This window comes from Lactuca virosa, chromosome 2 (genome assembly GCF_052849685.1).
Source record: "Lactuca virosa cultivar CGN04683 chromosome 2, Lactuca_virosa_CGN04683_v6, whole genome shotgun sequence".
In the NCBI taxonomy this organism is placed as follows: domain Eukaryota; kingdom Viridiplantae; phylum Streptophyta; class Magnoliopsida; order Asterales; family Asteraceae; genus Lactuca; species Lactuca virosa.
In genome coordinates, this window is record NC_136427.1 from 235,458,829 (window position 1) to 235,522,669 (window position 63,841).

General features: G+C 36.9%; 4 protein-coding genes and 1 long non-coding RNA gene across 6 annotated transcripts; 3 read left to right on the forward strand and 2 right to left on the reverse strand.

The window, feature by feature from the left end:
- Positions 1–20,035: 20,035 nt before the first annotated feature.
- LOC145160504 (uncharacterized) lies at positions 20,036–21,984 on the reverse strand. The gene is made up of 2 exons (XR_013738132.1): positions 21,758–21,984; positions 20,036–21,011 (listed from the first exon to the last, which is right to left on the reverse strand). It is a non-coding gene; the product is annotated as an uncharacterized LOC145160504 (long non-coding RNA).
- Positions 21,985–22,977: 993 nt separating this feature from the next.
- LOC145160502 (putative pectate lyase P59) lies at positions 22,978–24,574 on the reverse strand. The gene is made up of 2 exons (XM_079079728.1): positions 23,678–24,574; positions 22,978–23,592 (listed from the first exon to the last, which is right to left on the reverse strand). The coding sequence occupies exons 1-2, from the start codon at positions 24,404–24,406 to the stop codon at positions 23,125–23,127; spliced, it is 1,197 nt and encodes a 398-aa protein (XP_078935854.1). The 5' UTR covers positions 24,407–24,574; the 3' UTR covers positions 22,978–23,124.
- A 3,183-nt stretch (positions 24,575–27,757) lies between these two features.
- Positions 27,758–29,500, forward strand: PIN8 (Auxin efflux carrier family protein). Of its 2 annotated transcripts, none has more exons than XM_079076092.1 (6): positions 27,758–28,264; positions 28,357–28,534; positions 28,623–28,708; positions 28,823–28,980; positions 29,088–29,203; positions 29,289–29,500. In XM_079076092.1, the coding sequence occupies exons 1-6, from the start codon at positions 27,766–27,768 to the stop codon at positions 29,395–29,397; spliced, it is 1,146 nt and encodes a 381-aa protein (XP_078932218.1). In that variant the 5' UTR covers positions 27,758–27,765; the 3' UTR covers positions 29,398–29,500. The 2 variants fall into 2 exon arrangements, with proteins under 2 accessions (XP_078932218.1, XP_078932219.1); XM_079076093.1 differs by having other exon boundaries at positions 29,088–29,164; positions 29,251–29,497.
- Positions 29,501–42,156: 12,656 nt separating this feature from the next.
- LOC145160506 (mitochondrial outer membrane protein porin of 34 kDa) lies at positions 42,157–44,455 on the forward strand. The gene is made up of 6 exons (XM_079079730.1): positions 42,157–42,304; positions 42,506–42,573; positions 43,162–43,272; positions 43,416–43,502; positions 43,594–43,802; positions 43,883–44,455. The coding sequence occupies exons 1-6, from the start codon at positions 42,256–42,258 to the stop codon at positions 44,187–44,189; spliced, it is 831 nt and encodes a 276-aa protein (XP_078935856.1). The 5' UTR covers positions 42,157–42,255; the 3' UTR covers positions 44,190–44,455.
- A 787-nt stretch (positions 44,456–45,242) lies between these two features.
- Positions 45,243–46,118, forward strand: LOC145158297 (uncharacterized). Its single transcript, XM_079077215.1, has one exon. The coding sequence runs from the start codon at positions 45,243–45,245 to the stop codon at positions 46,116–46,118; it is 876 nt and encodes a 291-aa protein (XP_078933341.1).
- Positions 46,119–63,841: the final 17,723 nt, after the last annotated feature.

A 63,841-nucleotide genomic window follows, 5' to 3' on the forward strand; every position in this document is an offset into this window, starting at 1 on the left:
CATTATTTGAGTATAAATACACTTTCATTATTTTGAGCACGAAAGACACTATTGTACTCTAGTCCTTGGAACTTTTTCAAACTATATGTAGAAAATATTGGATTTTCTGGAAAACACGTTCATTTATTTTTACTAAAGGACATACAAATTTCAGTATGAAAACGCTTATGAACTCACCAACTTAATTGTTGACACTTTTCAAAACTACTTGTATTTCTCAGGGAATCAGTAATACAGGTAACCATCAGCTTTTGGAGAAGGAACGCTAAGGCGTCTATTATCAAAACATTTAAAATCATCATATTTGTAATATTCTTTTGAAACATGTATTACACGCAACAATGTAAGTTTTTATTATATTTATGATGGTTGTGTTTACTTTCTTTACAATATTCAACTGTTATGATACTACGTGAAGTCACCCACCCCCGAATGTTTCCGCCATCCTGGTTTGGGGGTGTGACAGATTGGTATCAGAGCATTGTTTATAGTGAACTAAGTATATCGAACCACATAAGGTATACAAACTATAAATGCAAAGGGACCAAAAACCCTCTGACAAAACGTTTTCATAAACGATACTTTTAATAAATTAAAGTGATATACATTTTTTTTAAAAATATAAGTACACGCATGCATCAGTCTCGTATCATAGCAAAGTTTTATAAAGAAGTATTAAGACAAGTTGCGACACTACGACTAGGCCTCGGGGTATGTAAATCAAATCGAGAATAAATATAGCCTGATCAACTATATTTATCCTGGATGTGACCAACGTATGTCGAGGAATGGTCGTAGTAAGCAACAAGTCGAAAACTTACCGAATTAAATACTAGAATCAAACTCACGAATTTGAAATACTATAGGAGTATTTTGTAAAAAAAAAACTAAAAGAACTGTTATAATCATGCGAATCTCAGTATTTAATTAGAAATAGGAATCGTCGAATAAAATTTTCCCTTATCGAAAATTTCCCTTCTTACTCCCGAGTTTTTTATAATTCTCTTGCCCCTATTCTCGATCAGACGAAATAGAAGGTTTTCACATTCCCGGGGATCCCTACTACCCTAACCAGGGTAATGGAGGCTGGATTGAGGAAGAACCAGAAGAGGATTCCGAAGAGGAAATTCCCGAAGAAGAACCCGAAGAAGAATTCGAAGAGGATCCTGAGGAAGACCCAGACGAAGATACAGAAGAGGAAGGAGATGGTGGGAGCACAGACTCGGAGCCCGAGATATACAATCCTCCCCGAGGAGCAGCCAATCCCCCAAGGAACTTTCAGGGCCCGGCGCCCCGCTGGGCTGTGGATCTGAAGCGATGGAGCAGGGAACAAGGGCAACGCCCACCCTACGGCATGGCGCGAGGCTTTTATAACCTCCGCAACGGGGGTTCGGCTGACAGGGCACTCCATGTCATGGTCCGACGCATTGCCAACCAAGGCGAGCAAGCAAGAGCAAATGCCAACCAACTTTTGGACATTGGGGCCACCGCTGCTGTCACCGCGGTACGTCTTCGTCGTCTGGACAAAGAACATGAGCGAACACTAGAGCACACCTTTTCCCTGCATAGGGACATTACTGCTACAAGAAACGAAGTGAGGGAGCTCCATAGGAGCCAAGCCGCCATGGAGAGGCGCGTCATTGAGGCCGAACGTCAAGTAGCCCGAGCTAAGGCTTCCACAACCACATACCATGGTCCGCAGCGTGCCACCCGCTCAGACTAGAGCGCATACTTCTGGCGCTATGTATATACCTATTAAATAAGTGTTGGTGCTACTCTTTTCTTTAAGAATGTAAACCCGACGAATTGTGAGAACGCAGTTCGGGCGTCGGAATGCGGTCAAATTTTCCCATTTTCATTGGTGTACCCTAGACCTATATAAGGTCAAATTTTCCTGATCGTTGTATCATATACTAATATCAATGAAATTGACACGCGTTTATTATTTCCTTGAGTATTCCATTAAAATTCTTAAAAGAAGCATACACTTATTTTTGAAAGTTTCTATTGACATGCGAAAACCAGAAATGTTCAGAACTAAAACCTTCCATAATCATTTCTAATGACTTATCAAGAATTCGTCTCTTAACTTGTGGCAGAATCATGCCACCAAGGAGAAATCCCCGACATTTCAATACAAACGGAGCACCAGCACCACCTCCACCACCCCCTCCATCAATGGATGCTGCTACCTTTCAGGCTGCCGTAACAGCTGCCGTAACCGCAGCAATGGCGCAAATGAGTAACAATGGATCAGGAGGAGGGATAAATAGCTCTACTAATGGCCAAAACCAAGGTCGCTCCGGGGAATGTACTTACAAAGACTTCTCCAACAGCAAACCCATCCCCTTTAATGAAACTGGGGGAGTGATGGCTCTATCCCAATGGATAGAGAAAACAGAAGCTGTGTTCGAGATATGCTCATGCCCCGAGGAAAGCAAAGTAAAATTTGCCGCCTATACCTTCTCCGAGCGAGCCCTAACGTGGTGGAATGGCCACGTCAAGTCACTAACTCTGGTGGTGGCAAACTCAATGGGTTGGGAGAACCTGAAACGGATGCTACTACGAGAGTACTGCCCAAGGGGCGAGATTCAGAAGCTCGAGCAGGAGCTTTGGGGCCTTACGATGATAGGCTCGGACATCACAAGTTATACAAATAGGTTCAGTGATTTGATGATACTATGCCCAGGAATGATGATTCTGGAAAGCCAAAAGGTGGAAAGGTATATCTGGGGGCTGTCGCCCCAGCTTCGAGGAAGTGTGCTAGCTTCCAAACCCACGACGTTCGACAGCGCCAAGGAACTGGCACAATCTCTCGTCGATCATGGAGTCTGCCAAGGTATCACGACCGTCGTCCCGGAACCAACCAAAGGAAGCAACAACAATGACAGCAATGCCAACAACAACAACAAGAAGAAGTTTTGGAACAAGAGGAAAGGTCAAACTTCGCAAGAGCCATCAAAGAAACAAATAGTGGTGGTCCATGCCGCTACTACCCCCACCGCTGTTTCTGCTACCCCCGCGCCGACAAAACAATATGCGGGGAATCTGCCAAAGTGCAACAAATGCAATTACCATCACCACGGTAATTGCTGTGAGATGCATTGTAAAAACTGCGACAGAAAAGGGCACACTGCCCGTTTCTGTAAGGCACCGGCGCGACCAATCACCCAAGTTCCTGGTACTGGATAAGCCAGACATGTTATGGGTGTGGGGAAACTGGGCACTTCAAGAGGGATTGCCCTAAGGCGAAGAATGCTGGCGGCATAGGAAGAGTGCTGGCAATAGGGTAGAATGAGGCAATAGCCGATCCCACGGTGGTTTCGGGTACGTTTCTCCTCAACGACGTTTATGCATGCATACTCTTTGACTGTGGTGCGGAGAGAAGTTTCGTGAGTCATAAATTCAAACACTTACTTAATCAAAAACCCCAAGCACTCAATAAAACATTCACGGTAGAAATGGCAAATGGTAAAACGGAAAGCACAAACGATATGTACATGGGCTGTACGTTAAATTTAAATGAACACTCGTTCCAAATCGACCTTATGCCGATTACTATAAGAAGTTTTGATGTCATCATCGGTATGGACTGGTTAAGCCTTCACCATGCCGATATACTTTGTCACGAAAGGGCCGTTCGCCTCAATCTGCCAAGCGGAAAAACTCTTGTCATCTATGGTGACAAACCCAGTGCAAATTTACAAATCATCTCATGCGTCAAAGCCCAAAAATACCTTCGCAAGGAATATCATGCCTTTCTAGCCCACGTAGTAGACAAGAAACGAGAAGTGAAGGACATTAAAGACATTCCGGAAGTCTGCAATTTCCCCGACATTTTCCCTGAAGACCTTCCAGGAATCCCCCCAGAACGTCAAGTCGAGTTCAGGATCGATTTGATTCCCGGAGCTACCCCAGTAGCAAAATCGCAATACCGTCTAGCACCGGCTGAAATGCAGGAGTTATCTAGCCAACTAAACGAACTTCTAAGCAAAGGATTCATTAGACCAAGCTTCTCACCATGGGGAGCACCGGTCCTGTTCGTAAAGAAGAAGGACGGATCCTTCCGCATGTGCATTGATTACCGAGAGCTGAACAAACTCACCATCAAGAACCGATATCCCTTACCACGCATAGACGATCTATTCGACCAACTACAAGGAGCGAGCTACTTCTCAAAGATCGATTTGCGGTCTGGGTATCACCAGCTGCGAGTTCTGGAAGGAGACATTCCTAAAACGGCATTCCGAACTCGCTATGGTCACTACGAGTTTGTGGTGATGCCCTTTGGCTTAACAAATGCATCGGCGGTGTTCATGGATTTGATGAACCGAGTATGTCGTCTGTTCCTGGACAAATCTGTAATCATGTTCATAGACGATATACTCATCTATTCAAGGAGCAAGGAGGAACATAGCCAACATCTCCGACAAGTCTTAGAAACATTAAGGACAGAGAAGCTTTACACAAAATTCTCAAAGTGCGAGTTTTGGATTCGGAAAATAGATTTCCTAGGTCACGTGGTCAGCAAGGAGGGAATACACGTGGACCCTTCCAAAATCAAGGCAATCGAGAACTGGACAACTCCAAGGACTCCAACGGAAATCCGACAATTCTTGGGCCTCACCGGGTATTACCGAAGGTTCATACAAAACTTCTCAAAGATTGCTAAGCCACTTACCACCCTGACTCAGAAGGGTGTAACCTTCAGCTGGGGAGAGAAACAAGACGTTGCATTCCAAACATTAAAGCGAGCCCTATGTAGTGCACCTATATTATCTTTGCCAGAAGGAACAGAAGACTTTGTGGTCTACTGTGATGCGTCAAACCAGGGACTTGGATGTGTCCTGATGCAATGAGGGAAGGTCATCGCATACGCCTCGAGACAACTCAAGACGCACGAAGTCAATTATACCACGCATGATCTCGAACTAGGAGCAGTCATCTTCGCCCTAAAGATCTGGAGGCACTACCTCTACGGCACGAAATGTACAATCTTCATCGATCATAAAAGCCTTCAACACATCCTCAGTCAAAAGGAACTCAACATGAGACAAAGACGGTGGGTAGAACTATTAAACGATTACGAATGCGAAATTCGTTATCATCCCGGGAAAGCTAATGTAGTAGCCGATGCACTCAGCCGAAAGGAATACTCGGGCCGCCGAGTGAAATCCTTAACAATGACCATCCACTCACACCTATCCGCACAAATCAAAGAAGCACAGGAAGAAGCCTTGAGGCCAGAGAACGTGACAGGTGAAGCATTGAGAGGAATGGACAAAAACCTTGAAGTCAGGGATGACGGAGTTCGTTGTCTCATGAACCGGATCTGGACACCAAAATTCGGTGGATTCAGGGATGTTGTCATGAACGAAGCTCATAAAACCCGCTACTCCGTACATCCCGGCTCAGACAAGATGTACTTAGACCTCAAGAAACTGTACTGGTGGCCGAACATGAAAGCCGAAATTGCTACCTACGTAGGCAAATGTTTGACTTGCGCCAAAGTCAAGGTGGAATACCAAAAGCCCTCGGGATTGTTGCAACAACCGGAAATACCCGAATGGAAGTGGGAGCGGATAACCATGAAATTCATAACCAAGTTACCCAAGACGGCAAGCAGACTCGACACCATCTGGGTGATCGTCGACAGGTTAACCAAATTCGCGCACTTCTTACCAATCAAAGAAACGGATAAACTAGAGAAACTAACCAGAACATACATCAGGGAGATTGTACGACTGCATGGTGTGCCAATATCCATTATCTCGGACCGAGATAGTAGATTCACCTCGAGGTTCTGGCAGTCACTACAGAAATCTTTAGGAACAAAGCTAGACATGAGTACCGCCTACCACCCACAGACCGACGGCCAGAGTGAGAGAACCATTCAAACCTTGGAAGATATGCTAAGAGCTTGTGTGATCGATTTTGGTAAGGCGTGGGACACCCATTTACCATTGGTCGAGTTCTCGTACAACAATAGCTATCACACTAGCATCAATGTTGCCCCATTCGAAGCCCTCTACGGCCGTAAGTGCAGATCACCTCTGTGCTGGACCGAAGTGGGTGACACGCAACTAGCAAGAGGTCAGGTATCCGACAACACTCTCACTGGACCGGAGATCATAAGGGAAACTACAGAGAAGATTGTTCAAATCCGAGAACAACTGAAAGCTTCAAGAGACAGACAAAAAAGTTATGCGGATAAAAGACGGAAACCCTTGGAATTCCGGGTTGGAGACCGAGTTCTACTAAAAGTCTCACCCTGGAAGGGATTAATACGTTTCGGAAAGCGTGGGAAACTAAACCCAAGGTATATCGGACCATTCGAGATCCTTGCCAGGATCGGCCGGGTGGCGTACAAACTTCGATTACCGCAGGAACTCAATAACGTACACCCTATCTTTCATGTGTCGAACCTAAAGAAGTGCTTATCCGATGAGACCCTCGTTATTCCTCTAGACGAAATTGAAATCAACGAAAGTCTCCAATTCGTGGAAGAGCCAGTAGAGATCATGGATCGGGAAATTAAAAGAACTAAACAAAGCCGCATACCCATTGTGAAGGTCCGTTGGAACGCCAAGCGAGGACCTGAATACACCTGGGAACGCGAGGACCAGATGAGACAAAAGTACCCACATCTTTTTCCTAATCCATAAACTCTGTCTTAGATTAAATTTCGGGACGAAATTCCCTCTAACAGGGGGATGATGTAACAACCCGATATTTTAAGTCAAATGTAACATTCAAAAAGTCAAATATAATGAACTATTTGGAATCAACGAAATTAGCGTCAAAAATGAAGTGTTCTAAAATCTTAATTGGGATACATAAAGTGTTAGATATCGTGCCAAGGTTTCCAAAAACATAAAGAACACTCAAATCCGAGTTATAACGAAAGAGTTATGACCAATCGAAAATCCACGACACACCCGGTAAAACACTGCTAAACGTAAAAAGTGAAACTTCACGAGAATGATTTTTAGCCTTAAGATATCTAAACGAAAGTCATAGATTACGTTAAACCGTGAGTATACATAAAAAGAACGCCCTCTGACTTCATATGAAGAAGTTATGATTTTTCTAAGTTTCGGAACAGCGGTTGACAGCTAAAAAATTCGGAATAAAGATCGAGCGATTTTTAGTCGACGCAACCTAAACGAGAGTTCAAGGTCTCTACAATAGTAGTACAATGGTAAAAAGACATACGAAAACGGACGTCGGATAAAGAAGTTATGGATTTTTAACGGAATTATCGTGTCCCGGACTATTAAATAAAATATAATTAAAAATAAAATCAAAATTAGCCGACGAAGTCTAAATGAAAGTTGTAGAGTATTTTCTCACCTTCGCGTGGATATAAAGAACGTTAAAATCAGAGCTCGTATGCGAAAGTGACGGATTTTACAAGTTCGAGGTGCACAAAACGAGACGATTTACGACCAGCGTACCCTCGTACGCCCAGCGTACTCGGATGCTAGGCTCCGGATCGTCCACGTCGCCCCCTACGCCTCTACGCCGTCCCGTCCGAAGTCCGACAATCGAAGATGCGGTCATGCATGACGTCCGAGTACACCCCGCGTACCCTCGTACGGCCAGCGTACCGAGGGCCTTCAGCCACTATAAAAAGGATGCGCGGGTTCCGGGCATAAGTGCTCATTTCCTCTTTTCCTCTTGCGTTTTTACTCCGTTTTACGTGCAAGAAATATCCCGAAGCCCCGGTTTTCATACCTCAGCCCCGACGAAGGTCCGAAGCCCCGAGATTCCCGAGAATCTCACCACTTACCGGTCGAAGCGCCGCCCGTGAAAAATCTCGATTTCTTTGTGTTGGATTAGGTGTCTAAGCCCATAACTATAATTGGTATGTACTTGAATTGACAGCAGCACAGTCCTTTTGGGTTGCCCTCAACCTAGCAACTGGACAAGGAAATTATGAAAGGAGAGATATTAATTTATAAGATTAATAAATTAATATATATATATATATATATATATATAAATGATTTATTAATATGTTAATGGATTAATATATTAATTAGAAATCATTATGTTTAATTAATTGTTAGCCAGAAATTAATCAGAATTGATTTTGGGGTTAAAAGAATTAATTATAAGGTGCAGGGACTAGTTTGCAATTATCTAATAGTTGAGTGGAAGGCTCTAGAACCCCCTTGGAAGAGGGTGGACGAAATCTTTAGGGGAAACCCTAATAATTTCGTCCATAGGGGCTTGGATAAGGCCTTTGGGTTTGCTTAGGCCCTAAGCAAAGGATAACTAGGGTTTCCCTTAAACCCTAGATCCCTCAACTATTTAAGGAGCCTCCTGGCTCACATTTTGGGTACTGAATTCTTTGGAAGAAACCCTAGTGGCCGAAATTGCATACTCCCTCCCCTCTCTCTTCTTCTACTTTCCTTCTTGCTAGTTTGGGTGTGACTCCATTAGAGGCATTACACTTGTGGTGCTAAAGCTTCCAAGAAGATCAAGATCAAGATCAAGGGAATATCAATTGTTTGCTATAACAATTGAAAGGTATGTAAACCCTAAACCCTAGTTTACTATTTTCGATAATAGCCTCTCTCCTCTAGGGTTCTTGTATTGCAATTCAAAGTTGTATGTTCAATAGTTAAAACATAGATCCAAAGTAGGTTGCATGTGAACTTAGGAATTGTTTTTCTAGTTTATTTGTTTTACCTAAAACCCTTCAGTGGTATCAGAGCCATTGTTGTTTTAAATTGAATTGCTACAATTGTTGAATTGCAAATTAGGGTTTATAGCTATTAAACCCTAAAGGCCAAATTTTCGATTTCTAGGGTTTTGGATCAAAGGGTTTTTTCGAAAACCCTAGCCTCCAAAGAACCCTAATCGAAATTAGGGTTAGGGTTTTGAAAACCCTAGCCTCCTCCCTTGTAAATTTCGAAATATGCTAGAGGATAACTAGGGTTTCTTGTTTTTTGGATAATTGTTACTTAATTAGATTAATTGGATAATTATCCTTACCCTATTTTTCGAAATTAGAGGGATAAGGATTAGGATTAAATTAATTGATTAATTTAATTAGATAATCCTTACAAGATTTAATAATTTGATTAATAGTTAATTAATAGATAAATATTAAATCTAGTGAATTGGTTTATTTAAATTTGAATTTAACAGCTTAAATTTCGAAATTTATATAAACCCTTGAAGTTTTAAAAAGTTTTAAAACACACCTTATATATATATTATAATTAAAGGTTTAATATTATATGTATAAGAATATGGTCAGTCAAATCGCTAGTATGCCTCATTCACGAAGCTAATCTATAAGGGGGGTATAAGGAAACTGCCTATAAAATGGTAGTTGAATGGGTGTCCACTCTCACCCACCGCTTCCTTGATTAGTGGAGGGTCGTTAGCAGAACGGATTTGATAGGATAACTACTTCTCATTAAAAGTATAATGATATTAAAGAAAGTACTAGAACATTATTTTCAAAATCCCAACTCTAGTTACTTTAGGAAAAATGTGAAAAGTATGCTAATCCATGAAATTGCACATTATGCTTTATTGGTCGTTAGTGGAGCGTGTGTGGTTAACCAGCACACTAAAAGGCACTAATAAAGAGTAGCAATGGGTATCTCATAATTGTCATTTTGATGGAGCGTGTGTGGTTTACCAGCACATCAATAGTTAATGATAAAGACAATGAGGTTACCAAGCACATTTGCATGGTTATTCACATCTTGTTTGTGATCCTCGGCATCCCAGTCACAAATAGAAGAGCATAATCTGAGAATAAAACATGCCATTGAATAGTTTCAATGTATCTCAAAAGAATTAGGAATTTCACTTCGTTTGTTTCGTCTGATGGTGGAATTGGTGAATCGTCATTCACCTACCTTTATGAAATTTGCACTTGGATCTCGGCATCCCATTTCTAAGTTGTGAATCTTCATAGTTGGATCCTAACCTTGATATTATATCTTTGGGTTATTCTATTAAGGTATCTTGAAATCTAACTAAAACTTTCTTTCTTTTCAGATGTCTACTCCTGGAAACACTTCTACTTCATCCTCCTCCAACCAGAACTTCTCCTTGCTCAATATATGCTCCAAAGTCGTTATGGATGGCTCAAACTATAACGATTGGATGCGCAACATCAAGATGGCTCTTCGTTTCGAGAACAAAGAATATGTTCTTGAAAAGGAGCTCAAAGAGCTTGATGAGAATGAAGCTACTCCTGAAGATCTTGCTGCCTACAAGAAACATTACGATGATGCTACCAAAGTGGCATGCATCATGGTGGCAACTATGTCCCCAGAACTGCAGAGGTACTATGAGGACTACTGGCCTTTCGAGATGAACAAGGACCTTATGGAAAAGTACCATAAGCGAGCTCGTCAAGAAAAGTTCGAAGTAGTCAAGTCACTCATGGCTTGCAAGATGAAGGATGGGGAGTCGGTAGTGTCACATGTGCAAAGAATGCAACGCTACATAGAGCGTTTGGTCAAGCTCAATATTCACTTTGATGAGGAATTGGCCATTGACATGGTCTTGAACTCACTTCCTGAATGTTATGGTCAGTTTATTCTAACTTACCATTTGAACAATACTGAGCAGACCTTGGCCCAATTGCACAACTTGTTGCAGACAGCTGAGGCAGGGATGAAAGGTAAAAGTATACCCTCCACACCTGCTAGTGCCCCTGTTTTGGCTATTGGACAGGGAAAGGGGAAAAAGAGGAAAGGTCCTCCCAAGCAAAACTGGAAGAGCAAGGCTCAAGCTGGGTCATCTAGTAATGGCCCAAAGGCTAAGCCCAATGGTTCCACTCCCCATGTTTCTGATCCAAAAGAGGCAGTTTGCTTTTACTGCAACCAAAAGGGGCATTGGAAGAGATCTTGCCCACAGTATCTGCAAGATATCAAGGATGGCAAAGTGAAGCCATCTTCGGCAGGTATTTACACTATTTCTGCTAATAACTCATTATCTTCTCGTTCATGGGTCCTTGATACAGGATGTGGTTTTCATATCTGTTCTGATTTGCAGGGTCTAAAGGAAAGTGAGGAGATAGAGCGAGGAAGGATAAACCTGATCATGGGAAACAGAAAGTCTTCACCAGTAACCAAGATCGGAGTTTATCAGCTTCTGCTTAGTAATGATGTTAGATTAGATTTAATAAATTGTTGCTATTCGTCTGAGATGACGAGAAACATTATTTCATTTCATGCATTGTTCAGACAAGGTTTTACATATTCTTTTAATGATTTGAATGGTTCAATTTCTGTTTATAAGAATGGTGTTTTTATGTTTGAAGCTTTGCCTTGTAATGGTGTGTATGAAACAGTGACTTGTGTTGATAGCCTAGGAAATAGTGTACTTAATATTGACTTGTCTAATAGTGTAGACAAGGCATGCTTGTGGCATTGTCGTCTTGGACACATTAACAAGAAACGCATAGCCCAACTCCAAAAGGATGGAGTGTTGGAATCATTTGACCTAAAGTCAGATGATATGTGTGAGTCTTGTCTTTTGGGAAAGATGACAAAATCACCATTCACAGGGTCTTGTGAAAGAGGTGAAGGTCTGTTGGATCTCATACACACGGATGTGTGTGGACCCTTCAGATCAACTACAAGAGATGCTAATCGATTCTATGTGACCTTCACTGACGATTATAGCAGATATGGATATATCTACTTGATCAAGCATAAGTCAGAAACTTTTGAAAAGTTCAAAGAGTTTAAGCATGAAGTCGAAAATCAATTGGGCAGAAAGATAAAGATACTTAGATCCGATAGAGGCGGGGAGTATCTTAGTATCGAGTTTAACGACTATCTGAAAGAATGTGGGATAGTCTCACAATTGACTCCTCCTAGGACACCACAGTTAAATGGTGTAGCTGAGAGGCGCAATCGAACCTTGTTAGACATGGTTCGTTCTATGATGAGTCGGGCTTCGCTTCCCATTCACTTCTGGGGGTATGCCTTAGAGACAGCCGCCCACATCCTCAATCTTGTCCCTACAAAGAAGGTTGCCAAAACACCTCACGAAATGTGGACAGGGAAAGTTCCCTCGTTAGCACATATTAAAGTCTGGGGTTGTGAAGCTTTCGTAAGACGAGAGACTCACGACAAGCTAGCAGCTAGAAGTGAGAAATGTGTTTTCATTGGTTACCCAAAGCAGTCTTTTGGATATTTGTTCTACAGGCCTAGTGAAAACGTGGTCTTTGTAGCACGAAGAGGAGTCTTTCTTGAAAGAGAGCTCATATTCAAAGAGGACAGTGGGAGCACTATTGACCTTGAAGAAATTCAAGATTCAGCCAATGAAGGAACCTTAGATGACACTAGCACTCAACCAGAGGAAACAGTTCCTGTTGAACCAATCGATAACTCATTACCTCTTAGAAGATCCACTAGGGTGAGTGTGCCACCTGAGTTGTATGGTTTTCATATTACTTCAGATGGTGACACATTCATAAGTGACAGAACACTGGTAAACTTAGATGAACCAGTCACTTATAAGGAAGCAATGGCAGGCCCAGAGGCTTCCAAGTGGAAAGAGGCAATGGACAGCGAGATTAAGTCCATGTATGACAACCAAGTTTGGAATTTGGTTGATAGTGCACCAGGTCGTAAGACAGTTGGGTGCAAATGGATCTTCAAGAAGAAGACAGACATGGATGGAAATGTGCACACATTCAAGGCTCGACTGGTTGCAAAAGGTTTCACTCAAACCCCAGGGGTTGACTATGATGAAACCTTCTCGCCAGTGGCTAAGATTAAATCTATTAGGATATTGCTCGCCATAGCTGCCTTTCATGATTATGAAATCTGGCAGATGGATGTCAAAACTGCTTTCCTTAATGGGAAGTTGGCTGAAGATGTTTACATGAGTCAGCCAGAGGGTTTTGTTGATGCAAAGTTCCCTAATAGAGTGTGCAAGCTTGAGAAATCCATTTATGGATTGAAACAAGCATCTCGCAGTTGGAATCTTTGCTTCCATGAGAAAGTCAAAGAATTTGGTTTCTCTAGAAGTGAAGATGAGTTCTGTGTGTATATCAAAGCTAGTGGGAGTATAGTAACTTTTCTGGTGTTGTATGTCGATGACATATTACTCATTGGTAACGACGTTCCAACCTTGAAAGAAGTTAAGTCTTGGCTTGGAAAGTGTTTTGCCATGAAAGACCTTGGAGAAGCTGCCTATATTCTTGGGATTAGAATATTGAGAGATAGAAAGAAGAGACTAATTGGACTTAGTCAGAGCACATACTTGGATAAGGTACTAAAGAGGTTTAGTATGGAAAACTCCAAGAAGGGAGAGCTACCTATTCAGAGCAATACCAGATTGAGTAAGACTCAATGCCCGAGTACAGATGTTGAAATAGATGACATGAGTCGTGTACCTTATGCTTCCGCTGTCGGATCGATCATGTACGCTATGACATGTACTCGCCCTGATGTGGCATTTGCTTTGAGCATGGTCAGTCGCTATCAGGGAAACCCAGGTAGAGCTCATTGGATAGCAGTTAAGAATATACTCAAGTATTTGCGAAGGACAAAGGACTGGGTCCTTGTGCTTGGTGGCAGTGATACTTTGAGAGTAGATGGTTACAGTGATGCCAGCTTTCAGACGGATAGAGATAACTTCCGTTCTCAGTCGGGCTGGGTGTTTTTACTGAATGGAGGAGCAGTTACTTGGAAGAGTTCCAAGCAAAATACGGTGGCTGATTCTACTTGTGAATCAGAGTACATTGCAGCAAGTGAAGCGTCGAAAGAAGCAGCTTGGTTGAGGAACTTCATCGGGGATCTCGGAGTTGTTCCAACCATCCAGGAGCCTATGGAACTGTTCTGCGATAATGAAGGAGCGGTTGCCTTGACAAAGGAACCGAGAGATCATGGTAAGACCAGACATATCGACAGAAAGTACCATTTCATCAGACATAGAGTTGAAGAAGGCCATCTTATAGTAAAGAGGGTGTCATCTGAAGATAACCCAGCAGATCCCCTCACAAAGGGTCTGAGTAGGGCTAAGCATATTCAGCATGCTCGGAGCATAGGACTGAAAGATGATATTAGTTTTAGTAGTTAGATTAGTTTTTGAAACTTGTAACAAAGTAAATGTAATTGACTTTTGGTGATTAAATAATAAAGTATTATTTATAAGTTTGGCTACTACCTTTTGTCAATTGTTTATTATTGTGTTTCATTTTTGCATGTTTTACTTCCTGAATAATGAGATTATTCAAACTCCACAGTCGCTCGTACTCTTGGAAGTAAGTAGTGAATTAAGACTGTCATGAATTGGATTGCAGATTGTCTAAGGATAGACATGGCAATAGAATTGCTGCAATGTTCATGAGTACTCAGAAATTGAGATTTGAGTATTGGATAAACCCACGCTCAGAGTATTACTTCATGGAATTCATCACGAGTAATACTGAGACGATAATATCTTATAATCTTGAAACGAAGATATATGAGTTGTAATTTACAAGTCGGTTGTGCATTGGTGATACGAAAACGCATCAGTAACTTGGTGTTATAAAACGTATTGTCATGCATAATTTGATGAGTAAAAGATACAAGCATATGAGTCAACGTTTATTCGTTCCTTTTGCCCTAACAGGAAAAGCGATATCTGTGGGCCCCTCGATGATTTGGTGTTGACTTATGTGCTGGGCCCAGCCAGGACTAAATTGATGTGTTCAATTAGAAGTCCTACATCATCACAAATCAGGAATCGGGAAACATAGATTCTGGACAAAGAGATTGATTATATTCCATGTCTTTTGTCTGGGGATATCAAGCAGAACGAAGGGTTATATGATCACTTATCTTAGGACACATAACTGACTGGGTCAGAGTTCGGCAGCAGCTTTTTGGAAGCTACAATTTGCTGGTCAAATTTAGAAGGCATACTAGCAATTATAGTTACAGACTTATCCAAGTGGGAGACTGTTGGATTAGGTGTCTAAGCCCATAACTATAATTGGTATGTACTTGAATTGACAGCAGCACAGTCCTTTTGGGTTGCCCTCAACCTAGCAACTGGACAAGGAAATTATGAAAGGAGAGATATTAATTTATAAGATTAATAAATTAATATATATATATATATATATATATATATATATATATATATAAATGATTTATTAATATGTTAATGGATTAATATATTAATTAGAAATCATTATGTTTAATTAATTGTTAGCCAGAAATTAATCAGAATTGATTTTGGGGTTAAAAGAATTAATTATAAGGTGCAGGGACTAGTTTGCAATTATCTAATAGTTGAGTGGAAGGCTCTAGAACCCCCTTGGAAGAGGGTGGACGAAATCTTTAGGGGAAACCCTAATAATTTCGTCCATAGGGGCTTGGATAAGGCCTTTGGGTTTGCTTAGGCCCTAAGCAAAGGATAACTAGGGTTTCCCTTAAACCCTAGATCCCTCAACTATTTAAGGAGCCTCCTGGCTCACATTTTGGGTACTGAATTCTTTGGAAGAAACCCTAGTGGCCGAAATTGCATACTCCCTCCCCTCTCTCTTCTTCTACTTTCCTTCTTGCTAGTTTGGGTGTGACTCCATTAGAGGCATTACACTTGTGGTGCTAAAGCTTCCAAGAAGATCAAGATCAAGATCAAGGGAATATCAATTGTTTGCTATAACAATTGAAAGGTATGTAAACCCTAAACCCTAGTTTACTATTTTCGATAATAGCCTCTCTCCTCTAGGGTTCTTGTATTGCAATTCAAAGTTGTATGTTCAATAGTTAAAACATAGATCCAAAGTAGGTTGCATGTGAACTTAGGAATTGTTTTTCTAGTTTATTTGTTTTACCTAAAACCCTTCACTTTGAATCACCACACTTTTTCAGGTGAGTTCATACCCCTACATTTTCACGCATTTTTCATGTTTTAGGGGGGGGGGGGGGGGAAATACAAGTGAAACACGAGATAAACTCATATTTCAAATACACGTCGTTAGAAATGTTTTTCAAATACTTTATCTAGATTTTTTTGTTATGGATGATAAACAACATTTATACTAATATTATACTTCACATGCAAAGTTGATATTACACCAATTTTTGTGTTATCCAATGGAACACGCTTTTGATGAACTATAATGGGTATAGTTTACGGGTTATTCATTACAACTTTACGTAAACATTGTGAAAAATGAAATACTTTCATCTACATGAAATATAGACTTTTTTTTTGTAAATCTATAAATACTAAGTGTTGTGAGACATTCAACTTCAACGTACTTACAAGTACGCATTTCAAGTCCTGTATTATAAGCCATAATCTCTTGGAGGGAGAGCGTGATACTTGTGTATAGATCTATACGGGATTGACAACCCCGCACCTAAACTGTTAGCTACAGTTAGACCGACAGGTCTGGGGTGACAAACGTTATAACACTACAACGCCTGAAGAACGTTGTTACAGGCAGTTTGGGTCAATAGCATGGTTATAAAACTCACACGGAAGTATTAAAATAAGTTTGATTTACGAGACTTTTGAATGCATTCAGTAAATACATTATTTGAGTATAAATACACTTTCATTATTTTGAGCACGAAAGACACTATTGTACTCTAGTCCTTGGAACTTTTTCAAACTATATATAGAAAATATTGGATTTTCTGGAAAACACGTTCAATTATTTTTACTAAAGGACATACAAATTTCAGTACGAAAACGCTTATTAATCACCAACTTAATTGTTGACACTTTTCAAAACTACTTGTATTTCTCAGGGAATCAGTAATACAGGTAACCATCAGCTTTTGGAGAAGGAACGCTAAGGCGTCTATTATCAAAACATTTAAAATCATCATATTTGTAATATTCTTTTGAAACATGTATTACACGCAACAATGTAAGTTTTTATTATATTTATGATGGTTGTGTTTACTTTCTTTACAATATTCAACTGTTATGATACTACGTGAAGTCACCCACCCCCGAATGTTTCCGCCATCCTGGTTTGGGGGTGTGACACTCTTGTGAATTTCCTGACTGACCCGACAGAAGGAAGGTCAACCCTTTGACCAGTTGACGTTTTGATTTTTGGATGAGTTGGAGGGAAACATGTATGTATGGACCTTACTGGGGTATCCCCTCTCGTAGGCTTGAGGGTCGGAGGTTTCACGGCGGGGCAGGCTTCATTAAAAGCTGCTACATGCAAGGTCACCAAACATGAGAAATCATGCATGGAAAATCAACATGTGTTCATACCATTTGCATTTGATACCTGTTAGGTGCATTTCATGTACCCATTTTGTAGCTTTATTTCATAAAAATACATTGCATATAGGCTTAAACTCATGCATTTTGCATGTTTTTCGGGATTTTTCATGAGGCAATTTCATTCACATACTTTTATGATATTTTAGGGACTTTTGGAGGTAGGATATTGTTGGAGGAGGTAAATAAAAGTTGCGGACAAAATTTCAGGACTTGCGGAGCACCGAGGAGCAAGATATCAAAGAAATGAAGATTTTGGCTTTACAGAGATTTACACGGCCGTGTAAATGCAAGCCTTGCGTTTACGCGGGCCGTGTAAACGTAGATTTCTGCACAGTATATTTTTGCGTTTACGCGGGCCGTGTAAATGACAGTGTTAATTTACGCGGGCCGTGTAAACGTAAATGCGGGTTTTAAAGCAGTTTTTCACCATTTTTAAAGGGGGGAACCGACTTTTTACTTTGGGGGGTCGATTTTTGGAGTAGAGAAGGCGATTTTCTTGAGGATTTTGAAGTTGATTAACACTTGGGAACATTTGATTTCATTTTGTAAGAACTTTAATTTCATTTTCTAGATTTGTGATCTTGTTCTAGTCATGAGTGGCTAGAACCCTAGATTCTCCAACTTTATGTCTTGACTTCTAGTTGTGATTTCAATCATATGACTTGATGTTTTCTTTCAATTTTCTATCTAGTGAATTTGATTTTGTTTCAATCGAATGTTTGATTCTAATTGTGATTCTTATTGGCCATTTGAATTAGGGTTAGATCATTCAAGTTATCTAATTGCAAAATTCGTAATTGTTTTGTAAATTGGACTAGGTAACAAGCACTAAACTGATTTCTATTGAATGAATTTAGTGTAAACCTTATTCACACATTCTTATGCTCCCGAGCTTATGAGGAGTATTGAGTGTTGTTGGGAACATTCACATAAAGTTTAATGCAATCTTTCAACCTAATTCTAAGAGTTTGTTTAGATTAGATTGGTAAGGTTAGGATTAATCAGAGAGCTTGTTTTGGTTAATTATTGTGGTGAATGGGAAGTGTTAGAGCTTGTTAACACTTTCAAGTACCAACTTAGATAGAATTAAACAAATATCTTGTCATCCATGGAATCACATTGCTAATTTGTCTTGCATAGAGTTGGAGTACTTACAAATCTTGAACTTATTTCACTTAATCAATTGCTTACTCATTAAATTAGCTCTTATTTGAATCATTGCATTTAAATCCCCCTCTTTTGTGATCATAGTGTACCTTGCGCAAAAAGGTATAAGCATTTGTCCCGTGTCTCTGTGGATCGACCCTACTTACCTTGTACTACGTTTTTAGTGCATAGTAGTAGTGTTTAAGGAGTCATTTGTACCCTTTATTTGTTGGGTTTGACACGCCCTAACAATACCTTTGGTTTCCGTGCGCCGGATGCGGTGAAGCTTCTTAGTAGAGTACAACAGATTATGCATAGTAATGTTATATCCCCTAGTCCCTAGATCTATGGATGTAGTCTTCAAAATAATTGATTTTACCATACAAAAAGGCTTAGCGGCGCAACTTGTTGTCCGTTTGCCTTCTCATTCGTTGTACGATGATAACTAAGGGCTTGTTTGATAAGCCTCTTACTGGATCCAGTAAGAGGTGAAAATCTGATTTGGTCCAATAAGACCGTTTGATATTACCATATAATGGCTCTTACTCGGTCCTAGGATATCTGATTCAGTCATATGAAAAAAGATGCTGACTGAGAAAAATCATTTCATTGCTCTTATTCCAAAATACGCTCGCTCCTTCACACCTCTCTTCCTCGTCACTGATGAATGAACGTACTCCTCAAACATCGGCCTCCATCCCCGGCGTCGTCGTTGTCGCCGTCCTCCCCAGGACCACCTTCCTTCATCGCTAGTTCCTTTTCTTGATTGATTGATTTCGATGAAGTGTTAAATAAAAAGTTTTTTGATTCATAATCTTCCATAGGCTTCGCAGCAACAAGATAACCTGTATGACGATTTTTCGTAGGCCTCACAACAAGATAACATGTATGAAGATTTTTGATCTATCTATGATTGTTTGATGGATTAGAGGCAACCATAGCTTGGATTAAACAACGAATTCATCATCAATGAAGGAAACGCGATGCCCCCAAACATTTGATTCTCAATGTTAGCTTTCGTTTGGAAACAAACCCATGTTCCCAAAGATAAATGGGGGTTTAACATCCCAACCGATTGATCCAAATTGATCTTTCTCAAATGCATCAGTAGTTGAAAGAGATTCATCATCTACAAAATTCCAGATCAAATTGTTGTCATAAAAAGTGATGTCCATGTGAAGGTAACAAATCTTGATTTCTTGAAGTATTCAAAATTCCATATCAAATTGAATCCCATAAGGACAAGAAACTGTAAAGGTAATGAATGAGCTTTGAAAGGAAATTGCAATCAAGAAACAGTGATGAAGTAGATAAGCTGATGCATATGCGTCAATAGTAGAAACATGTTGAAGTGATGTAGTTTGCGTCGTTCTTTGCTACTCCATTGACTATACTTATAGTGGGTTCTTTCATCTTTGGTACTTTTGTGTTTGTCTCCATGGTGGTAGAGCATGTGATATGTATTGTCGACTAGCTAGCATTTGTCAACAACTTTTGATGTTTTATTTATTTTTATTACAACATTGTGCTTATATTTATTTTAATTACAACATTGTAATGATTTGTTTGTTATAGCATTCTACTTTGATTTGTTTGCTATATAATTCTATTCTTATTTACATTATTTGTCCAATATAAGAAAGCTTATAACTTTTTTTTCTCAAACCAACAGATTTTATTCAGAACAAAACAAAACAGAGGGGTAAAATGGTCCTTTTCACCATTTATCACAGTCGGCCAGATGCGTAATCAAACAACGGAGGTGCAAATATTTACAATCTAATATATCATTCGGTCCCTTCAACATCCTCTTCAAATATCTTATAGCCCCGTCATTTAAAGACGCATTATCCACTGTCACAGTAAACACGGTTTCAATCCCCCACTTTTGTATGCACTCATAAACCAAACTCCCAATGGTTTCACCCCTATGATTCTCTATAGGGCAAAAGTTTAGAATTTTCTTTTGTAAAACCCATGCATCGTCAATCCAATGAGCCGTAAGACACATATAATTCACGTTCTGAACAGTTGGCCATGTATCCGTAGTTAGGCACACTGTTTGGCCTTTCAACATCTCTTTAACTTTTTTTGCTTCTTCTTTATAAATCTCTATACAGTCTCAAGCTACAGTCCATTTAGATGTCATCTTAGACTCCAGATTTAATTCCCACACAAATTCCTTAAAACCCTCATCATCAACAATGCTAAACGGCCGATTGTCTTTAATGCACATTTTGGCAAGGGCCAATCTACACTTCTCTTGGCTGAAGGAATGCTTAGCCAAAGACCCACCCCCTCGGTACCTTTTGGCTTAAAGCTTAATTTTGTTTGTTTCTTTGCATCTTTGTCTTTACCTTCATAAAGGGGGCTGCGCCTACAAGAATTAACTAGATGACTGAGTAATGAGGAGGTTCCATTCTCTCTAGTGCCACAAGCTAAAACCTTTTTACAATGTGTGCATTCTGATTTTTTTTGTGCCTTTAACATATGGAAAATGCTGCCATACAATGGACCGTAACTTAGGTTTTGCATTATTTTCTTCTTCAACATCACCTTCACCTTGGACTTCAACTCCATCTTCTTGTTGATCATCCACATTAATTACACCTTCATTAGTAGCCATGCTGAAATACATATTACGTTAGTACTAAATCGGGTGAAAACATGGTGAGTTGCAAAACAAAAAAGATTATAATAAAAGAAATACATATTGCGTTTTAATTATCACTAGGCATATGTTTAAATTGTTTCTTATCTTAATATAAAATAAATAGGCATATCACCTCAACAAGTAAATAACCAAATTGCCTTTTGGTTACGTTTAACAGTGGAAAAAGGGGTGGGGTATGATAGTAAATTCATATAGGTTTGTTCTTTTGTATCTATATTTATCCTTTTAAGGATTATAGAAACTAATACTGTTTACCTTTATTTTTTTCTCTCTATAACATGTGGAATTGGCTGTTATTGCATATATTGATCTAGAGATGCTATATTTTTAGAATCTGTCTACAAAAACTTTAAGAAATCTTAGCCTTACATACTAGTAACCATTAAAGAGTAAATCATATATAAATTAAGCCACATCCAGTTTTCGACAGACAAATAAGACTGTCTTCAACGAAATAATCATATACTGAACAAAAATAATGACCAATATGTGTAAGTCCTGCTTAATCATGAAAGAGTAATCACTTTTACTGTCAAAAAAGAACCAGAGTAACAAAATAACAAGATCAAATACAGTAGATTCGAAGTGTTGGTAACCCCATTGTTGGAAAGATAGTCGACTAGAAGAACAGAAGAGGAAATTGAAAAAAGCTACAAGAATGGTCGAATCCTGAAGAGGAATTTGAAAAAAAGACCTTACCTGAGACGAAGAGGAAGATTGCTTCAGTATTCAGGTCGCCGAAATCGATAGTTGCAATCCCAGTTGCCGGAGTCGATGCTCGATCGTTGCTGACTTGCTTCAATGGTTCGATCGTTGTTGACTTGCTTCAATGATTCGATCGTTGGCTGCTTCAGTCGCCAGTAAACGAAGGCTAAAGGGAGGCTAGGGCTTTTTAGAACACAAAAGACAATGAAAGAAATGTGGTGAAAGAAGTGGGAACGACCCTATTCTTTTTGGATTTGTATTTTTTTTAAAAAAAATGAAATATATATTCAATTAATAATAATATTTTAATATTGCGGTGCGGTTCAATTAATTTGCGGTTTTTTTTAAGATAAAAACGCACTGCACCGAAAAATTGCGGTTTTTTTTATTTTCTCAAACCGCACCATCGGTTATATGTTCGGTTTCGGTTTTTCGGTTATTTTGCGGTTATTCGGTTTGCAGTTCGGTTTTTACTCACCCCTAGTTTCAGTCAGAGGCAATGTAGTCAGATCTTCTTACCCAGTCAACCTCTAACTTAGTCGGATCTTACCCAGTCAACAACTATCAAACAACCCTTAAGATGTATTAATTAGTCATAAGACAATAAATCTTTTTGTCTAAAAGTTATTTTGAAAATCAAAATGAAATCTCAAACGCCCTGTAAGAACTATAAATAGTATAAATGGTAATATGTTATTGTGTTACATGCAATCGACTCGTTTTGGATGAGTGCATCCACAATGATGAGTTTAATGAGAGAGTTGAATAAGGTGACAAGTTTATGTGTCATTCAATGGATGAAACTCTACCATTATAAGATGTCATATTGGCATTCAATAGATTTTGAGTTCAATGGCCATTGAACTCTTCAATGGGAAAAATGAAAGTTTTTAATTCTTAAATATTTATTATAAATTACATTTTGTAATATTCTATTAAACTTTATAGAGTTCAATGCATTGTAGAGAAAAAAAATAATAAAATTGTATGGATTGTAGAAAGATGATGTGACAATCTATTAAATTCTATGAATTCAATGCATCCACCGGATCATAACCTTGTTATAACATCTTACAAGCTCTAAATTCAAACTAGACTCATTTACTAATTACTATAAGCGTACACTAACAGTGGATAAAAGGATTTCCATCCTCACACAAGTTAAATTTATAAATAAATAAATAAAAAAAAAAAAAGCAAATATCAATCAGTAGTGGCAACAACAAGAATGCTTTCCTATTATATATGATCAAAAATCAAATTTACATGTAAACTTTACACTTGTGACTTGTATACATTCTTAATTAAACCTTCCTACTCTTTAATTACAAATTAACGTGATCATGGCTATCTACAAAAGCTTAGCAGGGGACTCCCACCTTGCAACCAAGGTATGCACCCACAGATTTGGTGAGTTTGGCGACGCTCTCAGCCGGTTGCGCCGGAATCAATGGTGGACCCTTGTAGGTTTTAGCCCAATGCGGGTTTCCTGACTCCCGGAAATATGCTCCGTTCAGCAACAAGTCTCCTTCACTTCTCCATGTCCACTTACGCCATACCGATTCTGGAACCTGCCTCCTGTTCGTCACCTCCTTACACGCACCATCTGGGGCGATGAATCGGTTTCCCTGGCTGATGATGGTGGCGCCGTCGCCACCTCCGATGGCGTAAGACTTCCATTGTGTGTAGTCATTGTTGACCACATGAACGAACCCAAATCTCACCGCCGGCAGCCTCTGTGTCAATCCTTTTCCGAAATGGTTGTACGCAAGGGTCACCTTCATTATCTTGTCCTCCGGCATCTCAGCACTTGCACCAAAAAGCAAAGCCTGTACAACATACAATCAAAGTTACAATCGTTTGATCGGAGTGTAGCGTCGGCCGCTGTGGGTGGTGGGTATACCGTATACGTACCTTGTCGTGCTTGACAAAATGGCAGTTGGAGATGGTGATATTGGTGGAAGCTGCAACGATATCGATAAGCCCGTCGTAACTGTTTGCAAAGGAGCAGTGATCGACCCAGATCTGTGACGATTTGAAGATGGAAATCGCATCGCCGTCGCTTTTTCCACGGATACCGACGTGGTCTGGCTCCGATCTGATCATGCCACCGGATTTCTCGACAATGTCGTACATGTGGACGCCATGAATAATGATATTGCGAACGAATTGAAGCATAAACCCTGCTCCACCGGAAATATGGACTTCAAAACCACGGCCATCGATGGTTTTATCACAAGTAAAAATAAGCTCCTGGCGGAGCTTGATGTTCATAGTACCGGAGAAGATGATCCAGAGTGGTTCAGGCAGGAGGACGGCATGGCGGAGGGTTCCCGGCTTAGGATTAACCATGTCGTTATCGGAGCAATCATTGACAACATAAATTCTCCCCAATTTTCCGCCGTAGGTGCCATGGCCAAACCCTTTGGCGCAATCAGCCAGGCGTTTCCGGTTCTTAGCCCAGTTGGGATCGCACCTCCAGCATTTGTCGATAGCGTTGTAGGCTACGCAACCATTCTTTTTCTTATCGACCAACCTCCTGTCAACGGCGGCAATTTGAGACATCGACGTCGACGACGATGGGATAATTGCAGCAAGTATGAAATATAGAACAACAACTGGATTACATCGGGTCCCTTCCATTTTGGCTCAAAGAGTGTAAATGGAAGAAATTAATTGTCGGGTAGCTAGTCTGGTGTGTATGTATCTGATCTTAACTCGGTTTTGATGTTAAGACCAGATCGTTTAAACCAGTCTAGCCACCATAACCAGCATGCTCCGGTTTATGTTATTTTTGAAGATGGTGGGTCGAGTAAATGAACCAACTTGGATGAAATGTGTGCAATTTATACTCCATTGAACCCTGTAACTTATTTTCAGAAAAATGAGGGGGGCCATTGGTTTGTGTTTTGGAGTTTTGGGTTCACCATACGTTTTGTGGGTACTGGGTAAAGAGAGATTAGTGGCCATGATTCCATGAATAGAAGTTGTTGTTGCTATATTTAAAGATATCTATCCGCTAAATACAAAAAATAACAATGCATTTTTATTAAATTGTTTATTTTAATTTTTTTCTAAAATTCCAAATGGTTGAATCTTGCAACCCCAGTTGAGCTGTATCTATTGTATGAGGGGTGAATCAGATACTCATCTCCCTCAAACTCATTATATGAGAGGTAAATTAGGTACTAGAGGGAAATTACAATCAAGGAAAACTCAACACTGTCATTCTTGAGTCTCGAACCCGAGTTATATGTTATTTTCCTAAACCACAAACATGTTATTTCCAAACCATGAGCTTTGAGAACTCATTAATTTGTTTATTATTTCATCTTATTTTTTCCTATTTTTGCATTGTACCTTTGTATACTCAGAGCAATAGCATCCAAAGACATAACAATTATTCCATTATTTTTTACTAGTTATGTAGATTTTTTTAGCATATAATGTCCTAATAAGAAAAAAATATAGATAATTCGATAATTTTCATAATACATTCCACTAATAAAAAAAAAAAGAATTCAAAATATAAGATTTTAATAGAAAGAAATAAAAATTTGATGCTAGCATACAATCAATATATACTATATCATTATTTATTCCATTTATAGCCCTATAAATAATCTACTAAAAAATAAACATAGACATGCAGTTGTACATAGACGTGCACAAACCGGGTTTTTTTCCGAACCGGTTCGGTTTATAAAACAGGCTCGGTTCTAGTCAACAAGTCAAAACCGATTCACCCCTACACCGGTTCGGTTCCAAACCGGTTCACCACCAAAATAATCCAAACCTATATAAACCGGTTCGGTTTTTTCTAAACGGGTTTACTATAAACCGGTTCTATAAACCTATATCAAACCGGTTCAGAAAAAACCGGCGGGCTTAATTTTCTTTTTTTTTTTTTGCTTTTTTGGTTTTGTTTTATGGACTAAAGAGGATAACATATGCATGGGTAATTTTTTGGTTTTGTTTTTGTGCAACAATATGGTGTTTATGGGTTGAAGATAATCCAACTTCCCAACCTTTTATATGGCACACGCCCTTAATCACAAAAAGTTTAAAATTACACTAAACTAACTTATCAAATATCTAAACAAAAACCAAATGCAGGGTGTTAAAAAAGAAAGTTGCAACAAGTTTTTTTACTCATTTCAATTCGCAAATGTTCAAATCCCTCATATCCCTGCAAATCTTTTCTGTTAATATCATAATACCCAAAACTAACAGTAAGACATAATAAGTTGTGATGCCACGAAAAACCGGTCCAAAACCGGTTCCAATGTTCATAAATGCGAACCGGTATAACCCGGCGGTTCGGTTCAGGGGCGAACCGGTTTTCGGTTCGGACATCGGTTTGTGAACCGGTTTTTTTGTGCACCTCTAGTTGTACACTTGTACTTGAGAACTGATACATTGTTATGTGGGCCACATCTCAATGGTTAAAAAACACTTTGGACCCTTCAATCCAACGTTTATATCTTTTGAATCAAATAGTAACCGGCCCAACCCGTTTTCCTAATCAAAAGCGGGTCAAACCTGGCCCATCGGGCACAACCCGAGCAAACTCTTGTAATTCATAAATCTCTATGAACTATACTAATATAACTACGTGAAGAAAGAGTAATTTTGTTGGGACATTTCTGGCAAAATTTCACATATGAAAAGCAAAATCACAACAACACTTATTCCAACACTTTTGACCATTTCAAGCAAAAATTCTGCCTTCATGAGTTCATATATGTACTTACTGTTTATCTGACTTACTTCATTTGCAATTCATATCTTTATTCTCCATGTTATGTTTCTCAACCATATCTAAAAAGAAAGATCATAAAAGCAAAATGTTAATCACACAATGAAAGAATTCTTTATTACTAAAATACATGAATCCATTGGCCAATCTATAAAGACAACCCTACTGAACTAGTTTTTAAAATGAAACACATTGGTCCACATTTGTGCCAAAAGAATTATAAACTAATGGGAACAAGCACGACCAAAAACTGGTATCAAACTTTTGACTAACTGCTTGACTAGCTAGATTTTATCATCTTTAGTTGAATATACAAGTCTTTAGTTTATGTATATATTTATAAAATTAGTAAACTTTAGAGTAAATTACATTTTTGGTTCCTGGGTTTAGCTGATTTGTCGATTTTGGTCCCTAAAGGAATTGGGTTGCAGTTTTGGTCCTTATTTTATTTCAGTATTTCATAACATTTTGGCCATGGGTCATCTATGTTAAGAGCCTAGGAGTTATTTATTTATTTATTTTACAGTGTTCATTTCTCCCTTGGACCAAAACTGAAAAATATAGCATACAATAGGGATCAAATTTGTAATTAATTTTTTCTTTTTTTTAATAAACTTACATAACTTTTATATGTTCACATTGTCTTTTTAAATTATCTGTATATTAATATATTTTGTTAAAAACGTTATATTTGAACAAAATACACATACAAGTAAATCATATATTTTTCTCATGATTGCACCATATATAGTATATGTGTATCCTTAATTATGGTATGTATATTGTTTTTTCCGGTTGTAGTCCATGGACAAAATGGTCGTTTAAAAAATTTAACAATTGGTCTATTAACATAGTCGATGTAGGGACGAAAATCATTAGGTAACTTTAAAATAATGTCCAAAGTTGCAACCCCATTTTTGTAGGGTCCAAAACCGAAAAAACCATCTAAACTCAGGACCAAAATTACAAATTACACTAAACTTTATATAATTCTTTTGACCATATCATAGAGAAAGAGACAAACATCTGCATTATTTTCAGGAAGCCTGTTCTTGGTACGGGCTAAATGAACAAACAAGAAAGCTTCACTTGGAAGATTTTACACTACCTTTTCTTGATGGATGATTAAACAAGGCAACTAAGAAAGCAAAAAGATCCTCCTCACGGATGCTTATATACTTATATATATATACATATATATCATAAACAATAGTAAAATCCAATAAACCCACCGAGACCAATTATGATTTCCCTAAATGATGTTTATCATATTGCGGCAGCCATAATTCCATTATATGTGGCCATGATCTTGGCTTACGTTTCTGTAAAATGGTTGAAGCTATTCAACCGAGACCAATGCTCGGGTATAAACAAATTTGTTGCTAAATTTTCAATTCCTTTGTTATCTTTTCAAGTGATTTCCAAAAGTGATCCTTTCAAGATGAACCTCAAGCTAATTGGTGCTGATGTTCTTCAAAAAGTCATTGCCTTGATTATGGTTGCTGTAATTACCAAAGTTAGATCCAATGGACACTTAAACTGGATCATAACAGGTATTTCTTTGTCAACATTACCCAATACTTTGATCGTAGGGATCCCATTACTAAAGGCAATATATGGAGATGAAGCACATGTGCTTCTTGCACAGATAATTGCATTACAAAGCCTAATTTGGTACAACTTGTTGTTGTTTCTCTTTGAGCTTTCAACTGCAAGTGAAGCTCACATGATAGAAGCACAAGGTATATATGTATTTATCTGTTAAGATGTTGTTTATATTTTTTTTTTTTAACTTTTTGTTAATGTCATCATATCGTCTATTGATTGACTCAAGGGGATCCAGAGGTCAGGCAAGAAGCACAAGAAATTGATGAAAGGGAGGGGACAAAATCAAGAACTGCAAAAAGAAGAAGACTAATTATCATTTTATTAACTGTTGGGAAGAAGCTTCTAATGAATCCTAATTTTCATGCAACTGTAGCAGGCATTGCATGGGCAAGCATAAGTTTTGGGTAAGTTTGTAAAAAGTTTCTAGATTTCAAATACAGTAATTAGGTCAAATTTATTAAAGAAACAATTAGCATGTTGAACTTAATGTAGGTGCAATGTGAAGTTGCCAAAGGTGGTTGAAAATTCGATAACTATATTGTCTGATGGAGGACTTGGAATGGCAATGTTTAGCCTAGGTAACAACATATATAATATATTAATTTTAGTTGTAATATATATAAAGTTGTGAAATTATAAGATATAGAATTAAAAGAAATTAAACTCTGCTAATTTGTATTACTTGATCACAGGTCTATTCATGGCATCACAGGCCAGTATAGTAGCTTGTGGTACCCGATTGGCCTTATTAGCAATGTTCTTGAAGTTCATTGTTGGGCCTGCAATAATGGCAGCACCCTCCATTGCTATTGGATTAAAGGGTGTACCATTTAAAATCGCAGTTATACAGGTAATTGCTATAGGGTTATACCATGTTTTTGTTTTCGTTATTATATTTATAATATCATCAAATTTAGGATGCGTATAAATCAATTAATAAACAATATATTGGTCCAGGCAGCACTTCCGCAAGGAATTGTCCCATTTGTATTTGCCAAAGAGTATAATGTTCATCCAGATATATTGAGCACTGGGTATTACGATTGTTGCTTATTTCTACAAGTAGACTTCAGGTAACAACATGACAATTAATTGATTAATTTGGATATATATATTACAGGATAATCGTTGGCTTGCTTGTGGCATTGCCCATTGCAGTGGTGTACTATTTGTTGTTGGGATCATAGGTAATGCACACAAGGCAGGAAGTGAGGGAATTATATGTATGTATATTGCTTGTGAAATTCCTTTATTCATCTGCATGTGAGCAAAATAACCTAATAGAATGGGATGGTAGAGATTATACAACGTGTGTGTATTGTGCATATATGAGAACAAATTTTTTCAAACAAATGATTGAATAAACTAGCAGCTGGACAAGGAAATCAAGAAGTACTTTGGTATAAGTATACTTATATTGTTGTATTTTTGGAGGAAATTTGCGGGTTTTGTACCCTTTCCAGAAACCAATTGGAATTAGGGGGTCAACACCTAAGAGTAGCCCTTGTGGACGTGTAAACATGTGGATGGGTGCTAAATGTGTAACACTTGAGTATCTGCATCCTTCCTTGTTAGGAAAATAATGTAAACATATCTTCATATATCGGGAGTCTTCGAAAAAAGGAATCGAAATCGGGAATCTAGGAAAAACTGAAAACATGTCATACATTGCATTTATATACACTATCATCTTTAAATGTTTGATATGCATTTATTTAAATGTATGTTTGGAAGCTAAGGCGATGTTTTTATGATGGAAACCTTTTATAGAAAATTGTGTATTTTGGAAAAAGTGAAAAGAGTTTTAAAGGAGCCTATTTAAATGTACTTACATTATTACATATGATGTCTAACTCCTATATAACTCACTAGGCTTTCCACCCAAACCTACTATTTTTAACTTGTGGCTCGAATGATAGTTATCAGTTGAAATATATTTAGAAGGTGAGTATTGGGAATGAAAATTGAAAGATTTTTAGAAGCCTGAAATAATGGATATACTATTGTCTTGAAATAATGGATATACTATTGTCTTTGATATGAACGTGTTATCCCTCCTACTTGTTTTTAAACATTGGGAAATTAGGTTTTAAATAGTTGGTAAAGTCTGGGAGTATTTCACACTATTTTTAAAGTAAAAGTTATATACAAAACTTTGGAAATGGTATTTCTAAATAGAACCTATGAGGAATGTTTCACAATCACATCCAAAATTAGAACTATATTCCATCCTCGAATTTAAGAAATAACCTGCCATATGGAGCCAAATATTTAGACGATTATACCCTATTTGATCCCTGTTGTCAAAGATATGCGTGTAAATAGTCATGATTGATTGGGTGAGGAGGAGAAGGCATCCAAATGAAATACGAAGATATAATAAGGTTAGACATAAACTAGTTTCCTCTTTCCAAGGATATTGTAAAACCCCTTATACAAGTTGTTTGAAATAGCAATATACTTATAAAAATATTTCATTCAATTCATACTAACATTAGGAACCTCAATCAGATCATAATAAATATCAACTTTAAACTCATAAGATGTAATTCAAATAGGTACAAAAGAATGTAAAAATGATCAAAGTCCAAGCTTAACAACTATACAACTAGTATGTCATCGATTATCCTCGAATGTCTCATTTATCTTTCTTATTGGTTGATTATACATCATATCACATGACATATAAGTATTATACTATGTAAATATGAGCCTATTAAGTAAAACTTTCCACTTAACAATAAAACATTTCAAAAGAACATTAATAAGTTCACTAAAGGACATTTACTCGTATACTTGATAGCCCTTCAAGAAAACATATGGTTAGAAAAAATTAGCAATTCAAATGATATCAAAGTACAAATATGATGTTCTCTTTTCTCTTTCATAAAAGGCATCAATATTCAATACCTATGTTCGTAAACATAATCGTTGACACCGTATAAGCCACACTTGAAAGATAACAAGTGAGCCTTTGCAATGGATAGCTAAGCCTAATGGTCTCTTAACATTGGAGAGTGATATGATATTCAATAATGTCTTAAGACAAACAAAAACCTCTCCTTATTTCTATATATATGTCAAAACATAATAATATAAGAAGTAGATAATACAACTTATTATGAGCGTGTTGTCACGGACCAAGTTTTTGGAAAATTCCACCATCGTCTAGAGAACTCCGGAACGATCAAGTATACTCAAGAAGTCTCCGGAGAGATCAAGAATGCTCTACGGGGCCCTGGAAGATGCTAGAATATTATAGATGTCCGTGGAACAAAGGAGAACGATCCGGAATAATCATGAAGGCACTAGACGAAGCTAGAACGACCCGGAAGACTTTTGAACGATCTAGAACACGCTAGATCATACAAGAGCGATTTGGATAATGTTGGGACGACCTAGAGATTTCTAGAGCATCATAGACAAGTATACCATATTCTAGAGTCTTGTAAATGCCATGTATATAATAAAGAAGAATCTAGATTAGTCAAGAATCACCGGGACCTAGAAACTTCCATTTGAGGAGGTGTAAGGTTCCTATAAATAGGGTGAATAACTCATTTGCCTAAACCATTGGGGAGTTGCCTTGTAAAGTAGTTGAGTTATATAATAGAAGCTTTCTTTCTTACTTCGTAGCATTCCTTATCGCATCTCTTGCTATCTTAGTCGTTAGTACATCGTAAAGAAGTGTTCCAAGCTTGACTTAGTCGAAGAAACACTAAGTGGCACATGACGATTAAGTCATCCCGTGACAGTGTGTAAATAACTCATAATACTTATCTTGGTAGTGTAGATAGCTATCAGAAAGGATTCATTTGGCTTGCAGGAGATTAACAAACCCTTACATTGGATAACTACACATAATACTATAAGTTAGTTTATCAATTAAGATTGCATATACTTAGTTAACTTCGTATGTCCCGCTAACCGTCTTATATTATCCACTAAGTGTGAGACTCATGTATTACACAAGTTTATTTTTAAAAAAATTAAATATGAAATTTTAACAATTTGAGAATTTGAATTTATAAGAAAAATATGGAATACATTACATATATAAACCCTTTCTAATAAATACCTTACATATATATTACTTTACATATTAAATGGAGAATTTTAATTTAATAAAATGAAAAATACAATAAAATGACAAGTGGAAAATAAAAAATTCAAAAATTCTAGAAAATGTCATGTGTCCAAATGAAAGATAAGATGACATTTAGCAAAAAGATTTTGATTTATTAAGGAGGACAAGGAACTATGAAAGCAACCCAATAATCACAAAATTAAAAAAAAAATACAATTTTTGCATGTAATTTGACTACTTTATACCCAGGTTGTGTAATATTACACAACTAATGTAATTATATGTCTCCCTTTTTGTGCCGAAGTCTTGAAATCAATATATAACTCTATCCATTTTCGTTGTAACACTTTTGTAATTACTTTTGGACCTATAATAAATTTAATGTGTTAAAAACAAAGTTTAAGCACAACATTTATTAACCATTGGAGGTCAAATCAAGCTCATCATTTTGTCTTTCAAAATTCGTTTTTTTTTGAGGAATTATATCTTCACTAATAAAATAAAATAAAATAGGTCAACCAAGGTGAAAATCAGTAAAAATGGTTAAATTGAAAAAAAATAATAAAATAAAAAATAGTATCCTTAATTTATCTATTATAAGCCTAACTTAAAAGTCTTGAAATAATAATAATAATAATAATAATAACTTACATACCCCTTTCTCATCAGTCATATTAACACTCGATATGGTATACTTCTATTATTTTCACTACTTTGTTTCAAGAGATGCATATAATGTAAGTTTGACTCTTAAATTACTTGCTTCATGTAATCATTAATCATGGTTATTTACCTATTTTTATTTTTAATGTTATGGGTCATAATTAATCTTCAAAAAATAGGCTTTTAACAGTAGAGTGTTCTTGTCCGAGATTGATCCGGTTGACCGACTAGCGTCTAACGACTTTTACGACGCTACTCTTGTGTACTTTCATTTATGACACTTTTGATCCTCCAGTATTGCAATATGTCCGATTCCACCCAAGTTTGCCACCTAGTGTCTAAAACTTGCATTTATTATCGTAACATTTCATAATATCAAAATTAAAGTTTGGGAGTGACTTTTGATAAAAGTTACATCATTTTTTTCCTCCTTAAAAGTTTTAAGGGTGGAAAATATTTGGTTTAGAACCGAAATAATCGATAACCAAATTAAATTGAAACCGATTTCGGACCAAACCAAATTTTAATTTGGTTTCAAGTCAAACCGAATTATAATTTGGTTTTTGGTTTGAATTATGGTATCATGATGTTTGGACCAAACCAAATCAAATTACCGTATTTATATATTAAGTAATTTATATTTAGATACTTTAAGAATTTAAATACTTTAATAATAGATTTAAACTAATAATAAGCATTACTACCTCCGTCTCAAAATTATAGTTCATCTTTCTTTTTTGATTTGTCCCAAAATAATAGTCCACTTCTAAAAATAAATAACACTTTTACCAAAATACTCCCTCATTATTACTTAACCAACTAAGCATTTAATGAAACATTAAATACAAAGGAAGGACAAAATTGTCATTTAATTGTATAAACTTAGTGGTAATTAATATTTCCTTAATCTGTGTGTTTTTTGTCGGTAGACAATAATTTTGGGACGGAAGGAGTACATTACAATGATTAGAAATATCAAATTTTGCTCAGGGTGGTTGTGGCAATCTCTCTCTCTCTCTCTCTCTCTCTCTCTCTCTCTCTCTCTCTCTCTCTCTCTCTCTCTCTCTCTCTCTCTCTCTCTCTCTCTCTGCATAAGGGGGACAATAATTTTACTGAGGTGAGGTAAACTCTTCCTCACTCCCACCAACCTTATGGTAGCAGAGTTTATAAAATAACAACTAGTAGGTGATCCCGTGGTGAACCACGGGTTGGATTTTTTTTTGGTCTGTGCTTAAATTCATGGTTGGTTTGAAAAATTTTATACCACAATAACAAAAACAAAATAGAAACAAATAAAAAAAATTGTTCTGTTGCATCAATAAGAGAAGCATCAACAGGTATTAATGCTTCGATTTGACTTGTTTTAGGCTTTGACTTTTTAGATGTTAGATATTGATAAAAAATATCATTACATCCAAGTATACACTAAGTAACTCTATGTGTATGTGATCACCAAAATTTATTGTTTTCTCATAATAACAATCTATTTAAGTTTGGTACTGGTATAGACATTGTGCCTTATTCGTTACAAGTTGTCATTGAATGTAATGAAATGTAAGCACATTGTTATAATGAGTAATGAATTTATAGTACGTGCACTTATGAGGTAGGTCTTTTTCTTAACAAAGACAAAATGACCATTTTACCCTTACACCTCAAAAACAAATTTCACTATATTAAATAACATTAGAGGATTTTGGTTGAGTGCTTAACCAATTAAGCCAATTAAGTCACATAGAAACTTCCCCCTACCCAAATCAATTTAAAAAGTAAACACGGGAAGTTTATATTGATTTTTGTGTTTTTACAGGAGATGTGCGATGTCTATTCATTCTGAATTCCATGTTTGCAATATTTTTTGGTCTTATAGCAATATTTTTTGGTTTAGTTCTCCTTACAAGTGAGAACAATTGTTCATTACCATTGTTTTGGTGTTATCAGATTCAATGGTGGGGCCTATTTTGGAGTGTTTCAATCATCTTAGCTAGGCTAAAATTGTTGGTTGACAAATACACATATATAAGTATAATTAATATATCTTTTTGTTCCAAGGTTATGATGCAACATGTCCATATCTGGTCCAGTTACTAATCAAATATGGTGTCGTGGATATGTATGTTACTGCTGGTTGTAGAGCTAAATAATGAATTGGCATCAAAAAATGTATGAAGATAAATTGAAACACAACAGAATAAATTTCGTAAAACGATGATTGATAATTAGGCAATTTCTGTGGAAATTTGAGAAATCGACTTACGTTAAACAGGAGGAAGTTGAAATTAACTCTGAGAAGTCTCTCTTTATCGAGTTCCTACACGAATGGAGAGAGTGAAGAAATTAAGTCCATATGGTCGCCAATTTACATATGAAGAAACCAATTTTGTCGTTTTTTTGTGAAATTCAGAGAGGAAGAAAGAGCCCCTGATGTGTGTGAAACGAACTAGTTTTAATCCTACTAACTTAGACACAAAATAAACACACGAAAGACAGTGTACCTATCGATTAGTAATATAGTTCAAGCAAGTAGGGTATCGAACACAGGGAACGGTAAACAATTAAAATAAATGCTAATATTATCTAAATAAAACAAGTAATAGAAAGGGGGGGTTTCTCTAGTTTTGCAAGACTAGAAACTTAACAATGAAATAAAACTCAAACTAAGCAACTAACAGCTAAAGCAAATAAACAATCACTAAGTTCAATAATGGAGAAGACTTCTATTTAAGTTTGACTCATTTACTCCTATGGTTGATTTTATGGTAAGTGCAATGGATTATTCGTTATTGGCTACCGATTAGTGTGATTAGGTTCACGTTCGCTATTACTAATCCTTAGAAAACAAATTAATTCAAACATTGGCCAATTGGTTAAACTAATGAGTTTCCTAGACTATTGATTCGGGTTAAGTAAGACTTGTAATTAGCTAATCAAATTACTAATTCAATTAACCTCTTGTTGATGGTTCGTCACACAAGGCTCACACATTAATTTACCTATTTTCTAGTTAACCCTAGTTTCACATTCATTATTCCTAGGCACATAACAATGTGTTCACATAAATCATATGAGATAAACAGTTAAGTGATGTTCATGCAACTTAATTACTTAGCTAATTACTAGAAAATAGTTGTTGTTAACACATGAGGATCTTTAACAAGCTTAACAAAACAATATTACCAAATAAAATTAATCCTAACCATAAAATCATACCATAATCATAAAGTCATCTATCCTAAACAGAAGATAATAGTTTTAGCTCATGATTACAGTAAAACTAAGATCAAAAACGAAACCAAACAACTCAAACATAGTTCAACTTAAAGAATAAGTAAGAATGGACTTGAATTTGCCTTGATTCTTCTCAAAATTGGATCTAGGGTTGATTCTCTGGCTTCCAGCACCTTAGCAGGTCTTCTAATCGCAGCTTTACACCCAAGGGTTTCTCTCCATGCCAGGGTATCGATCTGAAAGTCCCTTTATATATATATTTTCACAAAACAGAGGTGACTCGTCGAGTCCAGTGACCGACTCGACGAGTCCGTCACTTAAAACCCGTGTACGGCAAGTTAGCGCGTCGAGAATCGCGAACATTCGAAGTGACTCGTCGAGTTGAGGCCCAACTCGTCGAGTCCGTTTGGAATTAGCATTTTCTCACAACACGAAAGACGTCCGAAATTGTGTCTAGTTTTCATAACATTTTGAATCTCGTCAATCGGAGTTACGGTTCATGAGATATGGCCAAAACACTGACGAGGGGTCAAGCTGTTCAGCAACATCCTTCTTTCTTCAAAATCCAATATACAAGCCTCCAATTGCTAAATCCGATTCCTCTTCCTTCCGCGCATGTCTTTATTGCTAAAAATGAAATATTTAAACTAACTAAGCACCTTTTGTTCATTAAATGAGATAAAAACAACATAAAGTATTAACATAATGCATGAATTTTATAACTAAATATGCCCATATCAAAATACCCCACACTTGACTTTTGCTTGCACCCAAGCAAAACTGAATTTTAGCACACTAGTATCACATAAGACAATCTCAATCAAACCCAGCCATTATGCCAAGACCGCAACGCATGCATTTGTGTCTAAATTTTTTTCCTAAGGACCCCCTAACTCTAAATACTTACAATCCTCATAAACACTCACCTACTTTTCCCGAACAACGCTCATTTTATGCATCCCTCCGAATCCATCCGCAGAAAACTTTCTAACCTCAAGGTATTTTTGTCAAGCAACCCAAACATACATAAACTAGAAAAAAATTACAACTTTTGATACCATATTGGAGCTCTTTTGGAATTCTTCACTTTCTTGATAATTTGAACTTTGATTTCTTCAAATTTGCCACCTTTTTTTATTTTTCTTTGATTTTTGGGTATCTTCAACTTTTGAATTTCTTCAGAATTTTTCTTCTTTCTTTGACTTTGACTTTGAATGCTCTAGAAATTTTTCAAACTTTTTCTTGTAATTCTCTCTCTTTTTTTTCACATGTACCTCACTTTTTTCTCTCTCAAAACCTACATGCTTAGGCAAAGGCGCTCAACTTCAACCCTTATTGGTTAAGGCATTAGTCTTAGTGCAATGACTACTTAAGCTTTCCTGGATACATTACAGGTTTAGGATGCTAAACATATTGCGATCCTCAAACTAAGCGAGGTTGTATTTTTGTCCCATGATTTCACTAGAATAAAGGAGGCCACAAATGCACTAGAACGTATATAGGCTCAACTAAACATTTGGGTCCTCATAAAATCATCTAACACAATACTAGCATGGAATCCTAATTGCTTTTTACCAAAGTTTCCTAATTTATCCCTAGCAATTTTTACGAAATTTATACCTAAAATAGGATTCTAATTCAACTAATATGACCAACCCCCTACCCCACACTTAATTCATGCAATGTCCCCATTGCATGCTATGCATGATAAAGAAAAATACTAAACTAAAGAGGGAATTGGAACAAACTCCCCTGGGATAGCAGTGGCGAGGCTGATCATCTTCAATTTAGCTCCATCTTCAATTAACTTTAGACATGGGAACAACTCATCCATGTCTTGGGTGTCAAGTATCGTGTGGTATAGCTCCAAATGTAGACGAAAAAAACTCTCGGAGACGCTCGGAAAATGTTCTTAAAAAATGTAGCCAATTGCCGTATCAAATATTATCAAATCATCAGCTTGAGAGACAAAATAAGGATCAACTCGTCGAGTTTGTAGTGTGGCTCGCTGAGTTGTAGCGTAATACAGGCAGAAGTCGAGTTTTTATACTGGGACTCGTCGAGTAGGTAAGTGCACTCGCCGAGTCCATCGCTGTATGGAAAAAAATGTTTCTGCTCCAGGTCCGATTCTGATGTGTGTGGGGAATATTAAATTGATACTTTCCCCATTTTTTCTTTAGTAAATGAGCTCTTAATAACCTCTTTCATCACCGGACTCGTAACTAGACTCAAAACTTCGTTTTCTCTCTCGCCTAGACTCGATTCTTTCCCTAGGTTATCCTTGACTCTAGACTCTCGCATGCATCCTTACACTCAAACTGAAAAGATCAAAAACAAATACCAAGTAATAAAAAAAAACATCAAAATAAAAATCCTAAATTATCCCTAAATACTAGAAGTTTAGAAAGAAAAAGAAAAACAAACTCTAATGACGGGTTGCCTCCCGCAAGCGCTTCTTTTTGTGCGAGTCTTTAGCTGGACTCTCAACTTAATAAACTTCCAATAAACTCAATGCCAATCCATCCGTTGCATTGAATATCTTCTTTGGTGGACCAATTTGTAAAATTTGGCTCTTTGCTTCAAAAGTTGGCCAAACGAGCTTCAATTCATATAACCCAAGAATCTTGATAAGGGTTGGAACTGGTTGGATACTAATCAAAAATGGATCGTGCTTCAGAACATTATCCAAAGTTGGAGTCGTCACCCCATGCTTCGAAACACAAACCGGAAGAACAGGTGGCCACGTCGTGGTAATGGTCAAACCACGGCTTGGTTCCTGCAACTCAGGTTTTTCTTGTTCTTCATCTGACCTCTCTGCTAGTAATCTTTCCAGCTCCTCCAAATCTTTTTCTGGATTAAAATCTTCATCTTTTAACTCTAGCTCTTGTAACTCAGATTTCTCTTGTTCATTAGGCAAGATGTTATCTAACCATCTTCCAAATTCCTTCAAATCATCATCTGAGTCATACTCCTCATCTTCTTGCTCAATTTCCTGTACTACTTCCTCAAGAAAAGCATCAAAAGCATCGAGATTTGGAAAATACATAATAAATATTAAAACAAAAAAAAAAACTCGTAACTTTATATGAGATAAATCTCACACAAAGGATCGATAATACTAGCAATTAAAATTAATTTTGAGAACCGTTCCCCGGCAACGGCGCCAAACACTTGATGTGTGTGAAACGAACTAGTTTTAATCCTTCTAACTTAGGCACAAAATAAACACACGAAAGGCAGTGTACCTATCGATTAGTAATATAGTTCAAGCAAGTAGGGTATCGAACACAGGGAACGGTAAACAATTAAAATAAATGCTAATGATATCTAAATAAAACAAGTAATAGAAAGGGGGGTTTCTCTAGTTTTGCAAGACTAGAAACTTAACAATGAAATAAAACTCAAACTAAGCAACTAACAGCTAAAGCAAATAAACAATCACTAAATTCAATAATGGAGAAGACTTCTATTTAGGTTCGACTCATTTACTCATATGGTTGATTTTATGGTAAGTGCAATGGATTATTCGTTATTGGCTACCGATTAGTGTGATTAGGTTCACGTTCGCTATTACTAATCCTTAGAAAACAAATTAATTCAAACATTGGCCAATTGGTTAAACTAATGAGTTTCCTAGACTATTGATTCGGGTTAAGTAAGACTTGTAATTAGCTAATCAAATTACTAATTCAATTAACCTCTTGTTGATGGTTCGTCACACAAGGCTCACACATTAATTTACCTATTTTCTAGTTAACCCTAGTTTCACATTCATTATTCCTAGGCACATAACAATGTGTTCACATAAATCATATGAGATAAACAGTTAAGTGATGTTCATGCAGCTTAATTACTTAGCTAATTAATAGCAAATAGTTGTTGTTAACACATGAGGATCTTTAACAAGCTTAACAAAACAATATTACCAAATAAAATTAATCCTAACCATAAAATCATACCATAATCATAAAGTCATCTATCCTAAACAGAAGATAATAGTTTTAGCTCATGATTACAGTAAAACTAAGATCAAAAACGAAACCAAACAACTCAAACATAGTTCAACTTAAAGAATAAGTAAGAATGGACTTGAATTTGCCTTGATTCTTCTCAAAATTGGATCTAGGGTTGATTCTCTGGCTTCCAGCACCTTAGCAGGTCTTCTAATCGCAGCTTTACACCCAAGGGTTTCTCTCCATGCCAGGGTATCGATCTGAAAGTCCCTTTATATATATATTTTCACAAAACAGAGGTGACTCGTCGAGTCCAGTGAACGACTCGACGAGTCCGTCACTTAAAACCCGTGTACGACAAGTCAGCGCGTCGAGAATCGCGAACATTCGAAGTGACTCGTCGAGTTGAGGCCCAACTCGTCGAGTCCGTTTGGAATTAGCATTTTCTCACAACACGAAAGTCGTCCGAAATTGTGTCTAGTTTTCAGAACATTTTGAATCTCGTCAATCGGAGTTACGGTTCATGAGATATGGCCAAAACACTGACGAGGGGTCAAGCTGTTCAGCAACATCCTTCTTTCTTCAAAATCAATATACAAGCCTCCAATTGCTAAATCCGATTCCTCTTCCTTCCGCGCATGTCTTTATTGCTAAAAATGAAATATTTAAACTAACTAAGCACCTTTTGTTCATTAAATGAGATAAAAACAACATAAAGTATTAAGATAATGCATGAATTTTATAACTAAATATGCCCATATCAGCCCCCGATCAAAGGAACCAATTCTGTCAATTTATTTCAGAAGTATTGTTAGTGTGTGCATATGAGAGAGAGATACACAGATTGCATTTGAAATAAGCGATGGAATTCAAGCCCTAATTTCCTGGAGGAGAAGAAGTCGTAAGGTTCTAACGCACGCAGACGGAAAGGAAGAAGGATGGAGTACAAAGATTTTGGAGAAACATTTGAAAACCGTTGGCGGTGGGAGTATACGATTGCGGAAGACGGTTGTTGGGATTTGAAGGACGAAGTAGTCATTTGTACAAGTCGATGTGCTTAAAATAAAGTTTACTGTTCATAAACAGGATGGGTTTTAATATATGTATATAATAGGTAATTAGTTACTAATTTAAGGTTCTAAATATAATATTTATCTACTTATTTTTTTTTTCTACTTTACACATTTTTTGTCCCCATTTTACTCTCTATTGTTTTGGTTAAGAAAGCCACACGTCATCTTGAGATTAACATTTTCTGTATTCTGTTGTATGTATGACTGTATATTTTATATTTTTTTGCTCCATTCATATGAGATTTGTATATCGTCTGTTGTTGATGTTTAAATTTCATGTGCATCTCTATCCGAAATATGTAAAAGAAAATACTTCCATGCCTTACACTGTCTATCCTCACATAAGCCTCTCCTTTCTACTACTCTTTGGCCACACCCCAAATTGGGCCCCATGTCGGTGACATAAAAGGTTGTTTGTCCAATTTTATTTTTACTACTTTTTGAGTTATTTTATCTAGCATATCTATTGTGTATATTGGTAATATAACTAAGGATATTTTTATAATTTTTGAATATAGCTCTTGAAATACTTTGATGACAGGACATTTCCTTAGTCGTTTAAAGGGTAAAGGAAATAAATTAGCATCATGAATTCATGAGGCTTTCTCTTGCTTTTTGCCTTTTGGCCCAAAGAAAAAAAATAAAGGCGATGCCTCGCCCAATTAATATATAAATCCACGTGTAACTTAAGGAACTTCCTAAAATGTCCTCATCGCCATCGATATAAAATATAAATATAAATCTATTCCCTAGGCCACTTCCGATCTACGGCCAAAAAATAACCTAAACACCGCTCTCTCGAATCGAACGGTCCACAATCGACCGAAGCGCACGTAAGAATCACACCTTTCAAGAGAAAACCCACGACTTTCCCTTTATTCCAAACCCAAAATTATCAAAACCAGAGCTATAAACCCAATATTACTTATAAGTCGTGCATTTAAGTTTGTACACTAAACTAGGTTGAGCTATTTTGGGTCTAAAAAGCGTAACCTTTGTCTTTCCCCAATTTATATAGCTTAGCGTTGTTTTTCCGGTGTTCTTCAAGCCCCCTATACGTCTCTCTCTCGCTGCTTGATACTCTGTTTCTTGTTTTGGGTCTCCATTTTAAGCCAGAAATCATGGGTAAAGGTCCAGGACTCTACACCGAAATCGGCAAAAAGGCCAGAGGTTCGTTCTTTCCCGACATTTATTTATGAGATTGAATAGTTCGATATATGTGCGTAATCGTGTATAGAAATATACATATATAGTATTCCATATTCGATAAATGTTTGTGTATCGGAACCTTTTTCCTTATATTTGTGTTTTGTTGTTGGAATTTTGGATCAAAATATGTTAATTTTGAATCTGTCATGCTGTGTGATGCAGATCTTCTATACAGGGATTACCAGGGGGACCAGAAGTTCACCATCACGACCTATTCGCCTACTGGAGTTGTGAGTTATTTTTTCATTTGTTATTGTATTTGTAGATCCGTTGAATAGTATTTTATATCGACATTGTTAAAAGGCACTTCAGTAGGCTACCCTGTGTGAATGTAATTGATGCTTATGTCTTTCTCAAGTTCTAAATTGTTAATTTGAAGCCATCCATCCATCCATCGTCCATGTTTCTGTAAGAGATGATTAATTATATTATTTCTCATATTTGAGAAGTAGAGATTGGTAGTGTTTGTCTCACATTTTCAGGATCAATAGTTCTAGATTGCAGTCCATTACATTTTCAGGATAAATTTTTTTTGTAATTTTTAGTTATCTCGTTGTCTCTTCCACCTTCTCCCTGTTTGACTGTCTTCAGATATGAATGTTTCTGTTAATGATGATTGTGAATCGGTGATCTAACATTGACTCTTTGAGAATGTTATGATTAGTGTACTACTTGAGAAAAGAAATGAAATTGTACATCAAGAGATGCTATAGTTTGTATGCCATTTGTTTAAGAAAATGAATACTATGCGATATATTCTTGCATTTGTTAATGTCATTTACATCAAGACTTGTATTCTCATTTTCCACACCATGTAGGCAATCACATCATCTGGAACGAAAAAAGGTGAAATATTCCTCGCTGATGTGAATACACAATTAAAGAGGAACAACATCACTACTGATGTCAAAGTGGACACCAACTCCAATGTACACACATCATCCCTTTGTATATATATATATATATATATATATATATATATATATATATATATATATATATATATTTTATTTATTTAACATTTTCTTTGTTTTTCAATATATATAATTAATATTATCTGCAACATTACCAGCTCTCCACAACCATCACTGTTGACGAAGCTGCACCTGGGCTTAAAACAATACTCAGCTTCAAAGTTCCTGATCAAAGGTCTGGCAAGGTAAGTAATAATCTATCTATTAATAAATTTAAAAATGTTTTGTGATTAAATATTAGTTGTAATTGTAATTCATTTATATACTATAATATAGCTTGAACTTCAATACTTGCATGACTATGCTGGAATCTGCACAAGTGTTGGGTTGACTGCAAACCCAATAGTCAACTTTTCTGGTGTGGTGGGAACCAATGTTGGCTCAATTGGAACCGATGTTTCATTTGACACCAAAACTGGAAATTTCACCAAATACAATGCTGGAATTAGCTTCTCTAATGCAGATCTTATTGCTGCTTTGACCCTGTGAGTTGTTTATTTTATTATAAAAAAAATCTCAATCTTTTAGAATAATTATTTTGATGATTAATTAATTATTGTGACAGGAATGACAAGGGGGACACGCTGACTGCATCATACTACCACATTGTTAAGCCGTTGACCAACACAGCTGTAGGTGCGGAAGTCAACCACAGCTTTTCTAGCAATGAAAACACGATCACAATTGGTAGCCAGCATGCTTTGGACCCATTGACCACGGTCAAAGCACGGGTGAACAACTTTGGGAAAGCAAGTGCATTGATTCAGCATGAGTGGCGTCCAAAGTCTCTATTTACCATTTCAGGTGAAGTTGACACGAAAGCTGTTGACAAGAGTGCAAAGTTTGGTCTTGCATTGGCTCTTAAGCCCTGAATGAATGAATGAATGAATGGTAACAAGTTAAGTCTTCTATGAGTTGAAGGGGTTTTGTTTTTGTTTTGTTTGGTGGGTATAAAAATAATTAAATTCCATGAATGTTGATGTTTAGTTTACCAAAATTTTCTGTTTACCCATGTTAAACATGGATGGTAATTGATTGTCAAGTATTGAGTCTTCTGTTTTCTGGCCAAGAAAGTGTTCATCTTGGTTGTGCTTAGATTTCATATATTTATTCATTGCTTTCGTGGTTTTGAAGTTGATTATGGTTTTTCATTCCTGTAATTGCATCTTTAGATAAAAACTTAGTGAAGGTGCTGTTGAAGGAACCAAGTAATTTTAAAGAATGGTTACCGTTAAAACGGAAGCATGACCCATTGTTTTAGTTTTATGATAAGAGGTCAAAGCCTCAAAGGATTTGAAAAAAAATAAAATAATAAAAAATAAAAAATAAAAAATAATCGAATGGAGTAATTTTGCCTTATAAGCCTTGGTCAAATCAGACCATGTCAGTCATTGGCGTAGGCCCAACGGGCCTTTCAAGTTAGTGGCTTTACATGTATGTGGGTTGTTGGTCTCATTAACCAAAATCAAATCCGACCATTTCCATATAGTTTGGATTTCGATTCCTCATAGTTTGCTAAATACATGTGAAATCCCTACCCTGCAAACTGATAGGAAACGAAGGCGTTTAAAGGATTTAACACTTGTCTTCCACATTTGAAATGGGTCCTGCAAAATGTGTAGTTATTGAGGCCAATTTTTGTATTTTTGGCTAATTTTTGTCAAAAACTTACGAAAAAATGCTCTTTGACCTTTTCTTTTCTTTCCAGTTTTGTTAAGCATATAGTCTACTGACCAAGAATTAATGAATTGATTTACTGCTATATAAATTAAGATAAATGATAATGAAAAAACAAGACTAACTATTACTGTAGTTATATTGGGGCCGTGAGGAGAAGAGATGAAAGGTTAAATTCCAACTTCTGTTCTTACACTGCCCAGGATTTCAATAGATTTATTAATGAGGGGGGATTATTAGACTTAAAAATGGGGGGATACATATACACATATTTCCAACAGGCAAGAGCAAAGTTAAGCAAACTTGACAGAATTCTTGTATGCCATAAATTTCTAATTAACTTCCCACAAGCTTCATGTACAACCCTTCCCAGAGAACAGTCTGATCATTGTCCCATTATACTTGAACTTAGCTCCTGCGATTTTGGACATGTACCCTTCAAGTTGTTTAACTCGTGGCTTCAGAGACCTGGTTTCAATGAAATTGTTTTAAAAGCGATTTCAGAATTTAAAGGGTATGGTGCTGCAGATTCAATTTTCCTTAATAAACTAAAATTCATAAAAAATAGAATCAGGGGAAGGAGGGCAATGGTACTCCCACAGGAAAATTTGGAGGTCGTAAAGATCAAAAGAAGAATGGCAGAGTTGGATAAAAAGGCTGAAAGGAATAATTTAAATGGCTTAGAAAAAGAAGAATGGGCTATGATGTCAAGTAAACTCACTGAATTGGAAAAATTGGCGAGTTTGGACATCAAACAGAAAGCGAGAATAAAATGGTTAATCGATGGAGACGAAAATACACGTTTTTTCCATGGATTCGTTAAAAATCGCAACCGGATAAATCACATGAATGGTCTTATGATAAATGGAGCGTGGTCAAATCAGCCGGGCGAGATGAAAGCAGAAATCTTCAGATTTTCTTCTTCAAAGTTCAAAGAAAAATGGAAGCGTAGACCAGAATTCAGGAGTTCAAAATTCAAAACTATATCGGCCGCTAGTAAAGAATTTTTGGAAGGAGATATTTCGATAGATGAGGTGAAAAGGGCAGTGTGGAACTGCAGGAATGATAAGGCCCCGGGGACCGGATGGGTTCACCTTCAAATTTCTGAAAAAATATTGGGATGAATTGAAGACGGATATCTTAGCATATGTAAAGCACTTTGAACAATGGGGAAGTTTCTCACAAGGTTGCAATTCCTCTTTTATAACACTTACGGCGAAGGTTAAAGACCCGCTTTCCTTGGGTGATTATAGACCAATCAGCCTAATTGGATCTTTATATAAAATAATTGCAAAACTACTAGCAACAAGAATCCGTTCGGGAAGGGGGGAATGTATTGATGAAGTACAAACGGCTTTTGTGGAATGACGAAACATCCTGGAAGGACCTTTGTAAACGAGATTTGCTCGTGGGGGAAGAAAACCAACAAAAAAAAATATTACTCTTCAAAACTGATTTTAATAAAGCCTTTGACTCGGTGAACTGGAAATTCCTAGATTCTATGATGCAATAAATGAATTTTGGAATAAAATGGAGAGTCTGGATGCAGGGATGCTTAGAATCAGCTAGGGCATCGGTTTTAGTGAATGGATGTCCAACGGCAGAATTCCAACTGGAGAGAGGCGTAAGGCAAGGAGACCCCCTGTCATCGTTTCTTTTTATTTTGGCTATGGAGGGGTTAAATATTGCGTTAAAGGAAGCAGAGTCAAAAGGAGTTTTTCAAGGAATTTCTATTCCCAATTCCAATATTCAGATTTCTCATCTATTCTATGCCGATGACGCCTTGTTCATTGGAGAATGGTCAAAGCAAAACATAAAAAACCTGGCTAGGATACTTAAGTGTTTTCAAGTATCCTCCGGGCTGAGTGTTAACTTCAACAAATCGAAAGTCTATGGCATTAATGTGAATCCACATGAGGTTGATAGATGGTCCTCACCGCGGGAATGTGAGTCATGTTCATTACCATTCACGTATCTTGGTGTACCTGTGGGAGCAAACATGAACCGCAATAACTCTTGGAAGCCAGTGATTGAAAAAATCAACAACAAACTCTCCGGATGGAAATCGAAGACATTGATTTTTGGTGGGAGGGTGACACTAGCAAAGTCAGTATTGGGGAGTCTTCCCACTTATTACTTATCAATCTTTGCAGCCCCCTTGGGAGTGATTGAAAACTTGGAGAGAATAAAGAGGAATTTCATATGGGGAGGGCCAAATAATGTACCAAAAATCCGATGGGTGGCATGGGAAAAAAATACTCGCTCCAAAAAAGGTGGGTGGACTAGGTCTCGGATCCATTAAAGCACTAAACCTAGCGCTACTAACAAAATGGAGATGGAAATTCTTCCATGAGAGGAATGCATTATGTGCGAGAATTATAAACGGATTCCATAAACTTGATGAGCGGTTTCCATCTCGGATGTCATCTAGATATTTAAGTGGTGTGTGGAAAAATATTGATAAATGTAAAATTGCACTGGGGAAATTGAATATTGCATGCTCTGTTGTTATCCAGAGAGACCAAGCGGGAACAGGATGGGAATCGGACTTTGAAATTGATGGTCAGTTTTGTGTTGCATCTTTAAGGGAGAGGATTAATCGAGCAGCCCATATGATTCTGGACGGAATATTTCAATGGAGCAAATGGATTCCAACCAAAGTAAGCTGTTTTATATGGCGAGCAAGAATGGACCACATTCCAACTGCGGTTGCTCTTTCTCAAAGGGGGGTACAAATCCATTCTCCACAATGTAGTGCTTGTGTATCCGGAATGGAATCAGCGGATCACATGTTACTTAAATGTCCTTTTGCTGTCGAAATCTGGAACCGGATTTGGGATTGGTGCGGTATCACACCCAATAAATTCTCTTGTCTAAAGGAGAAGTTAACCTACACAGCCATGACAGGGCAATGCCCAAAACGCAGGACAACATTACTCTCAATCATTTCTAGTGCACTATGGGGTATATGGAGAGCAAGGAATGATAGAATCCTTAACACAAAATTCACCTCCCCGGAATTGGTGTTTGAAGGAGTTGGATCAATGGTCCATGTTTGGATTAAGCATAGGTATGGGAAAGGAAACTTTGTATGGGGGAAATGGCTTAAATGTCCTTTCTACTTTCTGTAATCTCTGATTTATGTTTTGTAACTTTCGGCACCCTTTAGCTCCTTGTTAGGGGGTGGGCTTTAATAAAATTTGTCGGTTCCAAAAAAAAGATATATTTTTCCATTTATATATGGAAGTTGTCTTGATTTATATAAAGACCAAATATGGATTTTTTTTAAAAGAATTTAAGCATGTATTCTATACTACAAAGGAGACCATTCAAACTCACAAGACTATGTTTGTGTTACTAAGGAAACATGTATGATTTGTTCGTTAATGGTTGGTATAACTAGAAATAAGTAATGTGATTAATTTTATGATAAATGTTATTCAAAGAGATTGGTTTATCAAAAAGATTTTTCTTTGATTATATGAGGTTTCTATAACAAACAAGCATATGGCAAATTGGATAAGATATGGTAAACTTGATGTAATTTATATTTATAGTTTATTTATGATAACAATTTTCTATTGATAAACCAAATAAATGTATTTATGCTAGGGTTGTTTACGGGGCGTTTAAGTTCGGATAGTAATAAAATTGTGAACCATAACCACGGGGCGGATAACTTACATGCACTAACCAAAACCGAATTGAATTGTTAAAAAACACGAACCGAACCGTTTGAAGGCAGGTAACCACGAAAGAAGAAAACCAAGTTCATTGAACCTGGAGAAATCAGAAAAGGAAATTGTAAAAATCATATCCGAAAACAGTAGAAGAATGAACGAAAGAGTAAGGAAATGCAAAAATTACCTGAATTGGTTGTTGAATGAACACTGTGAAAAATGAAACAGAAAACATTTATGAGTGAGAGAGGGTTGTGTGTGTGCCTGATTAGGAGTGGTCAGTTGGAGGGTTCGTGATTCAGTGAACTTTTTTGTGCCGATGAAAAGATACCTGAGTGTAGAGTTAAATGAGAACAAACTTTGTTGATGTTGAGGGGATAAAATAATGGTATTAATATGTGGTTATCAACCACCGGCAGCAGCTGCAATAACAAGGTGTATCTACAACGCCGTTAGTGGATATCATGAAGTGAATAATAATATTCAAGTAAAATTTTTAAAAAATCTTATGCATTTTATAGATGCATATCTTTTTTTTTTCTTCTATTTTTTAGCTGTTTGACTAAATTTCATTACAAGTCTTTGAATATGGACTGTAATCGAACAAATCAAATGAAGTTTGTTGGTTCGTTCCCTGTTAGGAGTTCGCTGTTGAACTTGATTATATATATATATATATATATATATATATATATATATATATATATATATATATAGGGTGAGGTTCAATAGAGAACCATAATTAACCAAGGAACCAATCTTTTTTTCAACTTTTAGAACTTATTTTTTATAAAAAAAAAACTAAAAATACAAAAATTCATAACTTTTTATCCTTTTTCCAATAATATCAAATTCGATAAAAAAAAAATTTCGTCAAATTCACAATGTGGATCTTTGAAGATTCACAATGTGAATCTAAATTCACACGGTGAATCCGAAAAATATATTTAACATTCACAATGTTAAATTATGAATTTAGATATTTTTAGTTTTTTTTCGATAAAAAATAAGCTCTACAACTTAAAAAAAAAAAGATTTGGTTCCTTGGAGAACCAATAATTATGGTTCTCTATTGAACTTTTTCATATATATATATATATGACGGTTCGGTTCGGGTATCCGCGGTTATCTACATATCCAAACCGAAACCGATCCGTAGGTACCCGGTTTTCTCGGTTTCAATTTTTTTTTTCGGTTTCGATTTCGGTTTCGGATCGGACCTTAATAATCTAAATCCTTTGAAAATAAATGAAATTGTAACGAGAGTGAACTCTAATTACGTCCAAACTTTTACCAACCAAAAACATAACAATATTTGAATTCATCTGAATTCAAATGTATTGATACATTCAAAATATCACATAAATAATTCCATAATCCAAACGCCCTCTTATTCTTTTTTATTCCTAAAAAAAATATTATCAAATAGTATAAAAACAAAGTTAAAAATATTTAAATTATATAAGATGGAACAATCACATACAAAATTTAGAGACAATGCGAAGATATAGAAGCAATAGACACGCTTAAAAGTTTTTGAAGTTGTTTAATAAAAAAATTGAAGGATGATAAGATTATGATGGTGTTATTGTGTCACATCCCAAAATACTCTTAATTTTTTATTTTTATTTTTTGAAAATCAAAGATGTCATATCCAAAATAATAGTTCCAAATCATGTCAAATACCAATCAATATATAATAAAAACATCGTCAAAATGCGAAAACTGAGTTTTAGTTTTGAAATTCATAACATAAAAGATAACATAGTTAAGTGTCACCCTTGAGAATGTCCAAATCCCCCAAATCAAGTCCGCTCCTTGTCCTTCGCACCTAAAGGACCTACGACTAAACATAAAATAGCAATTGTAAGCCTACGACTTAGTGAGTAATCACAACACTTATCTACTATATAAAAGATATGCAATCTGAATCTTACACATAAACACAAAACTTAACAAATAAGCATAGTAGTTGAAACATAAACCGAATTAGCATGCTAACACAACTGACCACAATCACTAGATTCCCTCTGGGCGGGCTATCTCTAGTGACCTAGTAATGATCACTTTCCTCCAAGAGGCCTATAATGACCATGAACCCACTAGATTCCCTATGAGAGGTTTGTCTCTATTCTGTATGGTACATAACATATAATCTACATAGTAAGTAAGTTCGTGAGAATTCACCTCAAATATCGATACGACAAATCCTCATTGTGAGCTAAACGGTATCGATGTTGTCTCGAACCACTACACAGATAATTAACCCTAATTCAATAATTAAGGTATTAAATATAATCAACTTATACAACGAGCTTTCCTTCTTTAGCCCCCTTCCTTAGGAAAAAAATGTCATTTTACCCTTAATTGGACGGTCTAAGATGTTCCTTTTACTAAAAATTGACAAAAGTCAACAACAACCGCACCTTGGCAAGATACTGACCGCATCATGGTATGACTCAGACCATGTTCATCGTAATGAACCAACCCACCATGTAGTGGTCACCCATTGACCGTGTCGTGGGATGCCTTGCAGATTCAAAGTCTTATTTTGTTCTTAATCTATTAAGACGGTCCCTAATACTTTCCAGGAAGCTTCTTTATACCCTAAAAGACCATAAAAATCATAACTTTATGGACATGCATGTCCAATGTATGTCTTCCTCCAAACTTAGGTTAAAGTGGTGAAAAATAAAGTCAAAATCCCATGCATGACATCAAACAAGTGAGATAGTTCAGATTTGAAACATATGATGCTCTAGGGACCTCATAGAGTGATAAAGTTGCAAACTTTATCAATTCTAACCTATCAAAATTACATTACACTAGGAAACTTGCTCAGTTTCTAGATCTAAAAGGAATGAAACATAAAGGTATAGACTTGAATGCTTACGAAGGTCCAAGAGGAGCTCTAGGTTCTGGACTTGGCTTGCTTGGGTGCTCTAAGACTCACAGAAGCTCTTCTCCTTCCTTCAAGAGCAAAAAATGCACCAAAAAGGGCTTAGGTCTAGAGAAAGGGATTAGGGTTTTGAGGGACTCCTCTAGAGGAGATGGAGGTTGGGGTTGGGGAAAACCCTAGCCCCAACATCCTTTAAATAGGGCTCATGATCCGAGACCTAGGGTTTTGAGTTCATTATGGCGTCGCGTCGTGGTCTAAATAAGCTTCGCATCGTGGTGACGTGGCAATACCACGTCGTGGTAAGCCAACCACCACGTCGCAGAGGCGAAGATTACAACCCCCCCCCCCCTCCCCCAAAAAAGGGTAAATTTTCATACCTAAACGGGTGTTACATATTGAGGAAGCATGTATGACATTTTCGTTAGTGGTTGGTATAACATAAAATAAAGTAATTTGGTTTATTTTACGATATATGTTATTTTAAGGAGATTGATTTATCAAAAAAAAATGTTCTATAATCATATGTGGTTTCTATAGCAAACAAACATATGGCAAATTCATTGTAAGGTATAGAAACATTGATCTAATTTATTTTTATAGTTTATTTATAAAAACATTTTTTATTGATAAACCAAAAAAAAAGTATGAGAGTGAACTTTAATTACATTCAAACTTTTACCAACCGAAAATACAATAATATTTAAATTCTTCTAAATTCAAATCTTTTGTTACATTCAAAATACCACGAAAAGAATTCAATAATCCAAAATTCCAAACACTCTCTTATTCTTTTTCATTTCAAAAAATATATATTAAATAGCATAAAAACAAAGTTTAAAGATATTTAAATTATATAAAATGATATAGAAAATTAATAATGTGTATGTTGTACTATAAAATTAAAATTTAAACAAGGATTATATTATTTCGCTTTTCTGTTGGTCGTTGGAGTGGTCGGTGTCCAAAAATGGTATTTGCTTTTTTCTTTGTGCCTTGTTTCTTTACTTTTTGCAGCCTCCCTTGTTTCTTTACTTTTTCTATAAGACTAAATTGCACAAATGGTCCCTGTGGTTTGCTCAAAATTGCCACTTTGGTCCAAAAAAATTTAGACTAGCACCAGAGGTCCAAAGTTTTCATTTTGTTGCTTGTTTGGTCCAATCTATTCTGATTTTTTTCAAAATGACGGATTTGCCCTTGTTAATATGATTTTCTCTTTTTTGTTAATTGTTTTCCTGATTTTCAGATTTAAAAAAAATAAAAATAAATAAAATAAATAAAAAGTAAAATTAAATCTCTCTCTCTCTCTCTCTCTCTCTCTCTCTCTCTCTCTCTCTCTCTCTCTCTCTCTCTCTCTCTCTCTCTCTCGTTAAGGCCCATTTTTTTCTTCATTAGTTCTCCTTCATTATAACTCTTTAATTGTTTCTTCCCCAAAAATTCATCAAAAAATGGCTGAAGAACCCTAGCGCCACCACCCTTCTCATCTGAAACAGAACATCAGGTGGAAATCCAGGTCTGAAGTTCGATGAAGATGACGACCGTTTCAAGATGAACAGAACATAAGGACAGTGAGACCGAGGAAGATGAAACCCTAGCGCCACCACCCTTCTCCGCCAACACCACTATTGAACATCCATCTTCCCTCTTTGTTACCGACGCCATCACTGTGTTTTGGTCTATAAATATGAAGATATGGTTTGCAGCGGCTCAACCATCATTTGAAACCCTAAATGGCGGCGGGTCTGGAACCCTCGTTTGCAAACCTTCGTTTCAGAGTTGAAACAATGACAACACCGGATCTGAAACTCACCGCTTTAATGCTTCTTTGTTGTTGTATTTGTTTGAGGATGAGAATGGTGGAGATATTGACGCTGGCGGTAAGGAGATAATGGTGTCGGAGGTGGGTTTCAATGAGAAAGGAAGTGGTGGAGCAAGAGGATTACAATGGAGGTGGGGGCTAAGAGTTTCATTTAGGATTTTTCTTTGTCTGGTTTTCCCTATTTGTTCTAATCTATGGGAATCATGAAATGGGTAACTGAAAACGCTTATGGATATTTAATATGAATCTGACCCCAATAAGTTGACTTGAAGGTGAAGACTGAGTTCGCAGATCTCTCTTGGACATCAGTCATCTTCAACTTAGATTTTATCTTAACCAGATTATAGCTTTTTATGTGGACATTCTTATTTGGGAACATGGAAGCTCTTGACCGGAAAAATGGCTACCGGAGTTCAACCAAGACCCTGCGATTTCAGTAAACACGGTGGCCGGAAAAAGAAGAAGGAAGTGGGAACAGGGGTGTCGATGAGTGTTAATGATGGGTGGGGGTTTTGGGAAGACGATGATAAATGGGTATCATGTTACAGATGGGTTAAAAAAATTTTTGAATTTGGAAATCATCATCATCCAGAGAGAGAGAGAGAGAGAGATTTTTTTTTTTGTTATAAAAAAATTATAAAAATAAAATAGAAGAAAATGCAAATTTTCTTTTTTATTTTTTTCTTTTAATCAAAAAAATATTTAAATAATAAAAAAATTGAAAAAGAAAAAAAATAAGGGCAAAATAGTCATTATGAAAAAGTTTATAGAAAAGTGGATCAAACTCGCAACAAATTGAAAAGTTTGGACCTCTGGTGCTAGTCCAAACTTTTTTGGACCAAAGTGGCAATTTTCAGCTAACCACAGGGACCATTTGTGCAGTTTTGTCTTTCTATAATGGAAATAGTAGGTTGCAAGATCTTTTTTATTACTGAAATCACATGAAAAGTAAAAAACTTATTCAGTTTTGATAATTTGTTAAACAATGATTAATTTCAACTCAAATACTATATATCATCGTTCACAATCTCAACAAGTAATCCAACTACACGATTTGAAACACAGGCCTTCAAATTAGAGGGTTTGGTTACTAAAGCCATGTTTAAGGATGAAGTTATTGAACACCAATGAATGGCAATCAATAAATACCGACATAATGAAAAGCTTTTTGGTCGATTGCACCAACTTTCAGTTCTCCAAAAACTATAAATTCAAGTTTCTTTACAAACATGAAAATGCAATTCATTTTGCCATTAAACAAAAAAGATGGACATCAGTTGTATTGTTTATAATCTTGAAGTTTACATATGTTGATGCCTAATAATTCACATTATGTGCATAGGAAGTTGAGGGTCCATCGGTTGGAAGTTCAGGTAAACTTTATAGCGAGCAAAAATCTATGATTATTCATCATAGAAATTTATTACCTTTTTAGAATAATATAATTATTAGAAAAATAAAAAATAAGTGTTATATTTGGGATATTCACAGAAATAAGTATAATACCTTCAATAATTATGCAAAAAAAAAAAAATCAAAATTATAACCAAGTGTTGAAACAAAAACCAAAATTAGGAATTTCAAAAAATTAAGGACAAACAACAAACATAACTAGTCTGTCTAATTAACATGTCAATTTCACTAAACATAAAATATCTAAATAAACTTAAAGTATAATCAAAACAAAAATTATCATATGAATGCAACATGAGAATGCTAAAAAAATCTAACATATAAACATATGAAGTTAACTAAATACAATGTATAAAAAACTATCCTAAATGCAAAAAATAAATAAATAAATAAATAAAACTTCATCTTCCAAGCTTGAACATTTCCTTGTCCTCAAGGAAAACAAGAACGGGACACATATGAAAGAGATATAAAGCAACCTACGCATACTTCGGTAATATGGCGCACATGACACAATTGATAGTCTAGTCTAGCCTTTACGTCACAAGAGGTTGTCCCCCTTTACGTACCACTTACTAGTCACAATTCTCTTCTAAATCAATGAACAAAACCAAGAAAAACAACTCGAATCTAGAAGACAAAGGAGAAACGAGCTATATACAAAGGTTGACAAAGCTACAGTCATCTAAAGTCTAAAAATACTAATGCTCCTACCAAAATGAGATACATCTAAAAAGGATACTCAAGCAAAATATGAAAATTGAAAGCTATTGTAGTGCCAATTAAACCACGTCTAATCTAAAAATACATCAAAATAGAAATGAACTACACAAGATGAAATCTAATATAAACATCTAACAAAAGAAAAAAAGATAAAACTCATTTGGCCCGCCTCTTTTATTATTTTTTTTTTCTTTTTTTAGACAACAAAAACTCAAAGTTACAATTACAAATACAAATACTACTAACATAAAATTTATAAAAACACAACTATATTCGCATTTTATGTTGCAATAATATCCAGATTTTCTAAACACTTTGAAAAGATTTTTAAAAACTAAAATCAATAAAAGTGAACTTCAAACTTTGCATAAGTTCTAAAACATTGACTTCTCCAAAAAAAAAATTAAAAACATTCAAAACTTCACATAACACATACTAAATACTAGGCTTCTACCAAATATCATGCAAAAAACTTGAAATGACATTTTAAAACAAATAGTCTTTGATTTACAAAACACAAAAATAACTACATAGACACTTAGATGTTGTTTGTTTAAAAAAAAACTTTTTCAGACCATTTTTTGTTGCGCGGCGCAGCACACGCACAACATTTGCCCTCTAACAGTAGTTTGTTTCTTTGAATGTTTCAGACTACAAAACGTATGCGCGTGTTCTGCGCGCCGTAGCACTTGACGTGCCTCTTCAAACCTCTTCAGCTTGCATTTTTTCCAAGTGATTTTTTGTAAAAATTTGGTATAACATATATTTTTTTTAAACTTTGATTTTTTTAAACTTTTATTTATGGATTTGATACAATTTCTTTTTATAATTTCCATAATATTTTATAACTTGATTTTTTTTTTTAAAAAAAACTTTGATTTTTTTAATTTTTTTACAGTTTCTGTTAATAATATTTTCAATTTCGGTTGCATCTTTTTTAACATGTGTAATTCTTTTACGAACTTTGTAGACATTATTTGCAATATTTTCTTAACTTTTTTATTATTTTTTTCTGTTTTTTTAAATTAGTTTTTTTCTAGAATAAAACCGATAGCTTGTTTTACATTTTTTCAGATTTTTTTTTAGAAATTTTACATTTTTGTTTTTTTACATGTTCTTTTTAGTATTCTTTCAATGTTTTAAGACTATTTTTATTAAAATTTCGGTGTTGAGAACTATTTTTAGTTTATAAAATTAGTTTATTTAAATTTCAGTTTACTGCAGCAGTCTGCAGATGTTAAAAAACAAACATGCTTCTTATTACAGACTGCAACCATTTGGTCCACATCTTTTGCTGCAGATGGTTGCAGAGGTGGTCCGCAGACTTCATTAATTTTCGTTTCAAAAAAACAAAGAGCTCCTTACGTAAACAAAAGAAACAATACAAAAATTGGGTAGTTGTCTTTTTTCTCTTTTTTGTTTTTTTGTCTTTTTTTTTCGTTTTTCGTTTTTGTTTTGTTTTCTTTCTCACTTTTTTGGTTTACCAATGAGTTTTACAAATATTACATCAAATAAAAATACAAAGAACAACTATGTACAAGCTATAACTAGCAAAACTAACTAACAAAGTTAAGTACAAAAGCTAAGTAAAAACTAAATAAAGATCAAATGGGAAAACGTGTCTATATCATGAAGTAAGATGCATCAGAATGTAGTAGCTAGACATGAAAGATCAAATGGGAATGATAGTGGTGGCTGAAACGATTGAAGAAGAGAAAAATTCTCTTCTGCTCGAGACCATGACGTGGTGATCTCACTGTGATGTGGTGAAGATTCAGAGAATACTTCACTTTTTGATCTTTTGACTCTAGACTGTTTTTGTTCCACATTCGACTTGGGATGACTTGTAGCTACTTCATGGGGCATTATTGGCTCATAACGAACCTCTTATTCGGTGTAGATCGCCATGACATGAGATTGTGATTTTTTTATCTTGGTTTTTAGGTGGTAACCTTTCATTGACAAGTGTGGTCAATTGCCCAAGTTGAATCTCTATATTCTTTATGGAAGCTTTGATGATTTCTCACATTGGCATCAGTAGTATCATGCCTCTTTTTAGATGCTTCCATAAATCTATGGAGTGCCGACTCCAAATCTATCTTCTTTTCGGGTGGTGATTGCTCTTTTTAATAGAAACCTCTTCCAGTTGTCTATACTTTTCATCTTTCTGTTTCTTGTACTCTTCATAAGGTAACCACTCCTTCTTAGACTTTCTCCAATCTTCATCAAACTTGTCACCACTTGAGTAGAACACCTGCGCCTTCTTATTCCCATTTTCATCTAAATCACAATCCTTGGTTAAGTGTAGACCACTACAATTGTCACAACCAACTCTTATGGAATGAATTGATTGATCTAAATTTGTCGTTCACCTATCCATAGAGTCGAGCTTAGCTACGATTGCATCCATATTCTCGTTCCCTCCATCTCCTTTTCCTCTTGTAACATCTTCTCGTTTATTGTGGTATTCTCGTGAGTGCTTTGCAAACTCTTAAATTAATTCTTTAATAGTTCACATCTCCTTCTTCGTCATAGGCCTTTGTGAGTCAAGAAGTTGTCTAATAGTTACATCCACTCCATCATAGAAGATGGAAACTTCTTGTTTATGTAACATCCCAAAAACTTCAACAAATTTTGACTTTTCAAAACAACCCATTTACTAAATAGGTGTTTACAAAAACCATTGTTTTCAAAACATTATTTAAAATCAGAATCGTTTACAACATAGTTTTTAAAACATTGCCATTATCAGAGTTTTCCCAGAAGCCAGAAGTTCCAAAAGCACGAGGATGTGTACGATCACGCCTTCCTTTACCACGGTCCACTGAAGTACCTGAAACCATAAACCAAAACTGTAAGCACAAAGCTTAGTGAGTTCCCCCAAAGTGCCAACACCCAAACAAATAGCACATATATAATAACAGAATGCGATGGGTCCATAGCTAAAAGACTGGATTACCCCTAAGCCCATAGTATGAGTCTGGCATGGCCTACCCGGCCCTCAGCTCATATATGGCTTGCTCCTGAGCCCACATCATAAGTCTGGCTTACCCCCGGGGCCCACAACCTATGTCTGGCTTGCTCCGTAGCCCAATCAGTCATTAGACTAGCATACAAATGTTCAGTCCTCAGTACGATTCTGGCATACCAACCGGTCCTCAGCTCGTATCTGGAATGCTAGTGAGCCCTCAGTATGAGTCTGGCATGCCCTACCCGACCCTCAGCTTATATCTGGATTTCTCCAGGATTTGTTGGCTACCGCACGGAGCAATACAACCTCAACCCAACCTGTCCAATACACTGACATATAACAGATAATAACAAATACTGATAATCATACAAACAGTGTCACATGCAGTCCTACAGATCTACCAGACTAGCATATCAAACTAGCATGCATATCTATTCCATACTTATCATATCAACGAATATCAGGTTATCAAACTAATGGGCCGGCCTTGGTGCCTTCGACCCGAAAGTACAGTGAGGAAAACTCACCTCTTGATATGATCCATGGCTGATGAGGTACCGACTCCGAATCTCAGCTCCAACCAATACTTATCCATCCAAGTGACCAATAACCATCAAAATCCCAATATACCAAAATACCCAAAATACCCCTCAAGGTCAAACTTGGTCAAAGTCAAAAGTTAAAGTCAACAGTCCATGTTGACTCCAACACGTCGTGTTGACCTTCAAACACGTTGTGTTCCTCCCGAATCCAAATAGTCGAGGAAAACCCTAGCCAACACACTGTGTTGACTTGAAAACACGCTGTGTTTGCCAGAGTTCTACCTGCTTAAACCATTAAGCTACTTCCTTCAATTCCCAGAGCTCCAAAGCTCAGATCTGGACCAAAATGATACTAAGAAGGATAAAGTTTCCAACTTTATCATCTAGGACTACTCTAAAGGATCCAAAACCCATGTACAAGGCTTAAAGATCCAAGGACTTAACTAATAAGCACTTAATCCTTAAAGTTGAAGCCCAATACTTTCCAAAAGAGGTTCTAGCACTAAAACCATCCTAAAGGTCGGTGCTTTATAGACATGCATTTCCAATGCATGTCTTGAACCCAATTTAGGTCAACAAAGGGGATTATGAACTAATCTTTATGCATGGAATCAAAACTCAACTATAAGCCAGATCCAACACTCTACAAGGTCACCTTGACGTGGAGATTCATAAAGTTGCAAACTTTATGAGATCTAAGCATTCCAACTTTCAAGAACAAGAAGCCAAAGGGACAAAACTCAAGATCTAACAGCATGGAATGGTAAAAATCGGATCTTGGACACTTACAAAGGTCCAGAAGAAAGCCAAGTTGAATGATGAGGGACTTGCTTGCTGGATATTGCTTCCCTTCTTCCAACTTCTTCCTTCTTTGGCTCCAAAAACACCACACTAGCTCATAAATGAGAGGGAAAGATGATTAGGGTTTCCTCAGGGATTGGGGGGCTGAGGGTGAACAAACCCGAGCCTCCACTTTCCTTTAAATAGGGAGCAAAACCCGAAAATTAGGGTTTCATATCCAGCGACCAACACATCGTGTTCCAGGAGGCAACACGTTGTGTTGCTCTTAATGAGACTCGCCCCTTTTCTTACCTCGACACGCCGTGTCCAATTCCAAAAAGAAGAGATTTATACCCAAAGTTGCTTCTCAAATTTCCAGGTGTTACAACTCTCCCCCACTTAAAATAGATTTCGTCCTCGAAATAATTCCTCACTATCTCCTTTACCGACTTAACGAACATGACTGGACTCCCTGAATCCCAAAATGACTGGGGAAGTCACTTCGCTCAGATGACTACCCACCCTTACTGATGTCGAACCCAAAATAGAAGATATCGCAAGCCTTATCGAAGAATGAACCTCACTTTTCCTTAAGCCAACGAGTATCCCACCGATATACCTGAAATTCAAAACCATAAACGATGTCGGACTCCAAGACAGACAGAACCAATCCAAATTGCTCCCACACAGATTCAACTTCTCAACCCCAAACTGAACAACCTATCCAGCCTGAACAAATTTACAGATACATGAATTCATATACTCCCAACCATCAATCAGATGCCTGATAAAAGTCGACCTTGTCATACTATGACCTTCCATTAATATGACCAATTCAAAGCAGACGACGAACGATTTCTTGCTCCTGCTGACGATAACCGATAAAGGATAACCATCACTACTTAGCTCAAAACCACGAATCCAATACCTTATCTGAAAAGAACCCAACCACATAATTGAGAATTTTCCACTAATCCCAAATCCATAAGATGCACCAAAAGCCTTTAATTAATCTGTCACTCCCTGAAACGTCATTCCAACCACTGTTCCTATGAACAAGGATGAGAATTCCAGAAATTCCTCATTTACCTCCAATCCTTGACAATTCAGGTGTGCCTCCATCTAGTAAAACACCCGATACATGAACAAAGAACTTTGATTTGAGACTCCACAACCGGTTCCCAACCTTGATAATCAACCCCTCAAAACAGTTGCGAGCAACGAGATCATAATGCAAACATTCTGAGAGACTTTATGATATACAGCCGACAGTCCCAACAATCCCTTAACTGCTCCGTTTATCCCAACCAGCTGAGTGTGTGCCTCCCGACTTTCCTCAATGTACCGATACTGAAAGAAATTAACAATCATGAACACTGGGCCCGCAGCCTATGTCTAGAATACCCATACAAGGTCCTCAACATAGGTCTGGATTGCCATCGAGCCCACAACATGAGTCTGGAATGCCTTACCCGGCCCTCAGCCCATGTCTGGAATGCTCCCTCCATAATCCCGATCTTGTCGAGATTACATATTCCACCTGGAACTCACAACTCTTACCACGTCCAAAGGATTCTCAACCTCTTTCCGCCGCCTTGCAGGGACCTAAACAACGTCCCTCTCAGTGTTAACCGCACACTAAGCCATAACTATACCACACCCAATTCCTTTTTCAGACTAGCTGCTACCAGTACAGAGCCCAACGCAATCATGGTCGCCCATGACCCGGGAACAGGACAACGGTTGCACCGTTTATCCAATTCAAATGATATCACCCAAGAGAACCATGCTAATAATTCAATCCAAGACCCTAGTCTATCTTACCAAACCCACATACACACAATGAATTACCAACATGCACATTCTTAGGGAACCCATAACCTCATCCATAAAGGGCAGAAATACCATAATTCTATCAAACGGCGAACCTCGATCATTAACAAAAGACATCCTCATGATCGATTACAACAAGAGCCCAAACTTGCTTGAGACTGAACAGATTCTTCCAATACGCAAACAACTCGAGAAGACTTCTAACGTGATCCTGAATGTCACCAAACCCAAGCCTGCCATGAACCAAAATTCCACACCACCCTCGAGGGTAAACATACCTAGAAACCAAAGAAACATAAAACATACTAAATCTGATGATAAGCTGACACACCCATAGAGCCTCTTCTGCCACACTAGAACCTTCAAAATCCTTTGCTAAAAGACAGCGATGCGACCAATAATCGTGAACACGTGACCTTAAATCGAATGAACTAAAACCCTTGCGTGGCTGAACGCACCAAGCTGAAACTGATACCTCGATCGATCCCTGCTCAAGCTAGACTGCAATTAGAAATCCTTACACCCGACTGGCAATTTCCCTCCGCCACCTATACTCGACTTGAATGATCCCAATGGTTCCTTATTTATTCAATGACGTCTCAAAAGAAGCCATTAGCTGCATCAAGCTCCTTGACCAATTACTTTTTGATGAGAGACAACCCATGAACCTCCTGACCCATATATCCGATCGCTGCCTATTATATGCCCTTTCCTTAACCAATTCCCGAACCGAGATCTCACATACCCACGCTGCAAATCCCTATGATTCATCCTTCCAATACCACAAACTCGAATAGATCGATGATCCTCCAAACAGAATACCCAGTTCTCCCCCACTTAGGGTTCGAACTACCACACACTGGTGTTAAAACCAACCCATAACCTAACCGGTTCAACCAGAACACACGCAGGATGATCTTCCATATAAGGATCAAATAAATCCTAGGAGAATCCTAAATTTTAGATGAAGACCTCTGAAATTTCCCAATTATTACCATTTTAACATTAAGGATCCCTTACAGGAGCATAACCCAATACCGACTTATGATCCAAAACATACACTCCTTGCCTACATTTCCAACAGCCAATCTGGTACAGGAGCATAACCCAATACCGACTTATGATCCAAAACATACACTCCTTGCCTACATTTCCAACAGCCAATCTGGTACCTGGCCCACATTTATCCAAAGAATACAGACCTTGGTTGCATCACCAAGCATCCATACCACATCAGCCCTCATGTGCACTCCCACGTTGACCTACTATCGCCAACCTCGCGACCAACAGGCTCCTTGCAGGGTTCACATCCCGACACTGAAATTCACAAGCCTGATCACTCCTACTCCAAACCCGGAAGACTGGAAGGGCATACTCCTTGCCATAAACAACGACAATCCAATCCATCAATCCACCACTCAAATTCTAGCTGCGATCCCCAAGCCGATCATCTTAATTGTTTCCTCCTTGAGTCCCGAGACTTGATGCATAACCTATAGCAAAACCATCGAGACCTCCAAACCAACATATTCATCCAGGTGAACCACTCAACCCAAACTGATATCGCCACTGGGGCTCGAAACAAATACCAAACCCATCCTTGATCTGAGTAACCAAAGCCAAAAGATCGATAGATACGGGACCACTGCCATGAATCATGGTATCAAACCATGCTATTTCTCCTGACCAGCCCTTAGAATCCCCGAAACTCTCCTTGATTCGAGTATGGATCTTGTGCTTCCAGTAGTACGGGCCCAATACTACCTTCCACACCTATCCATACTTTCCTCAAGAATCATCTCAGGTCCTCCAAGAACTACTCAAAATATCCTCCTGATACCTGCTCAGCAGCGAAACAACCGTACAACATACTTCCTAGGTCCTCTTAGGATTTCCTCACTTCCCTGCCATCAGCTGCTGAAGGACTCCCAATAATGTCGATTAACTATTCCATGAATACAATCAGATGCAACAAAGCTTAGATAATCCTTCGAGTAACAAACTCATCCCTACAACAGTTGGACTCAGACAAGAGTTGTGCAGTAGGGTCAAATCCGTCACTCTGAGATTATTCAACCTTTGTCACAAGTGACCTAGAATATTCACTTAGTAGGAAACTCACATCACTTAAGATTCCCACAAAGCACAAAGCAAGCAGCATTCGTGCAGTAACACTCCAAACCATAGAAT

Coding starts and splice junctions, on each gene's coding strand:
- LOC145160502 (XM_079079728.1), bottom strand. CDS start 24,406: ATGGAAGGGACCCGATGTAATCCAGTTGTTGTTCTATATTTCATACTT. Junction 23,593..23,677: donor ATTTTGTCAAGCACGACAAG/GTACGTATACGG, acceptor TATGTTGTACAG/GCTTTGCTTTTTGGTGCAAG.
- PIN8 (XM_079076092.1), top strand. CDS start 27,766: ATGATTTCCCTAAATGATGTTTATCATATTGCGGCAGCCATAATTCCA. Junction 28,265..28,356: donor TCACATGATAGAAGCACAAG/GTATATATGTAT, acceptor GATTGACTCAAG/GGGATCCAGAGGTCAGGCAA. Junction 28,981..29,087: donor TTAAAATCGCAGTTATACAG/GTAATTGCTATA, acceptor ATATTGGTCCAG/GCAGCACTTCCGCAAGGAAT.
- LOC145160506 (XM_079079730.1), top strand. CDS start 42,256: ATGGGTAAAGGTCCAGGACTCTACACCGAAATCGGCAAAAAGGCCAGA. Junction 42,574..43,161: donor CCTATTCGCCTACTGGAGTT/GTGAGTTATTTT, acceptor CACACCATGTAG/GCAATCACATCATCTGGAAC. Junction 43,273..43,415: donor AAGTGGACACCAACTCCAAT/GTACACACATCA, acceptor CAACATTACCAG/CTCTCCACAACCATCACTGT.
- LOC145158297 (XM_079077215.1), top strand. CDS start 45,243: ATGGGGGGATACATATACACATATTTCCAACAGGCAAGAGCAAAGTTA.